The 72,089-nt window shown below is 34.4% G+C and overlaps 5 protein-coding genes and 1 long non-coding RNA gene across 8 annotated transcripts; 4 read left to right on the top strand and 2 right to left on the bottom strand.

The window, feature by feature from the left end:
• The first annotated feature begins 3,023 nt into the window (after nt 1–3,023).
• Nucleotides 3,024–5,573, top strand: LOC110638977 (protein SPEAR3). The gene is made up of 5 exons (XM_021789722.2): nt 3,024–3,493; nt 3,607–3,711; nt 4,727–4,797; nt 4,944–5,028; nt 5,133–5,573. The coding sequence occupies exons 1-5, from the start codon at nt 3,287–3,289 to the stop codon at nt 5,247–5,249; spliced, it is 585 nt and encodes a 194-aa protein (XP_021645414.2). The 5' UTR covers nt 3,024–3,286; the 3' UTR covers nt 5,250–5,573.
• Nucleotides 5,574–39,181: 33,608 nt separating this feature from the next.
• On the top strand, nt 39,182–41,569 carry LOC110638989 (aldehyde oxidase GLOX1-like). Its single transcript, XM_021789733.2, has 3 exons — nt 39,182–39,759; nt 39,937–40,097; nt 40,198–41,569. The coding sequence occupies exons 1-3, from the start codon at nt 39,244–39,246 to the stop codon at nt 41,363–41,365; spliced, it is 1,845 nt and encodes a 614-aa protein (XP_021645425.2). The 5' UTR covers nt 39,182–39,243; the 3' UTR covers nt 41,366–41,569.
• A 2,589-nt stretch (nt 41,570–44,158) lies between these two features.
• LOC110638988 (uncharacterized) lies at nt 44,159–46,086 on the bottom strand. 2 transcript variants are annotated; one of them, XR_002491824.2, is made up of 3 exons: nt 45,946–46,086; nt 45,086–45,231; nt 44,159–44,970 (listed from the first exon to the last, which is right to left on the bottom strand). It is a non-coding gene; the product is annotated as an uncharacterized LOC110638988 (long non-coding RNA). The 2 variants fall into 2 exon arrangements; XR_009148361.1 differs by having other exon boundaries at nt 45,164–45,231.
• On the top strand, nt 44,776–46,439 carry LOC110638987 (probable xyloglucan endotransglucosylase/hydrolase protein 26). The gene is made up of 4 exons (XM_021789732.2): nt 44,776–44,962; nt 45,098–45,198; nt 45,500–45,693; nt 45,972–46,439. The coding sequence occupies exons 1-4, from the start codon at nt 44,776–44,778 to the stop codon at nt 46,378–46,380; spliced, it is 891 nt and encodes a 296-aa protein (XP_021645424.2). The 3' UTR covers nt 46,381–46,439.
• A 415-nt stretch (nt 46,440–46,854) lies between these two features.
• LOC110638986 (uncharacterized) lies at nt 46,855–47,703 on the bottom strand. The gene has a single exon (XM_021789731.2). It carries the CDS (start codon nt 47,536–47,538, stop codon nt 47,125–47,127), a length of 414 nt encoding a protein of 137 aa, XP_021645423.2. The 5' UTR covers nt 47,539–47,703; the 3' UTR covers nt 46,855–47,124.
• Nucleotides 47,704–64,594: 16,891 nt separating this feature from the next.
• LOC110638992 (casein kinase 1-like protein 3) lies at nt 64,595–71,488 on the top strand. 2 transcript variants are annotated; one of them, XR_009148360.1, is made up of 17 exons: nt 64,595–64,824; nt 64,909–64,949; nt 65,110–65,179; nt 65,270–65,418; nt 65,502–65,597; nt 65,706–65,776; nt 65,972–66,033; nt 66,180–66,243; nt 66,425–66,509; nt 66,595–66,721; nt 66,872–66,954; nt 67,163–67,220; nt 68,006–68,124; nt 68,360–68,547; nt 68,671–68,848; nt 70,111–70,449; nt 70,565–71,488. XR_009148360.1 is itself a non-coding variant. In XM_021789735.2 (15 exons), the coding sequence occupies exons 1-14, from the start codon at nt 64,749–64,751 to the stop codon at nt 68,537–68,539; spliced, it is 1,281 nt and encodes a 426-aa protein (XP_021645427.2). In that variant the 5' UTR covers nt 64,595–64,748; the 3' UTR covers nt 68,540–68,547; nt 68,671–69,159. The 2 variants fall into 2 exon arrangements, 1 of the variants encoding a protein (XP_021645427.2); XM_021789735.2 differs by lacking the exons at nt 70,111–70,449; nt 70,565–71,488 and having other exon boundaries at nt 68,671–69,159.
• The last annotated feature ends 601 nt before the right edge of the window (nt 71,489–72,089 follow it).

The following is a 72,089-nucleotide window of genomic DNA, read 5'->3' as shown; positions in this document are numbered from 1 at the left end:
AATTATGAGAATCCTAATAATATAATATAACATATATTGAGGTTTGCGAAAGACAGCGCTTCCCTAGGGATTATATTGTTTTGCAAACACTTATAATAATATAAACACTTACACCATTGGACAATATAAGCACTTATACAATTAGACATTATAAATAAAAGAGATAATATTTTAACTTTTAATTAAAATATTAAATTCTATCTTAAAAATTATTACTGAAAAGACCTAATTATATAAACTTCATTAATCCTGAAAAGAATGTCAATAAATGTAAAAATGGAATCAGACACTGGCCAGCAAAGGAGATAATCACCTTTATTATATATCTTTTAATTTCAAGAATCTTATGGGATACTTATTAATTATATTATAATCCACAAGAAAAAAAAAAAAAAAGTAAGTTGAGAGCTACCAAAGACTACTCTCTAACGCATACATTCACAACCACAAAAACCCTTTCCTCAGCCTTCTGAACCAACGCATAATTAAGAAATTAAACTAAATAGAGAGAGAAAGGGATGAATGATCAGAAAACCCTAATCAAATGGTTTTCCATTTAATTAATTATGAGAATCTTAATAATATAATATAAGATATATTGAGGTTTGCGAAAGACAGCGTTTCCTTAGGGATTATATTGTTTTGCAAATCTTGTGGACTAACTCTGCATGTGCACACGATCTACTGTATACATATATGATATACTCTCTACATCTCTTCCCACTAAGCTTTGTCTTCCTTTTTTTTTTTTTAAATTTCTTATGTAATCATAATATTATATTCTTAGCTTCATGTCACAACCATCAATCACACCTAATCACCAAAAATCTTTTCTTTTATTCTCTTGTTTAATTTTCCTTAATTCATAGTCTATCTATACATTAATATATATACACATCCCTAAAACCCTTTCTTTTAATTTAATAAATTAACACTCTCTCTCTTTTTAAGAGTGGATTAGCCGATTTCTTGTAATGATCAAATTCATAAAAATTAGGAAAAATAAGTTTAATTTAAATTATATACATCTCAACATAGAACTTTGGTTCGAACCATCTGATTCACGACATGAATTAAATAGAAAAATGAAAAGTATATAGTAATAGTAGGCAGCATTCTTTGTCAAAGTAGAGTTGCCTTTGTTCACAGTCACAGGTTGCGTCAAGCATCGGTAATCAAACAGTATTATTTCCTTGGCTGCATGCAGACCTCTGCAGCAAATAATAAATAATATATATAAGAAATGTATATTGTTGATTTTAAATGACACGTGTTTCCATGAATATTTTAGGGTTTCATACTTCACTCATCAAACATGTTGAAAGACGAGTTATCAGACACCCTATATATATATATATATATATATACGTGCAATTCTCTCCCAATGGTTTATAACCGTTAAATTAAATATTATATTTAGAATCATACATTAATTATATATTTTAATTAATTTTATAAAAATTTTATTATAAATATTTAATTTAATTATTATAAATTTTATTTTTATATGAGATTTCGCTATTAAATTTATGCATACATAATGTAATTGAAAGCATAATATATGATAAAAGGGGTCCTACAAAATGAAGTGATTTTAATAATGGAGGTAAATCAAAGTGTTTAGTGGGGCTGAAAAAGGTGGAGGAGAATATGCTAGTAAACCTATATGTATAGATATAGCTATGTGGTAGGCTTAATTAAACATATGATGAGGTTAAAACTGAAAAGCATTAGCTGCTACGTGCAAATATAATATAATATTATAAGAGGTTTTCGTAATCATATGATATTTAATAAATAATTAACGAGTAAATTGGTGTTAATTAAGCAACTAATGGCATAATTTTGGAAGGGATTGGATTAATTAATGGGGTCTGTTTGGTAATTGCATGTGTTCACATGCCTGTATAAGAAATTGGAGGATTCTCACTTTCCACCACACAAACAACTCATAAAATATGACCCACAAATCATGCGTTAAACAGCTCAATTAGATATGGTTCCTTGCAATATCTACTACTTACCAATATCTTTTGTCAAAATTAAAATACATTTAGCTTTTAATCCTTCCATCAATTATTCAATTCTATCACTAATCTATTAAATCGATGTCCTCCCTCTCGAGTTATGTATGAAGTGTTTAAATCCCATAATTTATTTAAATATGCTCGGTTAATGTTGAGTTTCCTATAAGTGTTTCAGCTATGATGTTTAGTCTGAGTATGAATTAACATCCCATATTAATTTGAAATATGAGTAATGTGTCTCTTATAAAATTTTGAGCACTCCTCCCTTTTAGGATAATTTTTGGGATAAGTTAGACACAATTTATTTTTTTAAGATTAAAAATATTTTTTTAAAAAAGTTAATATTAATATATAAAATTTGACCTAAAAATATTAAAGAGGAAATCTTTTGGCATTCTCTTTGATCAAAACTTTAAAAGTTCAAATTCAAGATTGGACCAAACCTTTTTGGTTATTATGCCGAGAAATTTCGGTTTCTTATCAAAAGTCAATCCCCCCAAATCTATGAATGAGATTTCTAGAATCTATAATTAATAATGGTAAATTCGATTTGTTCTAACTTTTATTTTATGATTTTTTTAATTAATTTTCTTATAAAATATACCAAAAAATTGCAATTACATTAATTAATTCTATTTCAAACCTTACCATTGTAGTAGCTAATTTTTTATTTTTTAATTTAAAATTAAATTAAATCGATTTGATTTAATTTAATTTAAAATAATTTAAATTAAATATACGATTTGGGTATAATTTTAATTAAAAATAATATGGCAGAGGACTAATGTCTACGTATAATTATAAATGTTGAGCATGAACGGACCATAACAGCGCGTAAGATAAACCTGTTGCTGTATTAGAATTTTATAAGATATTAAATCAAGGACAATCGCCATCAAGTCATGGTCTACAAAGTCCATAACTAAGGGTAATATAATATTAATGAGTTATATTATATTATAATATAAAAATAAATAAATAAATTTTATATAGGAGTTCTAGAGATAGGCAAAAGAGAAGGTTGAGGAAAAAAGGGCATAAAATCTAGGTATATATTTACATAATCTGATCCAGCGATGCGATAATTACAGGGGGAGCAAACACCTTAAAAATGGGTGTTGGAGATCTCAGAAGTTGCTGTGTTTTCCTGAAAGTTTTGCAGTAAGAGAAAGATTGGGATTCGCTAACTAAATTAAGCTCTGCAGCAGATCATATCTTTCAATTCTCACACACTTATCACAAGAAAAAGAAGAAGACTTATGGGTAGCAGTTATTTTGGAGAGCCAAACTTGGGAAATGAAAGAGGTGGACCTTCAAGGAAAGGCAAGAAGAGTAACTCAGACAAGCCTAAGCAACCCCAGAGAGGCCTTGGAGTTGCTCAATTAGAGAAGATCAGATTACATGGCCAACTGGGTACTAGCTACCATCCTTCTCTTCATGGCCCCTACCCCTCTAATTTCAACCAGGTAATCGTGAAGCTCTTATCTCTCTTTCTGGGTGCATGGTGAGTATATGTTTCAAGTTAGGTTTTACAGGGTTTTAAATTGCAGAAGGTTTTATTGAGTTAATAAACATGCAGGATGATATGAGAATGCAGACAGTTTATTCATCATCATCTTCTTTCTCTTATTCTTCTTCATCTGCAGCTTCCTCAGCTTCCTATGGTTTACAACCTAACATCATGGTATGTGGACTTGTGTTCCTTAGTCTCTTTAGTTGTATGAGTACCCAAATTTCATTTCAGTATGTATCGTCTCAGATGGGAAATGATTACAACCATTTATAAGAATATGTACTTCAAAACTATGCAACTTAATCTGATCTAGAATTGTAGCAATTATATAGTCAAACTATATGTACAATAAATTTGATTAATTTAATGGATTTGCATAAACTTTTAGCATATACTCATAGTCATCACGTATAATCTTCTTCAAATCAATGCATACAAGCTCTTTGACTTGATTTTTACAAATGAAATTCCAATCAATCTTCTCCTTTTAAATTCAAATCCAACAGCTATTCTGTAAGATCTTCTAAAGGGATTTTTTTTTCTTTTTCACATTTATCTGAAAAGCTCTCTTACTAGTTGGCACTAACCCTAAGACGATCTTTTTTGATGGTAAGCAAATATTCATAGAACTCTGGAACAATTGATAATAGAAGATTTAGCTAGTTAAACAACAAAACAAAAATTTTTGGGCCCTCACCTTGTGACTTGAGCTTTGAGATTTAGTGTTGGTTGTTAGACAACACTTGCTTGCTTATCAAAATATGAATTAATCCACACCTTCTGCCTCATCATTATCATTGTACTGGGTGAACTTATCCAAGAAGGAAGAGTTCATATTGTTTTTTTTTTTTTTAATTTTATTTTATTATTTGGCATCCACCGTGATTGAATGGTGGAAATTGAAACTGCAATTGAAATGAAGACTTTTTTTTATATAGATAAGAAAAATTTATTAATAAAAAGAGAATAACTTAGAGGGGAAAAACCAGCAAAGAGATTGCCCAGAGTCAACAGGTCACACTCAATCCCGTACACCTATCCTATAAAGATAAAGATAATTAAGAAAATCACAATACCTTAATTATATATAGCTGAGCTAAAGTTGATTAGTATTTTGTATTATTTTAATTCCTATTATGTTGTTTGTGGTCCTTAAACAATCAATTTTGATTTCTTGATATTGCAGATGGGGCTAGGTGATCATTATGAAAGAACAAACATAACATATGGTGATTCCCAACCATCCACAGGAGCAAGGTATGTAAACGATCATGTTTGCCACTTTAAATTCTTGATATAATTAACAATGATTTAAGTCTTGGTTTTCAATTTTTCTCTTGGGAATTTCTCTCTCTAGGACATATTAAGCCTTCTAATCAAAATGTTCAAATTCTTTAAACCAGTTGGAACTCCGGGAATAGTTTCTTGGAGGCTCAAACTTTTTCACAGGCAGGCTCAACTAGACACCTTTTAAATCTACAAGTTGAGGTAGTTAACTGTCTTGTTCTCCACAGGTTAATTCTATAATGTGAGCTTAATGTGAGAGATTCACGTTTTGATCTATTTATCTGTGCATGATTATTGTATGATAGGACACACAGCCAAAGAAGAGCAAGAAACATAGGAGTGACTCGATTGGCTCAACCAGCCAAAACTCTGAATCAAGTGACAATCAAGAACCAGATTTGGAGCTCAGACTGTCCCTTTAATCAGTCATTATCTTCCAATCGAATGCGCAGGTGTTCACACAAATGCTTTTACGTACAATGGGAAGTTCATGATTATGAGCAGGTAATGGATTGAAGTAATTTCATTTGTAAGGGATATTGTGTAATGAAAGATAGGTTAACTTTATGCATAAACAAGTGAAATTTTCTTCTTGTTCATGAACTATGAAAGAAATGTGAAAGTGATAGCTCTTATAGTTTCTTGCCCTTTTCATTTAGATGCTTGCTATCAGACAGCATCTAACATATTAGTAACACGCTAAAGCTTTCTTGAATGAATCAAATCTGATTTACTGGATTGAGGAATGTCTATATTCTCTTGCTCCTATTGTTCAATAGTTCACTACATGGTCACTAATAATTTCCATTCCAAGAAAAAGCATTTAATTTTCTTTTCATATATTAATTAAGGGAGGTGAGGAATCATTGAGAATCATTAAGTGTGTGTAAAGTTTGTTCCCCATTCCAAATAGTTCATTTTAGCTACTCTCTAAATGGGCAAGCATTTTCAACCACAATGCATATTTGAATATAAGCATGGATTCATATTTGAGGGAAGCAATTGCTATAGAAAAAGTTTTCAAAATTAGGGTTAATGGATTATATTGAAAAAGGGTTTGGATTCATAGAGATGCGAAATTAATTAGAACCCATTTTGTTTCTATTAGAGAACACTCTAATTGATTGACCAACAATTGATTTTTAGGTTATGGAGAAAGGCCAGGTCTTAACCAAAGGTGTAAGATATTGCAACCATCTCCATCTGCACCCACACCCACTTCTCCTTCTCCTTTCCAGCTTGATTTCGTCCTTGATGTTGTGTGAAGTTCCCTTCCATTTTTATGTTATCTTACTTTCTTTTTACTATGGTATATACATGTATACATGATCATTGAGCCAATTTATACTGATAAGCTTGAACTTAATGGTACTATAATCATCAGGTTCTAAATCTTAGAATTCAAGCTCAGTAAAGTACTCGTGTTAATCAATCTAATTTCCAATGAGCATACATAGCCGGTTGATTGGATAAGGTAAGATATCAGTACATATAGTTCTCTTGTATAGAAATATATATGGAAAGCCTTGTTCCATATAGATGTCAATATCGGATCAAAAGCTAGTACAATTGCTTGATTTTACACCGAAAATATGATTCTCAAATTCATTTTCAAGGAATATATATGATGCTAAAGAGGAATTAGCATATATTACATTTTCAACGCTGAATACTTTGAATATTCTTATCGCATAGCAACAATCTAGGAAAGTCACGATCTACACAACGTTTACAATGAAAACTTTCTCATATCATTAACACAAGAAATTATATACTACATTAGTTATGTAACGGACTGTGGGGACGGCGATACGTAACGCCTGCAGGTGCCGCCCGTCCCACATCGGAAATGGGAGAAGGGAATCTGGGCCATATATGTGGGGGTCAGCCTAAACTGGTCAGCGCGCTTTTGGGAGCGAAACCTCCCAAGGGACAAATCCGTGAGGCCCACGGGCCAAAGCGGACAATACTGACTGGGCTGGACTGGGTCGTTACAATTGGTATCAGAGCTTAGGCTCCAGATTCATAGGGAAAAATTATCTAAGTGTTGGGAAGAGTCTACTAGGAGTCACATGCGGAGTATAGGATTCTGTTTCGTCTTTTCCTGTAATTCTTTGTTTCTAGATTCTACGTTATACCTCGGGAAATATAAGATTACCTCAGTTAGTGTCTTGATTTTCGTGGAGTACACAGAAATGTGAAATAGAGTTAGTAGACATGTGAGGTCCATCATGAGGATACGTACTCCAAGAAATGCTATGTTTCTGTCTGTATGGGTTTAAATGGTGTGCCCATTTCGTGCAAGGCACGAGTACATAAACGTGAGTCTTGAAAGTACAGCTGTTGCCTAGATAAGGATGAGGATACCACTGCAGGCAGTCATCAGTGGATGACCCCGTCAGAATAAGTTTATGATAATAGAAGATTCGAGAGAGATAAGAAATTAGGAGGCCTAGTCGGTCCGGACGTATCGTAGTAACTATACAATGTTCTCGATGTCCGCTCGTGTCGCAGACACAAGCATCGACATGAGATTATTGTGTAGAGCTGCGTACTTCCCTGTAGTGCTTATGATGAGGGTGTTGCAGGCAGTCTCTGTTTTGGTACAGTAATACCAGAACAGAGTTCTATATTTGCAGAGGAGTTGGGAACTCCTGGTTAAGAGTCTAGAGCTAGAATATCGAAAGGTCACAGTTGGGTGGTAACTAGAGTCAGTGACTCAGTTACCCTAGCATGAGCTAGAGTTGCCATCAGACCAGAGGTTTCGGATTAGTTGCAAAGTAAAGGTGACACTTATAGAGTGAGAATAGTATACCTTTTGTGTATCAGTATGGAATAAAGTACAACCCTACTACCTAGAGAAGGTCGAAACTATGAATTGATGATTTATGGAGCTATAATATGATAAAAGAGTCATTAACTTGACATGGTTCTGGCAAGGTGGTAGATGTAGTACCTTTGTTGCATCAAGTTAGGATATAGTCCTATCTTTTCAGAATGGATCGAAGGTTATTACTGATAATGATGACTTATGGAATAGTGTCCCAGATGGGACTGTAGAGTGTGGTAGAGAGTAGTTGGCTGGGGTATCCTGCAGATGATACAAGTTCCATTATAGGAATCACATAGAATCAGATCATGATGGATGTAAATCCATTGAATTGGATGACGGGTTTGGGTACCCGGAATCTTAAGTTTTGGCTAGTTGAGTAAACATGGAAAATAATAATAATAATAATAATAATAATAATAATAAAATTACTGCAGAATCAGTCCTCGAGGTAGTAAGGGTATTATGTAAGCTAAAGGATAAGAATAGAAATCATACGATAAAGGTATGACTGCAATTCCCTGAGTTCCTTTCTAACTTCCTATTGTTCAAAACAATAGTATAATCTAATTATAACAGTATTAAGAGTAATAAATTAGCAAAGATAAATCATAGAAAGCCAATGGATAAAGAAAGTGCAGAATGAAAGTTTGGACAATTGATTCCAGATGAAATATAATCTAAATGCTAGTGAAAGTACTAGCTAGAGTGGTCAAAGGACCAAATCTGAGTAGCACAGACATATGATAACGCGATAGAGACTCTGAAAGATATAGTTAGCAAGTACAGCTGTTATGTTAGGAAGAAGAATGGAACCAGGGATAGAATAGTCAAGTTCTATTTTGGGTAAGACAAAGGAAATAAATGAAAGGACAACCTAAAGAGCGCATAATAAAAGGAACAAAGTTAAGATATAGGATAGGCTAAGTGTTATTCTTGGCAAGGAGAATGACAAGGATGGAAAACCCAAAATGGGACCACATTAATGAGAAAAGTGATGGAGGTATGGAATACAATAATAATGAGTAAATGTTAGAAGGTGTGCGATGGTATTGCAGACTACCTAAATAGGTAGAGAAAGAGAAGTTAGTAAGCAGTAAGTTGAATAAAAGTCAGTCTAAGGGATCAAATAGGTATGATGAGAGGAAAAGAATGATAGATAATGACACATAGGTTTTAGGTTAGACTTTTGAGATAGTGAGAAGGTAGTTAGAGGTTCGTTATGAATGTCAGGCAAACCTTTTTAGTGTGATCAACAAAATCACTTTGCAGTGAAGCAATAACGACAGAACAACAGTAGGGGTAGAATGAAAAGTGACAAGTATGGATGGTAATAAATCACTAGAAAGTTCAAGGATCAAACTAATGACCCTAGATAAGGGTGGAATTAGTGTTGGAAGAATTTATTAGTGAGAGAAATCTTTCAGGAATCAACAAAAGTTAAGGGCACAATAAAAACAGTGATAGATATGAATCATAGGTCGAGTATAAGTAAAGTTAATAAATTATAAAATATTATGTCAAGAAGGAAAATGGTACGGTAAAGGGTTCATGCAGATGATACCTTATAGGTAGAGCACAATTGTGCTAGGAGATGATGAAATTTGAAGAGAAAGACTAAGAAACATAGGTTAAACGTTATTATATGGACAATCGGGCGTAGTTGAATATAGAGGATATTTTCCTTTCTTTTCAAGTTTAGCTCGTGTTTTTGATTCCAGAGCGTTATATAAGGAGCAGAGACTGAGGCAAGGAGACCTAGTTATTTGAGATTTTGATAGGCACCAATTCATATACAATTTCCTGATATGAGAATGACAGTAAGTGCATACCTAGTGTTAAGTATGAAAGGACGATCAGAGTAATGACAGTAGTTAAATTGAGTTAGCTACTAAGGCTTGCATGAATTTTAAACTATGAGCTAGATGAAGTACTATTTATGGATGAGTTTCAATAGATGAAATTGTTGCTGATGGGTAATTTGAGGTTGAAGTTTAGAAAGCTATGGGCAGTATATATGATCATATTAAGGAGAATGAACACGTGAAGTATCTTGTTTGGAATTAAGGCATGACACATATTTCCTACAGCCGTGTTAGTTCAGATGGAACTTATAGTTTATGGGGCTCATATTCATCCAGGATAAGCAATTTCCTACTAAGGCTGGTAGGGAATGATAATGTTCTGATAGTTAAGTTGGAAAAAAAGGGGATACAAGAAAAATTTTCTATGGGTAATTATAAGTGTTACATAAGGTGAAGAATGTGCTGGTAGGAGTAAATCATAGGGTTAGAATTCTTGAAGTAATGAAACTAGTATTCAAGATAAGACTAAGAAATAAAAAGAAAGTTAAAGTTGATGATGGGATAGACATCTTTGAAGGAAAAGGTGTAAGGATGAGATAGGACTAAAATTAAGGAATAAGTACAAAGAGTTGAAATGATACCAACAATACCAAAAATAGGAAAAGGGAAGTGGATAAGATGCAAAAGACAGTAAGAGAGCGCGATAGAGTCGCTTATAATGATGAGGATAAGGAGTGTCTAACCACTGCCCCTGTGTTGGCACTACCTGTGAGTGGTGAAGGATACACCGTGTATTGTGACGCCTCCAGAGTTGGCCTTGGGTGTGTTTTGATGCAGAATGGAAAGGTAGTGGCTTATGCTTCAAGGCACCAAGAGGCATGAGCGTAACTACCCCACCCATGATTTGGAAATGGCGGTGTAGTCTTTGCAATCAAGATCCGAGACACTATCTGTATGGTGAAGTTTGCGAGATATACACCGACCATAAGAGTTTGAAGTACATCTTCCAACAGAGTGTTTTAAACTTGAGACAGAGGAGATGGATGGAGCTTCTGAAAGACTATGATTGCACCATCGGTACCACCAGGGAAGGCCAATGTTGTAGCAGATGCTTTGAGCAGAAATCTTCCGCGCTTACGCACATTTCAAAGAAAGAAGAGACCGTTGATTCAGGAAGTACATGAGTTGATGGATCAAGGTTTAATCCTAGATCTTTCAGATGAGGGGGTATTATTGGCTCACTTTTCAGTGAGGCCAGACTTGAGGGACAGAGTTAGAGTTTCCCAGCACAGAGACCAACAATTGATGAAGATCATAGAAAGAGTACAGCAAGGTGAAGGTGGTGAGTTTGGATTTGCCAATGATGGCGCCCTAGTGCATGGTTCTAGGATATGTGTGCCCGATGTGGACAACCTCAGGAATGAAATCATGCGAGAGGCACACTACACACTTTACAGTGTCCACCCAGGTTCCACCAAAATGTATCATGATGTGAAAGATAGCTACTGGTGGAATGGCATGAAGAGAGACATAGCAGACTTTGTGTCCAAGTGCTTGATTTGTCAGAAGGTGAAGTTTGAACACCAGAGACCGTCAGGGAAGCTGCAATAGCTCCCTATCCCAGAATGGAAGTGGGAAATGATCACTATGGATTTTGTGACTGGGTTGCCTCGTACCACGCGAGGATATGACTCGATAGGGGTAATTGTAGACCGTCTGACCAAATCAGCTCACTTTTTGCCTGTAAAGACTACCTACTCTGTGGCACAGTATGCCCGGCTCTACATTCGAGAAATAGTCAGATTGCATGGAGTTCCGGCTTCCATAATATCTGACAGAGGGCCCCAGTTCACTTCTCGGTTTTGGAGAAAGTTGCAGGAGGCACTTGGCACACAGTTGAACTTCAGTACGGCTTTCCACCCTCAGACAGACGGACAGTCTGAAAGGACAATCCAAACACTGGAAGACATGCTTCGCATGAGTGTTTTGGATTTTGGAGGTCAATGGGATGAGCAGCTAGCTTTGGTGGAGTTTGCCTACAACAACAGTTATCACTCCAGCATAGGGATGCCACCCTATGAGGCACTATATGGAAGAAAGTGTAGGTCTCCTCTGTGTTGGACGGAAATGGGGGAAGCGAAGGTGCATGATGTAGATCTAGTGCAGAACACTTCAGAGATAGTTCCTTTAATCAGGGAACGACTGAAAACAGCTTTCAGTAGGTAGAAGAGTTATGCAGACCCTAGACGGAGGGATGTGGAGTTTGCAGTGGGCGACTATGTATTCCTGAAGGTTTCTCCAATGAAGGGAGTCGTGAGATTTGAAAAGAATGGCAAGTTGGCAGCTCGGTATATTGGACCTTTTGAGGTTACTGATAGAGTTGGAGCAGTTGCCTACCGGTTGGAGCTACCACCCAACCTCTCTCACGTTCATCCCGTGTTTCACATCTCCATGCTCAGGAAATACATTCCCGATCCTTCTCATGTACTGCAGCCGGATGTGATAGAGCTAAAAGAGAACTTGACATTTGAGGAGCAGCCTGTAGCCATAGTGGACTACCAAGTGAGACAGCTGGGATCAAAACAGATCCCTATGGTTAAGGTTTTGTGGAGGAGTCAGTCAGTGGAAGAGTACACCTGGGAGTTAGAACGGGACATGCGTAGCAAGTACCCTTATCTGTTCAATGTATAATCATGTGCTTTATTCTGCCTTGTGTAAAATTCGAGGACGAATTTTCTGTAAGGGGGGAAGAATGTAACACCCCTGATTTTTTTATATATTATTATTGGGCTTCGTGTAGGTATCCTCAATTCGCGGAAATTCGGCGGTTGTCGGATCGTGAATTTCCGCCGATAGACGATTCTGGAAAAGTCTCCGAATTGGATCGAGGTTTTGGCTACCCCACCATTGTCAGGCATCCCGAGCGCGTTCCCGAAGTCGGAATCGGCAAAGGTAAACCCGAACCTTGCTTTTTCGTAATTTTCTAGTGCTTAAATAGGATTGAAAATCCATAAAATATTCGTGGTAGCTTAGAAAATTACGATTCTTTTTGCAATAGCTTAGTAATATTTCTAAGGACCGCGGGGCAGAGTTTTATAATTTTTAGAGCTGGTTTGGGCAGTTTTTGCAAAAATGATCAATAATAAGGACTAAATTGAAATTTTGCGTATTGTGATGGATGATTGATTTGATGGGCCCAGGAGGGGCTGTGTGATATGATTGAACTGTTGATATATGGATTGTGAATATAGAAGTGCGTTTTTAGCCCTTTTTCAGGTTGGGTAGGTCCTAGGTATAGGGGAGACTCTGCCGGATTTTCGGCACGACTTAGGACGTACTTGATCTTTTTCTTTGTTTGTATTGAGTCAGACTGTATTAAATAATTGTAATATAATTGTCAGGTGAGCCGGGACAGCCTTCTTCCTCCGCCCAGCCGCCACAGTAATTTGTCATCAAGTTTGTGAGTAAAATATTAATTTTAATTGTAATTTCGATATTATTATATGTTCAGCATGCCCATGCATCACTTATATGCATATATTTATGTAGTTAAACTCTAGGCATGAATTATGTTGCATTCATAACTGTTAATGTGCCATGAGTGTTGTTGTGGTAATTTGGAGCAGTGTGCGTGCGTTGGCGTGCGTGTGATGTGGTGTGGACTATGGATAGGACGGGGTAGTCACGGCTTGAGTTCTTCGCTGGGACCCGTTCCTTCGAGGGGTAGTCACGGCTTGAGTTCTTCGCTGGGACCCTCGATTTGGTTTATTAAGCGAAAGTCCGGCTTGAGTTCTTCGCTGGCACCAGGTTGGATTTAAGAGAGTCAGATAGGGATCAGCTCCCAATATATTATGATTGATGCTACAGGGTGTGTGAGTGCTCCAAATTACCTTTTTGATGCTATGATGTGAATATGATGTTAATGTTGCATTTCACTCTACAGGTTGCATTAGTTTCAGATAGTTATAGAGATTATAGTTAAGATTGATATTTTACTCTCTGAGTCGAACGCTCACTCCTGTTCAAAAATTTTTACAGGCCACAGGAGGATATTTTATTCTGGGTTAACCTGCTTTTCTACTTCGCAGGTTGTTTATCAGTATTTGTGTAATTTTATTTACTCCTAGAATTTCCGCATGTGTTAGCAGTGATTATTTGAATTTGGTCTGTAATATTATTATCATGTTGGACCTGTAAACTTAAATATTTTAAGTCTGTTTGATGGATTGGATGAGGGAGCTGAGCTCCCATTTATTATTATGTTGATGAGTATGTGGAGGGTGAGCTGAGCTCCCCAATGGATTGTTTATTGTGTTTACAGGTCGGGTGAGTCGAAAACTCCCCGTTGGAAAGTCCATTTTATGGCCGGACTCTGTCCGTTTGTTTTCTTGATATTGGGCCCAAATGGGCCTTAGAGTTGGGTTAATGAATAGTTAAGGCTTACTACGGGCCTCGGGGGCTTTAGGCTGGCCCAGGTCCTAGTGCCGGTCCGGCCCATAGGTTGGGTCGTGACAAATGTGGTATCAGAGCCGGACTCCTCCAAGATGCAGTGGGTGCGAGGACGCCAAATGGTCGGTGGGTTGTAACGGACTGTGGGGACGGCGATACGTAACGCCTGCAGGTGCCGCCCGTCCCACATCGGAAATGGGAGAAGGGAATCTGGGCCATATATGTGGGGGTCAGCCTAAACTGGTCAGCGCGCTTTTGGGAGCGAAACCTCCCAAGGGACAAATCCGTGAGGCCCACGGGCCAAAGCGGACAATACTGACTGGGCTGGGCTGGGTCGTTACAATAATAATGCTAAACAAATCCTCTTTCTAAAATTACCCACCAAAGAAAGACAGAAAAAAGGAAAATTCTGTCATAAATTTGCTTTATGCAAGAATTATTCCATCCACTACTAAACCAATAAATTAATTTTTGTCATTTCAAAGGTGTAGCAAATTTTGTCCCTATCTTAAATTTTTTACAAGTAAAAAGTTATCACACTTTGGTGGTATATATAATATTATTGGCATATGTAGGGTTCAATTTTCGTGGTAATTTGTAATCTAATTAATTTGAAGATGAAGACATTCATGATCTACCATCTCCATGGAGGTTTACTGTTTTTTCAGATTCCTTACCCAAATTGGATATATTCTAATTAAAAATAGTAATTAAAATAATAATGATTACTGAACTCTAACTTATATTTCCTGAAATAATGTTGATTCACCCTTTTTTGGTCTACACTTATCTTTTCATTGATTGACATTTGATAATAAAGCTCTTTTACCATCTATGCATGCCTGGAAAGAGCCTTTCATAGCTGTAACACTTCTTATTAAAGTAACTAGCTTTATTAGAATTATAATGAAAGCAAAGAGCCAACACCACACCCCCCCCCCACCCAACAAAATATATATATATATATATATATATATATATATAGTGATATAGCAAGGATATTAAACAGATCATAGCACTTGGAAGTTTAAGAATATTTGATTTAGAAATAAAAAATTATACTTATAGCACTGCACTAAAATAAATTAATGATTGTCACTTATTATGAGTATTTTATACTTAATTAACAAATAAATTAATGTAATTTTTTATGTATTGATTTGGTGTAATGTTTTGAGCCTATGGACTTCTATCTCTCTAATTCATGTTTATTTGAATTCATCTTACAATTATTTCACAAAATTTCTAGGATTTAATTAAGTTAATTAATTTCTTCTAAATATGGTTTAATTAACCTTAATAATTTGACTATTTTATTGATATAGCCTGTGTTGAGAAATTATATAATGAAATGACAATATCATATCAGTATTTTATATGGAATGACAGAGAAATAGGAGATTAATACATATATAAATATAATTATTAAAATTTAAAAAATATATAATTTTTTGAAACTCAACATATATACATATTTTTTCATTATTAATTTGTCATTTCATGTAAATTACTCTATCTGGAATAACTTGTAACGACCCAGCCCAGCCCAGTCAGTATTGTCCGCTTTGGCCCGTGGGCCTCACGGATTTGTCCCTTGGGAGGTTTCGCTCCCAAAAGCGTGACCGCTTTAGGGTGACCCCACATATATGGCCCAGATTCCCTTCTCCCATTTCCGATGTGGACGGGCGGCACTGCAGCGCATGACGCCGTCCCCACAGTCCGTTACAACCCACCAGCTTCCGCTGGGGGCGTCCTCGCACCCACTCGTACTGGAGGGAGTCCGGCTCTGATACCACATTTGTCACGACCCAACCTATGGGCCGGACCGGCACTAGGACCTGGGCCAGCCTAAAGCCCCCGAGGCCCGTAGTAAGCCTTAACTATTCATTAACCCAACTCTAAGGCCCATTTGGGCCCAATATCAAGAAAACAAACGGACAGAGTCCGGCCATAAAATGGACTTTCCAACGGGGAGTTTTCGACTCACCCGACCTGTAAACACAATAAACAATCCATTGGGGAGCTCAGCTCACCCTCCACATACTCATCAACATAATAATAAATGGGAGCTCAGCTCCCTCATCCAATCCATCAAACAGACTTAAAATATTTAAGTTTACAGGTCCAACATGATAATAATATTACAGACCAAATTCAAATAATCACTGCTAACACATGCGGAAATTCTAGGAGTAAATAAAATTACACAAATACTGATAAACAACTTAAGTAGAAAAGCGAGTTAACCTGAATAAAATATCCTCCCGTGGCTCAGAAAATTTTTGAACAGAGTGAGCGTCGACTCGAGAGAGTAAAATATCAATCTTAACTATAATCTCTATAACTATCTGAAACTAATGCAACCTGTAGAGTGAAATGCAACATTAACATCATATTCACATCATAGCATCAAAAAGGTAATTTGGAGCACTCACGCACCCTGTAGCATCAATCATAATATATTGGGAGCTGATCCCCTATACAGCTCTCTTAAATCCAACCTGGTGCCAGCGAAGAACTCAAGCTGACTTTCGCTTAATAAACCAAATCGAGGGTCCCAGAAGAACTCAAGCCGTGACTACCCCTCGAAGGAACGGGTCCCAGCGAAGAACTCAAGCCGTGACTACCCCGTCCTATCCATAGTCCACACCACATCACACGCACGCCAACGCACGCACACTGCTCCAAATTACCACAACAACACTCATGGCACATTAACAGTTATGAATGCAACATAATTCATGCCTAGAGTTTAACTACATAAATATATGCATATAAGTGATGCATGGGCATGCTGAACATATAATAATATCGAAATTACAATTAAAATTAATATTTTACTCACAAACTTGATGACAAATTACTGTGGCGGCTGGGCGGAGGAAGAAGGCTGTCCCGGCTCACCTGACAATTATATTACAATTATTTAATACAGTCTGACTCAATACAAACAAAGAAAAAGATCAAGTACGCCCTAAGTCGTAGAAAATCCGGCAGAGTCTCCCCTATACCTAGGACCTACCCAACCTGAAAAAGGGCTAAAAACGCACTTCTATATTCACAATCCATATATCAACAGTTCAATCATATCACACAGCCCCTCCTGGGCCCATCAAATCAATCATCCATCACAATACGCAAAATTTCAATTTAGTCCTTATTATTGATCATTTTTGCAAAAACTGCCCAAACCAGCTCTAAAAATTATAAAACTCTGCCCCGCGGTCCTTAGAAATATTACTAAGCTATTGCAAAAAGAATCGTAATTTTCTAAGCTACCACGAATATTTTATGGATTTTCAATCCTATTTAAGCACTAGAAAATTACGAAAAAGCAAGGTTCGGGTTTACCTTTGCCGATTCCGACTTCGGGAACGCGCTCGGGATGCCTGACAATGGTGGGGTAGCCAAAACCTCGATCCAATTCGGAGACTTTTCCAGAATCGGTCTATTCGCCGAAATTCACAGATCCGGACAACTGTCGAATTTCCGCGAATTGAGGATACCTACACGAAGCCCAATAATAATATATAAAAAAATCAGGGGTGTTACAATTATTATTTGAGATATTATTATGAAAAGTATTGTTTCAAATCTATTAATTAAAAATATTTTAAATGATTTTTATTTGATTTAACATTTTTTAATTATAAAAATTCTAAAGTAATTAAATAATCTTTTAAAAAATTTTAAAAATTATTATTTTTTAAATTTCAATTTCAATGCCAAATAAATTCAGAAATTATATTAATTATCATTTTCCTCTCGCTAATTTAGTTTTCTTCCACCTCCATGGCTTAAATTCTTGAAGTTCCACACAGTGAATCAATCACAATTCGCCCAAGTTCCCATAAAATTTGATTTATCGGAAAAAATTGAGACACAGTAGTAGTAGAACGTTAGAAAACAAAGGCACATGATATATGTTTTAAGCTTGCGTTTGCAGGCTTCCACCTCTCACTCACTTGTCCCTCACTAGTTCAATTAGTTTAAATGCAAGGTTTTTCCTTCTGAATTTTTTAATCTGGATTGATAATGACAAGAACTTTTAACTGTGCGTAAACTAACATATAAATATCTTTGATTATAAAAGAAAAAAAAAAACCTTGGGACGAGGTTCAGGCTAGTCTATGTATATAAAGATAACAATGAAAAAAATAGAAGATAAATAAAAATAATTTTATAAATATATTTGTTGAATTCAATTATAAAATTAATAAAAAATCTTTTCTCTGTCTTTTGTGTTTTCTCCTCGAGCACAAGTCTTCGATTTCTTGGTTTCACTGAGGCTTCCCCCTGTCCCTATTGGGCATGGGAGCTCGCTCCTGATCGATTGTGGGTCTTCACCTTCCTCACCACTGGGCGGGGTGTAAATATAATTTTTTGGATTGTTTTGTTGGGTTTACAGATATGGAGCTTAAGGAGTGAGGTTGATTCTTGGAGATCTGCTGGGTTGGGTCTAATTAGGTTTGTATCTTGTAGCTGACTGAGGTTTCTTGTATTTAGCTCTGCGAAAGGGGCTGCATTTTAGTGTAGATGGTACCTTCTGGGGGCATTTGTGTTGGCTTGTGATTTGGTCTGGTTTATATGGCTCACTTAGTTGCTTAATTTTTTGATGTTCTTCGGGAGTGGACAATTGGTTGGTTGAAGTAGGGGTGTAAACGATCCAAGTCGAGTCGAGTTTTAGCCTGTTCAAGTTTGGTTCGTTACTATTGATTCAGCTTCAAGCTCGAGTTCGAGCTCGAGCTTGATTCGAGCTCGAGGCTTGAGCTCGGCTCATTAAAAATATATTAAGTTCGAACTCGATTCGAGCTCAGCTCGTTTTATGTTTCGTTTATTATATTAATGAGCTAAACTCGAGCTCGGTTCGTGTCAAGTTTGGTAAATTATTAAAACGAACTCGAATGCAAGTTCGATAAAGTCAAGCTCAGTTTGAGTTCGATAAGCTCGGTCTCAAATTTGATAAGCTCGAACTCAAGATCGAGCTCGAGTTTGAGTTCAATAAGCTTGAGCTTGAATGTTATTATACCTATTTTAACTTACAATTATTTTTATAATACATTATTATATAAGTCTATAGTTATAATAATAGAAAATAATAAAAAAGACAGTTTAAAATACATTGTAAATTATTTTAAAATAACACAAATTGTAACACCATCATAATTCAAATAAAAATAATTATTCTTTATTCTTTCAATTTAAAACTATATAGTTTTAAATTGAAATAGTTTTAAAATTACATTATAAATGTTATGTAATTATAATTAAATTGCTATTTTATTTTTCTAATGTTATTTTGATAAAATATATTACTTTTTGTATTATTAATTAATTCATACTGTTCATAACTTTTATTAATTTTTATACAAATATATTATAATTTGAGTTTTTTACTATTTTTATATTTTATTTATTTAAATAAGTATTAAAAGATTAAATATATTAGATTATTTAATTTATCAAATTATATTTGGTATTTTATATCTTTTACCAATACTATATTTAAAATATGAACAAATTAATTTATATGAAATAAGTAAACAATTAATATTAAGTGTAATAGTAATTATGAAAGTACATATTTAAGTTATATATGTAGAAGATGGACTAGTACTAAATTTAAACTTTAACCTTTTAAAAGTTTACGGTTTAAAAAGAGATATATTATTAAAAGAGATACTAGGAAAAGGATAGTACAGAGAATAATAATATATGAATACATTAGTTAGTATTAATAAAAAAAATATGTGAGAGATTATAAAGAGAGAGAAAGTAATAATAATGGTTAAATAGATTAGTATTAAATTTAAAATTTAATTTTTTAAAAGTTCAAAATATAGAGAGAAAGAGGAAGAAAGAGATGAATTCATATTTTAAGTCGTATAACTACCACTAAAACTGCGTAATTAAGTTATGATTTATTTAATAATTTAATACAAATAAAATAGTTTAAAATAATTTTTATGTAATTATTATTATTATTATTATTATTATTATTATTATTATATATATATATATAACATTTTAAATTTATTTCTCATATAAAATTAACTTATTTTTTATAAAAATTATATTTAAAATACAAATAATTATATTTTATAAATGTATTTTTTATTTTGATTATATCATAATTTTATATAATAATATAAAATTTTATAATATATTATTTTATTATATTAAAACCATATATTTAATATTCTGACTTTATTTTTATACAAATTAACTTTATTTAAAAAAATAAATTACAAATAACTATATTTTATACATTAATTATATTATAATTTTAAATAATATATTTTTATATATTATTTTTAAAACAATTATAAATAAAATAAATATATTTATGACATTATAAATTATAATTACTAATATAAATGTTTAGCTCACGAGCTTATGAACTAATATTAAAATAGACCTATTTAGCGAGTCAGATCGCGAGTCTATTTAACAAGACAGATTGCAAGCTTGTTCAACGAAGTAACTTGTGAGTCTGTAAATAAACTAAGCTCGAATTCGAGTTCGAATCAAATACTGCTCGGTTCCAATAAACGAGCCTAAAATTTGAGTTTGAGCTTGGCTCATTTAGAAAATGAATTAAACTGAATAGAATTATTATCTACTCGAACTTCAAATGGTTCACGAGCGGTTTAGTTCATTTACACTCTTAGGTTAAAGTATGGACCGAATCAAGCTCTTTGACCTTGCATGTCCTTCGTCTAGAAGGACTCCCATTCCTGTGCTTCCCATGGCGGCTCATACCCTTCTTTGGGGGAAAATTATCATACGGGTGTCTCATGGGAATAAAAATACGAAAAAAGAGTTGAAAATTCAAAAATTACCAGAACGGGATGAGTTAAAAATACAGACGCGAGTCAAAGTAACATTTTTAGTTGGGACGCTATCAAGGATAACGTGCGGAGGCAAACCAGTCGGGACGCTGTTTTTAACAGCGTCCCAAGAAACACGACCATTCACGTCCAAATTTAAAAAAAAAAAAAAAAAAGCTGGATGCCACTTATAGTAGCATCCGGCTTTTGTTTTAATTTTTTTTAATATTTTAAATAAAATATAAATATTATTTTAATAAATAATATAATAATTAATATTATATATTATAATATTTTTATTATAAAAATTATTTTTTAATTTCAAATTAAATTAAATTTTATTTAAATAAAAAAATTAAAATATTATTATAATAAAATAATTAAAAATTAAAATAAAAATTTTGGACGCTATTTATAATAGCATCCAAATTTTATTTTTAATTTTTTAATAATTTTATTTTATATTTTAAATAAAAATACAAATATTATTTTAATAAATAATATTATAATAATTAATATTATATATTATAATATTTTTATTATAAAAATTATTTTTTAATTTAAAATTTTATTAAATTTTAAATAAATAAAAAAATAAAAAATAAAATATTATTATAATAAAATAATTAAAAATTAAAATAAAAAATTTAGACGCTATAATAGCATCCAAATTCTATTTTTATTTTTTTAATCAATTTATTTTATATTTTAAATAAAAATATAAATATTATTCTAATAAATAATATTATAATAATTAATATTATATATTATAATTTTTTATTATAAAAAATTATTTTTTAATTTAAATTTAATTTAAATTTTAATTAAATAAAAAAAATAAAAAATAAAATATTATTATAATAAAATAATTAAAAAACAAAATAAAAAATCAAACGCTATTAATAGCATACAGATTTTATTTTTAATTGTTTTATTTTTATATTTTAAATAAAATATAAATATTATTTTAATAAATAATATTATAATAATTAATATCATATATTATAATTTTTTATTATAAAAAATTATTTTTTAATTTAAATTTTAATTAAATAAAAAAATAAAAAATAAAATATTATTATAATAAAATAATTAAAAATTAAAATAAAAAATCAAACGCTATTATAATAGCGTAAGATTTTATTTTTAATTTTTTAATTGTTTTATTTTTATATTTTAAATAAAATATAAATATTATTTAAATAAATAATATTATAATAATTAATATTATATACTATAATTTTTTATTATAAAAAATTATTTTTTAATTTAAAATTAATTTAAATTTTAATTAAATAAAAAAAATAAAATATAAAATATTATTATAATAAAATAATTAAAAATTAAAATAAAAAATCAGAACGCAATTTATAATACATTCAGATTTTTTTTTTAATTTTTTAATTATTTTATTTTATATCTTAAATAAAAATATAACTATTATTTTAATAAATAATATTATAATAATTAATATCGTATATTATAATTTTTTATTATAAAAAATTATTTTTAAATTAAAATTAAATTAAATTATAATTAAATAAAAAATTAAAATTATTTTTAAATTTAAAATTAAATTAAATTAAGAAATTTTTATATTTTTTTAATTTAATTTAATTTGAAATTGAAAAATAATTTTTAATAATAAAAAATTATAACATATAATTTTAATTATTATATTATTATTTATTAAAATAATATTTTTATTTTTATTTAAAATATAAAAATAAAATAATTAAAAAATTAAAATAAAAAATCAGATGCTATTTAATTAAAAAATTTAAATAGCATCCGATTTTTTATTTTAATTTTTTAATTATTTTATTTTTATATTTTAAATAAAAATATAAATATTATTTTAATAAATAATAGTATAATAATTAAAATTTCATGTTATAATTTTTTATTATAAAAAATTATTTTTTAATTTAAAATTAAATTAAATTAAAAAAATATAAAAAATTTTAATTTAATTTAATTTTAAATTGAAAAATAATTTTAATTTTTTATATTTTTTTAATTTAATTTAATTTTAAATTGAAAAATAATTTTTTATAATAAAAAATTATAATATGTAATTTTAATTGTTATACTATTATTTATTAAAATAATATTTATATTTTTATTTAAAATATAAAAATAAAATAATTAAAAAATTTAAAATAAAATCTGGATGCTATTATATAAATAGCGTTCAGATTTTTCATTTTAATTTTTAATTATTTTATAATTTTTAATTATTTTATTATAATAATATTTTATTTTTTATTTTTTTTATTTAATTAAAATTTAATTTTAAATTAAAAATAATTTTCTTATAATAAAAATATTATAATATAATATTAATTTATTATAATATTATTTATTAAAATAATATTTATATTTTATTTAAAATATAAAAATTAAATAATTAAAAAATTAAATAAGAAATTGAACGTTGCTATAAGTATAGTCCAGATTTTCATTTAATTTTTTTAATTCTTTTTATTATAATAATATTTTATATTTTAATTTTTTATTTAATTAAAATTTAATTTAATTTTAAATTAAAAAATAATTTTTTATAATAAAAATATTGTAATATATAATGTTAATTATTATAATATTATTTATTAAAATAATATTTGTATTTTATTTAAAATATTAAAAAAAATTAAAACAAAAGCTGGACGCTACTTATAGTAGCGTCCAGCTTTTTTTGTTTTTTTTTTGGACGCTATAAGTAGCGTCCAGCTTTTTTTGTTTTTTTTTTGGACGCTGTTAAGAACAACGTCTCGACTGGCTTGCCCCTGCACGCTATCTTTGATAGCGTCCCAAGTAAAAATGTTATTTTAACTTACGTCTGTATTTTTGTCAAGATTCAACCTATGGGTCAGACCGGCACTAGGACCATGGCCAGCCTAAAGCCCCCGAGGCCCGTAGTAAACCTAACTATTCCTTAACCCAACTCTAAGCCCCATTTGGGTCTAATTTCAAGAATTCAACCGGACAGAGTCCGGCCATAAAATGGACCTTTCAACAGGGAGTTTTTAACTCACCAAACCTGTAAACACAATATATATCAATTGGGGAGCTCAGCTCACCCTCCACACTCATAACAACATAAAATAAATGGGAGCTCTGCTCTCTCATCCAGTCCATCAGCATGCATAGAATAATAAGTTTACAGGTCCAAAATAACAATTTATATTATAGACCCAATTCATATGAATATTTCTAATACATGCGGAAATTCTAGGAGTAAATAAAACTACACAAATATTAATAGACAACCTGCAAAGGAGAAAAGCAGGTTAACCACAATAAAATCCTCCTGTAGCCTGAAAAAAATATTGAACAGGAGTGAGCGTTCGACTCAGAGAGTAAAATATCAATTTTAACCATAATCTCTATAACTATCTAAAACTAATGCACCCTGTAGAGTGAAATGCAACAACAGCAATAATTTCACATCATAGCAGCAAAAAGGTAATTTGGAGCACTCACACACCCAGTAAAATCAATCATAATATATAGGAGCTGATCCCCTATACAGCTCTCTTAAATCCAACCTGGTGCCAGTGAAGAACTCAAGCCGGACTTTCGCTTAATAAACCAAATCGGGGTCCCAGCGAAGAACTCAAGGCTTGACTACCCCCGAAGGATCGGATCCCAGCAAAGATCTCAAGCCGTGACTATCCGTCCTATCCATAGTACACACCACATCACACGCACGCCAACGCACACACACTGCTCCAAATTACCGCAACAACATCCATGGCACTTTAACAGTTATGAATGCAACATAAAACGTGCCTAGAGTTTAACTACATAGATACATACATATAAGTGATGCATGGGCATGCTTAAACATATAATAATATCGAAATTACAATTAAAATTAATATTTTACTCACAGACTTGACAACGGTCACTGTGACGGATGGGCGGAGGAAGAAGGCTGTCCCGGCTCACCTGACAATTACATTACAATCATTTAATAAATTTGACTCAATACAAATCAAGAAAAGACCAAATACGTCCTAAGTCGTGCTGAAAATCCGACAGAGTTTCCCCTATACCTAGGACCTACCCAACCTGCAAAAGGGCTCAAAACACACTTCTATATTCACAATCCATATATCCACAACTCAATCACATCACACAGCCCCTCCTGGGCCTATCAAATCAGTCATCCATCACAATATGTAAAATTTCAATTTAGTCCTTATAATTGATCATTTTTGCAAAAACTACCCAAACAAGCTCTAAAAATTCTAAAACTTTGCCCCGCGGTCCTTAGCAATATTACTAGGCTATTGCAAAAAGAATTATAATTTTCTGAACTACCACGAATATTTTATGGATTTTTAATCCTATTTAAGCACTAGAAAATTACGAAAAAGCAAGGTTCGGGTTTACCTTTGCCGATTCCGACTCCCGGGACGCGCTCGGGACATCTGACAATGGTGGGGTAGCCAAAACCTCGATTCAATTTGGAGACTTTTTCCGGTAGCCGGTCTATCTAGCCGGAAATTCACAGACCCGGATAACTGTCGAATTTTCGCTAATTGAAGATACCTACACGAAGCCCACAACACGGGGGTTAGTACATAAATTTTACGGAATTTTCTAAGCTCATTAAATGCTCGAAAAAACACTGCGAAGTTTCGTGGGACCCACCGAAAAAACGATGTCGAAAAAATTTGAAATTTATATCGCCATAAAGCTCTTGATGAGTGGAGCGCTCTGGTATTCTCGGTTTACTCGTGGGGTTCACAGTTTGCGAGAAATTTAGCCCAAAAATCAAAATGGGCTAAAACTTCCCGGGTAAAAATTGGACAAACCGCTCAATGGATTTCGGTGTTCTTAGTGTCTATGGAAAGCTCTCGACGAGTAGATGAGTTTAGACACAAGACCCGATCCGATTGGTGGCCGGAAGACGGCGCTGGCCGCTGCGTCGCCGGTGCCGTTTTCCGGCGTTCCAGGTTGCGGCCGGTGGGATGGGACGGCTGGAGACGGGCGCCGGCGAGCTGGGGTGGCAGGGGAGGCGGCGGCGCGGCAAGAGGAGGAGGGAGGAGAGAGATAACGGGAGAGGAAGAGAGGAGGGTCAGGACGTGCGCAGGGAGAAGAAGGAAGAAAAAGAAAAGGCCGATCCGATTCGATCGGTCCGATCTAATTTGGTTCGATTCGGACTGTTCAATTCAAGATATTGAATTTTTACTCTGTCTTGGGACCGAAAACGAGGTCCAAAAATTCCGAAAAAATTCTAGAAAACTCAGAAAAATTTATAAACTCCAAATATATTTTTAGTTTTGCCACATGGTCTTTAAATTAATTTTTAAAAATCATCAAAATTTATATTTTCAGAAAATCGAACTCGATTTTTAAAATCCGAAAAATCTCAAATAATTTTTTAAAATTTAAATAAAATTAAAATATCAATAATACTAATAAAATAATAAAATTTAAAATTTTGGGGTGTTACAATTTTTAACTCACCTTATTTTTATAATTTTCAACCATTTTTTCATATTTTCTTTCCAATGGCACCCTAATTAACCTCTTCATTGGTGGCTCTATCATGATTGGGTGGCGGATCTTGATGTTCATTGGGTCACACACGTTTAGCCTAGGGTTTGTATTGTGGACTTTAGGCTTTGGGCCTTTGATTGTTTTAGGCTTTAGTGTTTGTTCCACTTGGCTTCCTTTTTTGTATTTATTATAGGCCGAAGGCTGTGTAAATCTTTGTTAAATCCTTTGAAAAAAAAAATCTTTGTTAAATCAATAAAGCTACATCTTAAAAAAAAAAAGAAGTATATAGTTAAATTCAAATTACAATAAGATTGATTTAATTGAATATTATTATAAAAAAATTATTTACATTAATTTAAAACAATAAAAATAAGTAGCCTAAATTTTTTGCATGATGTAATTGTCTTTCCAGCATATGAAAAATTCTACAAATACCAAACAAAGACATAATTAATTTTCTTATTCTAAAAAATGGATAAATTATATATTATGAATTGAGTAAATATTAGACATATGGCATTATAAAATCTGGAGATAAAAAAAAAGTCTTATGTATTCAATAATTAATACTAAATATTTGTGCATAACTAATACTTATATAGTTATATATTAATATACTGTAAAATTTTAAATTTTACGTTAGAAAATTTTTTTTTTTAATAAAGATTCATTCATAAAACAACTCAGCTAGATAAAGCATCCAAAGCTACAAGACCAGAGATGGAAGGGAACCTCTTCCATCAAAATGAGTTCATCAACATCAAGGCTCAATGCAAATTTTGCAAGTGCATGAACAACCAGATTAGCCTCTCAATGCACATGAACACAATGGACGAAACTGCAATCATCCATCTCCATTAAGAGTGATTGGATTCTAGTTCCAAACTATGAAGGCAATACCAATCTCTTCTGCACATGATTTACAAGAAGCAAGAAATCAGATTCTAATGTTAGGATTTACGTCTTTAATTAAAAATAAAAATTGTATAATATGTTAGAAAATTCATTGAAAATTTTAATTATATTAATTCTTAATAATAATGTAAATTTTTTATTGTTTCTAATTGATAAAAAAAGGTCACCCGATATATTGAACAAAAGTAAAAAAAAAAAAAATCCTAATTATTTTAAGATAAGAAAAAGCAATTCAGTGACTAATACAGATTGAGAAAAAAAAAAAAGAAAAAGAAAACCAATTAAATGACATGAGACTAATAAGTTGTTTCTTGTGTATGAATTATTAGAAAGCTTATATGTGAATCAAAATTTTAGCGGATATTTATTTTTTTTTAAATTAATAAATAAAAAATTTTAAAATAAACCATTGTATATATAATATAATATTATAATTATTAATTATGATGAGTTCGATTATAATCAACAATCAAAATATATTCGCTAATAGTTGTGCTGAATGAATTTTCAAATAAATGATAGATGTAGAAAATCTTTTCCTGTTATTTTCCTACCAATATTTGTGCCTCAGACCGGATAACGTGGAGCTAAAAAATTTGTAACTTTAGAAAAATATAAACAAATAAAACTTGACCCCGTGTAGCTCAAAATGAGCATTGATTTTGATGATAACAAAATTCAAAGAGAATCTATCTAACCCAACTTCAAAGTGATGTGTAGATTCTTTGTCTTATGCATAAAGAACCTTTCAAGTTGTATCTAAGGAGAAAAGATACTCAAAGACATTTCAAGACAAATTCAAAATGAGAAAAAGACTATGGAAGCCAAGACTCAAAGAAAAGGTATGAAAGGCATAGTGTTAGAGTCTTAGGTCTTTTGTGAAAAGAATGGATGAGAATTTAGTCATATGGAGCTCAAAAATGAAAATTTATTTTCTGATTATTTTTTTCTCATCATGACCTTGGACACTGCTATTGAAACATTTTTTAAGGTCTAAATCATTTTACATTGCAAGTTGAGACATGCAGCTGTTGACTTAGTTTCCTAACTGGTTTGCTAAAATTTTCGGTTTGCTAATGTGTTTGCTAAAAACACTAGTTTACTAACCAGTTTGCTGACTGCTCCTAAAACTTCATTAGTTTGCTGACTGCTCCTAAAACTTCAACTTCGCACAAAAGGACAAAATAACGGTCATTTTGTGTTGGGCAGTGTGTATAACGTTCCAAAAGGGTTTCAAACGGTCTAAAATGATTTGGGACTATAAATACACCTTCCTTACTTCATTTTAGTTGAATGAAAGCTTAGATTTGAACTCCAACATTGATTTTTCATTTATTGCTTTCATTCAAGAGCTTTAAAGATTTTGAGCTTCCATTGGCAAATCAACTCATCTCTTCTTTATAGTTTGATTTGTATTGAGTAAGAGTGAGTGTTGAAATATTGAATTGCATTCAAGAGAGGTTGTACAAGCACCTATTGAAGCTTGAGAGAGAAAGTACTTGTGATAGCACTTGTGAAGGTTTCAAGCTACCTTGGTGTAAAAGCTTGGTGTTGAGAAATTGTAAAGGGCTTTTGGTCTCTTGCCTTCAAAAGAGCAAATAGTGAAGAGAAGACTTAAAGAGGGTTCTTTGAGAGAGTGGATGTAGGCTAGTTAAGCCGAACCACTATAAAAATCCTTGTGTTTGATTTCTCTAACCCTTACTTCCTTACTTTTGTGCAATTTTAAATTTTCCCTCATATACATGATATTGAATGTTGGTTAAATAGATTGAGTTGATAAATTTGTTGACATTTTGAGTTACTTGAGAAATTGGTTGTATATTGTATGATAAATGCTTTGTTAGATATTGCCATATAAATTGATTGAGGCTTGAATTGAAACTTAGGAACACATTGTTGAAGCACATATTACTTTTATTTTACATAGAGAAACACCTAGTTGAACAAAGCCACAATTTTTCATTAGGCTACAAGCAAGGGCCGAAAAATTGTTAAAGTCCAATTCACCCCCCTCTTGGACTATTTTGGGACAACAAATTGGTATCAGAGCCTGACTCTCTTGCTTAGGGTATTACAACCTTAGAGTGATCCATAATGGCTAGTTCATCTAGTAATACTGCCGGTATACCTGCACCTTTAGTTGAAGGCTACTCAATCACTAGACCACCACTTTTCAATGGCACTAATTATTCATTTTGGAAAGTAAGAATGAGAAATTTCATACAATCTGTAAATATAGATGCATGGAGAATTATTAAAAATGGTCCACATATTCCTCAAAAGAATGGTACAGGAACTACAAAAGTTCCAAAACATGAAGATGAATATGATGACAATGATTGGAAGAAAATCTCTATAAATGCTAAAGCTATTAATATTTTGCATTGCTCACTTGACCTTAATGAATACAATCGTGTCTCAGGATGTCAATCTGCTAAGGAAATTTGGGATAAGCTTGAAGTGACTTATGAAGGAACTGATGTTGTTAAAGAGTCCAAAGCAAACCTTCTGATTCGAGATTATGAGCTATTTGAAATGAGGCCAGGAGAATCAATTGCGGATATGAGTACAAGGTTTACTGATCTTGTAAATCTTCTCAAAGCACTTGGTAAAAGATTTGAGGAAGCTGAACTTGTGAAGAAAATTCTTAGATCACTTCCAAAGTCTTGGGAAGCAAAGACAACAGTTATCCAAGATACCAAAGATTTCAAAACATTCACCTATGATGAACTCATTGGTTCTCTCATTGCACATGAGATGGTATACAAGAAGGATGAAGTTGAAAATGACCAAAAGAAGAAGAAAAGCATTGCTCTCAAGTCAAATAAGGATGAAGATAAGAAGAAAGGAGTTGCATTCAAAGTTGACTCAAGTGACAACTCAAGTGCTTCAAGTGAAGATGATGATGAAATGGCTATGCTTGCAAGAAAATTTAAAAGAGCTTTCAAGAAAGGAGGAAGCAAATACAAGAAATTCTTGAAAAAGTATACTCCCAAGGATAAACACTTCAGAGATTCAAAAGAAGAAATTGTATGTTATGAGTGTCACAAACCTGGACATATCAAGTCCAAATGTCCATTGCTCAAAAAGAAGAAAGGAAAAGAAGATAGGAGCAAGAAAGCTATGAAAGTAGTATGGAGCAACAGTGAAGAATCTTCAAATGATGAATCAAGTGACAAAGAGGCTGCTCTTCTTTGTATGATGGCACTTGAAGAGAAAGTCGAAAGTTCACAAAAGGAAGAAGAAAGTGACAATGAGGTAAACTCTTATGAATCTCCTAATGTAGAAGAACTTGAACTTGCATTTGCTAGAGTATATGATGAGTATAGAAATTACAAGAGAAAGTGCACTAAAATGAATTTAGAGATTGAATCATTGAGATCACAAAATATTGCCATGTCCAATGTGCATAAAGAAAATGAATTTTACAAAGGACAAATTGCCATGTTTAAAGAACTAGATTTAGAGTTGAAAATCTCAAAAGATACTTGTGAAATGCTCATTGAGAAAAATAAAGTTCTTGAAGCTAAAGTAGAGTCTTTGACAAATGATTTGGCAAAATTTACAAAAGGAAAAGAAACTCTAGATGCACTTCTTGGAAACCAAAGAATTTCGAGTGAAAAATATGGAATTGATTTTAATGGTTTCATGAACTATGACAAGTATAAGAATCATTTCATTAAAGCATCTACATCTTCCTTGCCTAATGTTACATGTTATTATTCCAATAAAAGAGGTCATATGATTAGCTCTTGTGCACTTAGGAAAGGTCATTTTAAGGTAAAGAAGGTATGGGTACTAAAGGGAACCTTACCTAAAGTCACTAACCCCCAAGGACCCAAAGTTGCTTGGGTACCTAAAGCTAAATGATTAAATTTCAGGTTTGTTGCAAAGGGATGAAGGAAAGTGATAAATGGTATATAGATAGTGGTTGTTCAAAGCACATGACTGGTGAAAAGAACAAGTTTTCAGAAATTGCAATGAAAGATGGAGGATATGTAAAATTTAGAGATAAAGGAAAAGGAAAAATAATTGGAAATGGCACAATTGGAACCAAACCTTGTATTGAAGATGTGTCGCTTGTTGAAGGACTGAAATATAACTTGCTAAGTGTAAGCCAACTTTGTGATAAAGGCTTTGAGGTAAAATTTACTTCTTCCCTATGTACAATCAATAACTTAGAAAATGACACATTGTTCATTGCCAATAGATCCAATAATGTTTACTTGCTTGACATGAAAAATTTTGAAACTAATCATGGTACATGTCTAGTATCTCTTGATAACTCAAGCTATTTGTGGCATAGAAGACTAGGTCATGCAAGCATGCATACACTTTCAAAATTGTCTAAGAAGGAACTTGTTAATGGTCTTCCTAAGATTAATTATGAAAATGAATTTCAATGTAGAGCATGTGCACTAGGAAAGCATACTAGAGCATCTTTTAAATCTAAGAACATTGTGTCTACCACTAGGCCATTAGAATTGCTTCATCTTGATTTGTTTGGACCTGTAACTCCTACTAGTCTTGGTGGAAAATCATATGCTTTAGTTATTGTTGATGACTATTCAAGATATACATGGACATTTTTCCTTGCTCACAAAGATGAAACTTTTGAAAAATTCACCTCTTTTAGTAAAATGGTTCAAAATGAAAAAGGCTTTTGCATCTCATCTATAAAAAGTGACCATGGAACTGAATTTGAAAACCATTTGTTTGAGAAATATTGTGATAAATATGGAATCAATCATAATTTTTCAGCTCCTAGAACACCACAACAAAATGGGGTAGTAGAAAGGAAAAATAGAACTTTGCAAGAAATGACTAGAACTATGTTGAGTGAAAATAATTTGCCAAAGTACTTTTGGGCTGAAGCTGTTAATACATCTTGTTATGTGTTGAATAGAGTTTTGATTAGACTAATTTTGAAAAAGACCCCTTATGAGCTTTGGAAAGGAAGAAAACCAAATATCTCATATTTCAAAGCATTTGGTTGTAAGTGCTATGTTTTAAATAACAAGAAGGATAACTTAAAGAAATTTGATGCTAAATCCGATGAAGGAATCTTTCTTGGGTATTCAACAAAGAGTAGAGCCTATAGAGTGTTCAATAGAAGAACTTTGGTTATTGAAGAAACTATTCATGTTTTGTTTGATGAGACTAACCCTTCTATTAGAAGGAAAAATGCTTGTGATGATAATAATGAGTAGGTTTTTGGAAAAGAAAATGTAATATCAAGTCAAGAAATGGAACAAGTTGATGACAAAGATGAGGAAACTCAAGGAGAAACTACAATAGATGTCCATGATGCCAATGAAGATCAAATTAATGAAGAAATGCCAAATTTGGAAGAATTACAAGTAAATGAGCCCCAACATGAAGATTTACCTAAAGAATGGAGATTCCATAGAAACCATCCTCAAGAAGACATTATTGATGATCCATCTCAGAGGATGATGACTAGAGCACAATTGAGAAGATATTTTGGTAATGTTGCTTTTGTTTCACAAATTGAACCTAAATGTTTTGAAGATGCTCAAAATGATGAAAGTTGGATTCTTGCTATGCAAGAAGAACTAAATCAATTTGAGAGAAATAAAGTTTGGAATTTAGTGCCTAGACCAAAAGATCATTCAATTATTGGCACTAAATGGGTTTTTAGAAACAAAATGGATGAAAAAGGCAATGTTGTTAGGAACAAAGCTAGACTGGTGGCTCAAGGCTACAACCAAGAGGAAGGGATTGATTTTGATGAAACCTTTGCTCCGGTTGCTAGAATTGAAGCTATTAGAATGTTGTGTGCCTTTGCATGTTTCAAGGATTTTATGCTTTATCAAATGGATGTCAAGAGTGCATTTTTAAATGGTTATATTGATGAGAAAGTGTATGTTGCACAACCTCCAGGCTTTGAAAATCATGAGCATCCAAATTATGTTTATAAACTTACTAAAGCCTTATATGGTTTAAAGCAAGCTCCTAGAGCATGGTATGAAAGGCTTAGTAAATTCCTTTTACAAAATGATTTTCAAAGAGGCAAAGTGGATACAACACTTTTTGTTAAGAAGCATCATAATGATATGCTCATTGTGCAAATTTATGTTGATGATATAATTTTTTGTGCTACTAACGAATCTCTTTGCAAGAAATTTTCTAAGATTATGCAGAATGAATTTGAAATGAGCATGATGGGTGAGCTCACATTCTTCCTTGGACTTCAAATTAAACAAATGAAAGATGGCATCTTCATAAATCAATCAAAGTACATCAAGGATATGCTAAAGAAATTTAAGATGGAAAATTTGAAGAGCATGGGCACTCCTATGAGTTCAACAATTAAAATGGACAGTGATGAAAAAGGTAAAGAAGTAGATACCAAGCTTTATAGAGGTATGATTGGCTCTCTTTTGTATCTTACTGCATCTAGGCCAGACATACACTTTAGTGTTTGCTTGTGTGCAAGATTTCAATCATGTCCAAAAGAATCCCATCTAAGTGCAGTTAAAAGGATTTTTAGATATCTCATTGGCTCACAATCAATTGGTTTATGGTATCCAAAATGTGAATCATTTAATCTTGTTGGCTATAGTGACTCTGATTTTGCTGGAAGTAGACTGGATAGAAAAAGTACTTCAGGTACTTGTCAATTTCTTGGTCTTGCACTAGTTTCTTGGCACAGTAAGAAACAAAATTCAGTAGCTTTATCTACAGCTGAGGCAGAATATATAGCTGCTGGTAGTTGCGTTGCTCAAATTTTATGGATGAAACAACAATTGGAAGATTTTGGTTTAAAATATAATCTTGTTCCAATTAGGTGTGACAACACAAGTGCCATAAACTTGATCAAAAATCCAGTCCAACATTCAAGAACTAAACATATTGAGATTAGACATCATTTTATTAGAGATCATGTTCAAAATGGAAATATCAAAATAGAGTTTGTTGCCTCTGAAAATCAACTTGCTGACATTTTTACAAAGCCTCTTAATGAAGAAACCTTTTGTAGAATTAGAAGGGAAATTGGTATGTGTGAATCACTTGCTTGAAATCTAAGTCATAATAACTTCATTTATCTGCATTTTATTGATTGTGTAACTGATCTGCTGTGATATTAGTTTGCTGAAAAATCTTTAAAGAATATTAGCTAACCTGTTTGTGTACTCGTGAAATTAGTTTACTAAATTGTATACTAATATTGCGTGGCTAAAATTAGTTTGCTATATCATGTACTGTTCAAATTTCAAACCAAAAGGTGATTGTTCTTGAAATTTTCTACGTGTCCACCAATGCATTTATCTTTTCACATTTGATATCCCATTCTCAATGCTATGTCAGACATGTAGAAATGTGTTTTTGTGCATATAGGTATAGGTAGACTTGTTTGAAATGCAAAATAAAATAAAAAAAAAGGGGGGAAAGAAAAGGGAGAAACAGGTTCAGTTGAAAGTACAGTGAAAATGAAAAGCACGGGACTCAAGAGGACTTAAACCCTCTGCCACACGAAACCCCCCACGCTTTCTCTCTCTCCTCTGTTTCGATTTTTGACACCTCCCAAACCATACCCGATACCTCTATCCCGCAAAACATACCCTAACTCACCAAAAATCTCAAGTTTCCTTTCCTCTTCCTCTCTTCACTCACCGAACCACCATTACCCGATTTCATTTTTGTTTCAATGGCTCGCACCAAACGAAAATCCCCTGTTGTTGCAGCTGCTTCATCTTCCTCGCGACCTCCGACGATGTTCTGTCGCGCATTGCGGAAGAAAATGAATGGAAAGCAAACGTGCAAATCAAAATCAGCTAGTGAGTCTTCTCACTCGTCCAAGGGTGTCGAATCCCCTAAATCGATGCCAGAAAAGAAAAAGACAGTACAGAAGCAAGGGATGGATGCCAAAAGAAAAATGGGTATCGAAAAACTTTCGGGTTCAGTGGATAAAGCACTGTTGGATTGCAAATTCATCAAATGGGAGAACTTTAATCAGGTAAACTTTCAATTTAAAGAGCTTTTTGAGTTTCAAGGATGGTTGGATGTATGTGAATGTGCGAATGAGTACTACCCTAGGCTTGTTCAAGAGTTTTATAGAACCATGAGAACTGTTGATGATGAGGATCGATTTGAAGTAATTTTGAATACAAATACATATAGTGTTTCTGTTGAACTGATAGCCACGGCTTTAAAATTGCCCAATGATGGAAATAGAATTTCCACACATAAGGATGTTGCTAGAGTAGCAGGATTCAATCTGGTTGAGTTTGAAAATGAGGTGTTCCCTGCTAACACTGCCAAAAATGAGAAGTCCACTAGCACAAAGGCACTTCAACATATCAAAATCATTCACAGTATGGTGAACTATATTTTCTGTCCTAAATCTGGCAGTTATGGGTATTTGAGTCACTTGGACATGTGTATCATGTGGCACATTATTAACAAAGTGAGAATGAATTTGGCTTATTTGATTTTTAAGAACATGTGCAAAGCTTATGGAATTGGAAAATTGCCTTATATACATCTCTTGACTACTGTGTTTAAAGAGCTGAATGTGAATGTCTCTAAGGAAAGCTCTAGGACTGATTTGATGGTGCTTAGAGAAATTCACACCGACACTGATGGGAGAAAGAAAAGGTTTGAAAAGGATGGTTCCTCTTATGCTAAGGTTGGTTCAGATTCTCCAAATGAGTTTTTGAATGAGATTCAAGGGCTAAAAGCTGCTGTTAATGAGCAGTTGGTGCCTTCCAAATCAACTCGCAAGAGCAAAAGACTTAAATGATTCCCATCTAATCTGGATTTTTAGTTTCCTATCTGCATTTTTAGTTTACTAGTCTGTTTGCTACTATTGATTTTTAGTTTGCTACTGCTCACCTTACTGCGTTTAAATTTGGGCTAACAAGATTCTTTTTGGTTATTTTCTCCTGTTTCCTTTTTGATTGATGACAAAAAGGGGGAGAATAGGATGGATATGGATATATGAATATGTGTGTGAATATATGATGGATATGAAATGTTGATACTTGTGTTGATGGATATGAATGTGTTGATACTTGTATTGATGGATATGTGTTCATACTTGTGTTGATACTTGTGGAATTTTTTTTGAGAAAATTGTGAATATGCTTTATAGCATAAACTCAGGGGGAGCTTGTATACAGAAAATATATTTCTTGGAAATTATGTGCATATATTTAGGGGGAGTATTTTCGGTATACTATACTTGGATTCACATACTCACATAAACTTTCACACACTTTTATTTTTTATTGTTGATTCAGTTGAGTTTTGTCATCATCAAAAAGGGGGAGATTGTTGACCCCGTGTAGCTCAAAATGAGCATTGATTTTGATGATAACAAAACTCAAATAGAATCTATCTAACCCAACTTCAAAGTGATGTGTAGATTCTTTGTCTTATGCATAAAGAACCTTTCAAGTTGTATCTAAGGAGAAAAGATACTCAAAGGCATTTCAAGACAAATTCAAAATGAGAAAAAGACTATGGAAGCCAAGACTCAAAGAAAAGGTATGAAAGGCATAGTGTTAGAGTCTTAGGTCTTTTGTGAAAAGAATGGATGAGAATTTAGTCATATGGAGCTCAAAAATGAAAATTTATTTTCTGATTATTTTTTTCTCATCATAACCTTGGACACTGCTATTGAAACATTTTTTAAAGTCTAAATCATTTTACATTGCAAGTTGAGACATGCAGCTGTTGACTTAGTTTCCTAACTGGTTTGCTAAAATTTTCGATTTGCTAATGTGTTTGCTAAAAAAACTAGTTTACTAACCAGTTTGCTGACTGCTCCTAAAACTTCATTAGTTTGCTAACTGATCAGAGCTGCTCAACTTCGCACAAAAGGACAAAATAACGGCCATTTTGTGTTGGGCAGTGTGTATAACGTTCCAAAAGGGTTTCAAACGGTCTAAAATGATTTGGGACTATAAATACACCTTCCTTACTTCATTTTAGTTGAATGAGAGCTTACATTTGAACTCCAACATTGATTTTTCATTTATTGCTTTCATTCAAGAGCTTTAAAGATTTTGAGCTTCCATTGGCAAATTAACTCATCTCTTCTTTATAGTTTGATTTGTATTGAGTAAGAGTGAGTGTTGAAATATTGAATTGCATTCAAGAGAGGTTGTACAAGCACCTATTGAAGCTTGAGAGAGAGAAAGTGCTTGTGATAGCACTTGTGAAGGTTTCAAGCTACCTTGGTGTAAAAGCTTGGTGTTGAGAAATTGTAAAGGGCCTTTGGTCTCTTGCCTTCAAAAGAGCAAATAGTGAAGAGAAGACTCAAAGAGGGTTCTTTGAGAGAGTGGATGTAGGCTAGTTAAGCCGAACCACTATAAAAATCCTTGTGTTTGATTTCTCTAACCCTTACTTCCTTACTTTTGTGCAATTTTAAATTTTCCCTCATATACATGATATTGAATGTTGGTTAAATAGATTGAGTTGATAAATTTGTTGACATTTTGAATGACTTGAGAAATTGATTGTATATTGTATGATAAATGCTTTGTTAGATATTGCCATATAAATTGATTGAGGCTTGAATTGAAACTTAGGAACACATTGTTGAAGCACATATTACTTTTATTTTACATAGAGAAACACCTAGTTGAACAAAACCACAATTTTTCATTAGGCTACAAGCAAGGACCGAAAATTTGTTAAAATCCAATTCACCCCCCTCTTGGACTATTTTGGACAACAAAACTTTTAATATATATAATTTTTTAAAACATGAAAAATTAAATATTAAATTAGTATTTTAATAAAAATAAAATATTAAATGAAAACAATTAATTATATTCACAGCTTAAAAGAATAAAAAAAGGTTAATTATTAATCTAATATACTCTTGTATATTAAGAAAATAATTTGAATGATTAATTTGAACTTGTATATTGGTTTCTTTTAGAATAAATTATTTGTAAGAAAAAAAATTCAATTCATTCTCACACAATTATATATTTTTTTAATTAAAAAAAATTAAATTCTTTCATTTCAAATATGAGAATTATTGAAAAGAAATCAATTGAAATAAATTCTAGTTCCGAATCAGGGAAACAAAGTTGGATGGTGGGCTTGAAATGATGAGTTAAATCATGGATATGAAATTGGTATGGTTCAGAAAGTTAATTGGAAGGTTAAAATGTTGTTTTTTTATGCTTATTTTTTTTATAAGCCAAATATATATTAACATTAAAACCAGGAAAAAAACTCGGAAAATAAAGTACTACATAGTCCATATTCACAAACCAAAATCAGATACAAAACCACATGCTGAAACCATAACTAATACGACAAAACCACGAGAAGCTAAGGATAAAGTATACCAGGACACAATAAGCAACCCATAGTATATTATTCTTTGTTTTATTGATACTGGTTTGGTTAATGCTTGATTCATTATAAATTTAAAATATAAATATATAAATTTTATATATTTTATATGTGAGTTTCGTTATATATATTGTATTTTGAATTTATGATAAATTGAGTTCAAATAAAAAATTATTTATTTATATCACATGTATATATATTTTTTAGGATTATTTTTATCTAAACTAGATCTACATAATCTAATATATGTGAGATCCAACTATTATAAATACATAAGCTTCATATATTTGTGTTTTGAATTCATAATGGATCGGATCTCTAGATAAGAACTTTTTGTTAATTAATAATTGATTAAATGTATAAATTAAATTATTAAACTCAGAATTTTCCTGGCTTGATATAGGAATTACGTGCTAATTATAATATGTTTTGGTATGACAAAGAAGATTCCTAGTTTTGTTAAAAGAAAAAAGATTCCTAATTCCTGACATTCAGTAAACAGATTGCATATGTATTATTTAGGTCCACAATAAGTAACACAATACGTGTGGCTTGACTCTAAACAAGGAAGCAACTTTCTATTTTTGCATGGCCCATAAACGAACTAGCTGCATCCATAAAAGCCCTCGAGAGAGAAAGGGCATGGAAATCAGGGAGAAAGAGAGGCTTCCGCGAGGTGATGCGGAGGCAAAGTGTTAAGCATTATATTTATTTTCTTGTTTCTTGATCCAAAATGACAATCATAATAAAATCTTTGTTCATTCTCCCTCTATTTTTTGTTTCTGGTTTTGCCAATCTTTTGCCACAGCCAAACGTCTTCCAGCTTTTCAACCAGAAACATGTACTTGGGCCTCATGAATTGTTTGGAAATCCCTTTGGAAATCCTAATGATTACAAGGCCGTGCAAATACCTGATGATTTTGGGACTCCAATAGGTAGTGGTGAAGATGTTGCTGTCCCAGTACGAAATAAGCCCCAACGTGCTACTCCTGATGCTCCTTTGGCAACTCTTGGATACAAAGGAGCATGGGAGCTGGTTTCTCAGAGTTCTGGCGTCTCCGCCATGCATGCAATCTTGCTTCCTAAAATTGACAAGGTCTTGATGTACGATGCCACCATTTGGAAGATATCACAACTCCCGTTACCTAAAGGAGAATGCCGTGTTCTTAACAAAACCACTGGTGAAAAGGATTGTTGGTGCCATTCTCTCTTGTTTGACATTAACACCTCAAAACTTATCCCTCTTGAGGTATTTATACAAATCACAAATCCTAGCTAATATATATTTTTTATTTGCGTCGGATGGAACTTGAATTCAAATTCGAGACTTTACATTCCAACTACTGAGCTAAAATCCATTAGTTCTAACATTTTTAGTTTGGCAATTATTGCAAATTTTAACGATATGAAATCATTTTCATGGTAGCTCCACACGGATACGTGGTGCTCGTCAGGAGGTCTTGACGTTAATGGGAACCTAGTGAGCACTGGTGGGTATCAAGGTGGTGCAAATACTGTTAGATACCTGGGCACATGCGAAGGCTGCAACTGGAGAGAGTATCCAACTGCACTTGCAGATCGTAGATGGTATTTTCCATTTTCCATATACGTTTCGTTTTCGATCATTTTGTTTCCATATCAGTAAAAGCAATTAATTGGCTTAACTTTTTGTTCCTTGCCATTCAAGGTACTCAACACAAGCAGAATTACCAGACGGTGGATTTATCGTGGTTGGTGGCCGCGAAGCATTCAGCTACGAGTACATTCCAGCGGAAGGGAAGTCCAATGCGAAACCCTACTTCTTCGATTTCCTCCGCCAAACAAGCGACCCAGAGGAGAACAATTTATACCCATTTGTCTACCTTTCCACCGATGGCAACGTCTTCATCTTCGCCAACAGTCGCTCCGTGCTTCTCAACCCCAAGTCTAACAAGATTGTCCGCGAGTTACCTGACCTCCCTGGTGGGCATCGCAGCTACCCCGCCTCTGGAATGTCCGCTCTCCTCCCAATAAAACTTCACTCCGAGAATCAAATGCAGGTTTCAGCAGAAGTCTTGATTTGTGGCGGTTCTGCACACAAAGACTCGTATTCTAAAGCAGAGAAACAAGTATTCTATACTGCTCTTCAAGACTGTGCAAGAATTAAAATCACAGATAAAAACCCTGTTTGGAGGAGAGAGCTCATGCCAACACCTCGCATTATGGGTGACATGATGATTCTTCCTACGGGAGAGGTCCTCATACTCAATGGCGCTAAAAGAGGAGCTTCAGGATGGGGTTTTGCCCGACAACCAAATTTGGCCCCAGTTTTATATAGCCCTAGAGCCAAGAGGGGTGAAAGGTTCACTGAGCTAGCACCTTCCACCATTCCAAGAATGTACCATTCGACCTCTGCGGTTCTGCCAGATGGGAAAGTCCTAGTGGGCGGAAGCAACACAAACAATGGCTATATTTATGACGCAATGTATCCTACTGAGCTGAGAATCGAGAAATTCTCTCCACCTTACTTGAATCCTGCCGTGGCAATGAGGAGACCTGTGATTACGAGCGTGTTGGAAAATCTTAATTATGGCGGTAGCATAGAAGTCAAAATCAAGTTAACTGGATTCCAAGTGCAGCAACAAGATATCAAAGTGACAATGTACGCTCCTGCTTTCACTACTCATGGTGTTTCCATGAATCAAAGACTCATCGACTTGGGATTGAAAGAAGTTCAGAGCAATGACAAACTAGGATCCCACAATATTGTGGCGGCCACACCACCAAGCGGCAACATTGCTCCTCCTGGGTATTATATGCTCTCTGCTGTTTACCAAGGTGTCCCCAGCGTTGCCAAATGGGTGCAGATCAAGTGAAACTGCTTCATGTGGTTCTTGGCTCCGTATATTTTCTTTCAATTTCACGCTTCTGTATCTCCTCTTTTCTTATTATTTTTTTTATGTTGATTCTGGATTTTTTTGTCTAGACCCCGGTACCCAAGATTATAATGGAATTCACTTATATTTTGAGTTTTTAATAGACCGGTTCTAATTAAGAATTTCCCTCTCTTTAATATTAAAATTTTGCAAGCTATTAATACTTGCCTAACTGATCTTGGGCTCTATCCCTTTTTTTTCATATACAAAAGACTTATTTTGACCCTTAAAGTATGGATTAATAGTTATATAAGTTTTTAAAGTATTTTAAAGTTCAAAAAAGCCCTTTAAATTTTAAAAAGATCAAATAAATCCTTAAAATTTTAGAAATAGATTAAATAAGTATTTTTATTATTTTCAAAACAAATAAGCATTTTAACTTTTAAAAATATATTAAAAAAGACTGAATTATAATTTGTGTCTAATATAAATCCAGTCAAAGTCGTGCATGAAAATTTTATAGTTGATCATGGATTCCTCAATAATTTTGCATATTTAATTTGCAATATTCATGTAAATATATGTTATATTCTGGAACAGATTGATAAGTTATTTGTTACCTAATGGTTCAAAAAATTTCTTTATGAAAGTTATGATGAAGATGACGAACCCATGGAGAAGTCTATTGAATTATTCGGCAAAAAATAACTTATTAATTTACTCTATGATGTAACAAATACTTATTGGAATGTTACAAATTACATATACATGATTGCTGATAAAGACTATGTGTATATATTAGAAGATTTTCGTGCACTGCTTTGACTGAATTTATATTAGAGGCAAATTATAATTCAGTATTTTTTTATTTGTTTTTAAAAAAATTAAAGGCTAATTTGATCTCTTTTTAAATATAAAAGATTTTTTTTTATTTAAAAGGCTCATTTATATTTCGAAACATTTTAAGGATTTATATAACTATTTGGTATAATTTTAAAGACTAAACTAGGCCTTTTACCTTTTTTATATATAATATAAGCAACAGAAATTTTACTACTAACGTCAAAAAGAAAAAAAAAAGTATGGACAAGTCCATTTTAAACCTTGGTCAACTAGGATGCTCTTGTATATTTTTTTGGGTAAATTATAATTCAGTCCTTAAGATTTAACAAAACCTATATCTTAATCCTTGTATTTTTAAAAATAAACAATTTAGTCTCTGAAATCTTATAAAACTTATAACTTAATCCATGTTGTTAGAATTTCAGTTAAATTACTATTAATTATAGTGAAAATAACCAAAATACTCTTAACTCTATTTTCAATATGAAAATAATTTAGTTCCTAAGATTTTATTTTATTAGTAATTTAGTTCCTGAAATTTAGTTAAACCTACAAATTAGTCCCTCTAGTTCTAAAACTAAGTAATTTATTTTTTGACATTTGAATAAACCTACAAGTTAGTCTCTAACATTAGAATTACGGTTAATTTCTAATTAAATTTAACAAAAATATCAAAATACTTTTAACTCTTTTTTTATTCTGAAAATAATTTAGTCCTCAAAATTTTATTTTAAAAACAATTTTGGATCCTTATTCGTATTTATTTTCTTTTATATATATATATATATAATTTTGCAAAATTATAAGGGTTTATTTATAAATAGTTATAACATTGAAGATCAATTTGTAAAATATATGATGAGAACTAATCAAAATTTTAAGGACCTTAAAGTAATTAATTTATATTTTAATAATTTAAATTTAATTTTTTTTTAATTTAATAGAGCCCACATTTTAAAATTATAGTAACTAAATTATTAATAAAATAAAATTTTAAAGACTAAATTATTAAGAAAATAAAACTTTAGGAACTAAATTATTTTGAGATTAAAAATAAAAGCAAGTGTATTTTTATTAAAATTAACAATAACTTAACGAAATTCTAAGGAAGGACCAAATTATAGATTTTTTTTTAATTTTAAAGATTAAATTATTTAATTTTAAAAATATAAATATTAAATTATAAATTTGATCAAATCTTATAGACCAAAATTGTAAAGCAGTTTTATCACATATTCCTAATAAGCTATAGAAATAGATGCGAGCCAGAAAAATTAATCGAGTCTACCGGAAAACTAGTGTGCACATAACCTATCAATTTGAAGTGCAGCTATTGGAGTTAAAAAAAAAAAAGAAAAAAAAAAGAAAAAAGAAAAAGAAAAAGAAGCAGAAGAAGAAAAGGTGCAGCTATCATCGCATAAAGTTGTGCTCATGCATCGTGGAATAGTGAATTGAGTAATGCTATATATATATATATATATATATATATATATATTGTACATCTACATAAAAAAATAGACCCAACCACGAGTCGGTTCTAATTGGAATTAGTATGGAATTGAAACTATCAATTTCCATTATTTTGATTTAGATTTTGATTTCTATTCTAATTCGATCTAGGTCTAAATCAATCGATCTATAAATTTTTTTAGATTTTTTTTTTAATTTTTTAAATAAAAAAAATAATTTAACCTAAAATCATCTGGTTCAGTTCTAATTTAATTTTGATATAATTTATTTATGATTCAAGCAATTACAATTCATTTTAAATCAATCCGATTTAATTCTAAATTGACCTTGAATATATATATATATATATATTGTAGTAAATTTTTCCATGACACTATCCCAAAAGTGTCATCATATAGATTGCAGAAGAAAAACAAAGGCAGAGGAGCTCAACAAATAGAAACACACATACAACACTAAGTAATAATTAAGGCTAAGCACTGTATCCAATCAATAAAAATTATATTAAATTGAATTTATTTTAATATATTAGTGTGATTTTAATTTTTAAATAAATTCAAATTAAAATTGAAACTGCACACCCTTTCTGGCCATTCAATCCTCATAGGCGTCCACGTCCATCTCACAACTCACAGCTGGCCCAAGGTCTCTCCCCCCTTTGCGTCATTAGTCTTAAGCACGACCTTTGCCCTTCTCCTACTCCAACCACGTCCCAGCTGGGCTGAACCCATCACAAAAACCTGCATCCTCCTCGAGTCCTTTTACTCTGACATTCCCAACATTCTACATGAACATATATATATATATATATTCACTTCACTAACTCTTCAACCTATTGTACTTTCCACACTTGTTAATTTGTGGACATCATCTTCATGGAGAGCATAACTTTTGTTCTTATAATATATTTTCCAATATGAATGTCAAATATCTTGAAATGGTCAAATATTTTTTAAACTAATTTTTTTTGAACCAGAGCTCATCTTTGCAAGGCTTATTTGCTGGCTGCAAGCTGTATATATCAAGCAATCACAGGACTTTGTGGACCCAGTATTGCATTTCAACTCCAGAGTTTTGGTAGAACCATAGAAGCAAAGATGAAAATTTCTCAAATGGGGAGTTCAAGAACTTTGTTGGTAGTTCTATTCGTCTTTCTAACAGCATTTGATCTTAGGCCAGTTGATGCCAACTTCATCAAAAGCATGCATTTCTACTGGGGAGCTCAGCATTCTGCAGTTCTGGGCAACGGAGATGAGCTTCAACTTGTATTGGATCAAACATCAGGTATTAATCTGATCAGTATTCATCAATTTATCAGATTGTATGTTTCAGAACTTCAAGTTCTTTGTTATTTTGAACAAAGTAAATAATCATAAGACCAGTTATTAGCTTTACATAGACAATTACTTTGGGTTTCAGGGTCAGGTATTCAATCAAAGCGGTTATTCCTGTTTGGAAGCATTCAGATGTTAATCAAGTTGGTACCTGGGAACTCAGCTGGAACCGTCACTGCCTACTATGTAAGTGCAGTGATTTCACCAACATACAGGGCCCTGCAAAACATAAATACTCCCCCTCATTTCTCCAGGCTAAATTTGTCTATTACATCATAATTCACAAGTTGATCATTCAAAGACAAAGTGAAAAGATAAAAGGCAATAAGTAGGAAAATTTTAATTGTGCAATTAGCATATATAAACTGCAAAAATATTGTTACCCATTAACCACAAGCCAAAACCTAAAAGGCAAGCAAAACAAGCTAGCCCCAATACATGCGATAAGTCGTTTTAAGCACTTCAACTCCATTTGGGATTTGTGCAGGTATCTTCTAGTGGGGACAGACATGATGAGATAGACTTCGAGTTCTTAGGGAATGTCTCAGGCCAACCATACATCATCCATACAAACATCTATACTCAAGGAAATGGAAGCAGGGAGCAGCAATTCTACCCCTGGTTTGACCCAACTGCAGACTTCCACAACTACACTATTCATTGGAACCCTTCAGAAGTTGTGTAAGTTGGCAGACTATGAAGCTAACATGCATTATGTTATAACGTCATCCTTAATCCATTGTTAAGACCTAAGACAGTATGTTGAAAGAAAGATTCACCACCTATAGAACAAAATAAAACTAACCTAGTACACATGAATATTCCCATCACTATTAGCTCTTTATTGATAATTATTATCCCAGATGATTTCACTACACCCTCCAATCAAGCTATCTAGTTTATAGTTAATCTAGAAGCCAAAAGATACCTAACCTCAGGATTCATTACTGCAATTTCAGGTGGTATGTTGACAGTGTGCCGATCCGTGTGTTCCGTAATTACGAGAGTGAGGGCATTGCTTATCCAAACAAACAAGGTATGAGGGCATACTCCAGCCTATGGAATGCTGATAACTGGGCAACTAGAGGTGGGCTGGTTAAGATTGATTGGAATAGTGCACCTTTCATAGCAAGATACCGCACATTTAGGGCAAGGGCTTGCAGGTGGAATGGACCAGTCAGTATCAGTCAATGTGCTTCCAATACACCTGCTAACTGGTGGACATCACCAACATACAGTCAGTTGAGTTATGCAAAGCAGGGTCAGATGAAGTGGGTAAGAGACAACTACATGATCTACGATTACTGCAAGGATTTTAAAAGGTTCAATGGACAGATACCACCAGAATGTTTTAAACCAGAGTTCTAAAATGAAGGAACCTAGTTCGAGAAGAAGACGAATGAAGCAGCAAGAGTTTTTCTCCCACTACCTACATACAACTGAGAAATAATTAATTTTTTTTTATGGTTCTTCATGTTTTAATCACATTTTTACATTCTTCCTTTCGTGCTTTAATCATATTGATTTCATTCTTCCATTTGTGTTTCAGTTATACAAATTTTTGTTTTTCATTCAATTACTTAAAATACTATATGAACTATGCGGGCATGGAAAATACTACATATCTGTCTATGAGTTGATTAGTGTCAAAATCTTCAAAGTTCAAACAGGGCAAAAAATACTTAGAATTATGAATGTAGATTGTCCAGATGAGGTAATTATAACATACTAAGCAAATCAGGACTCTTAAACCAACATTAAGATAAGAGCAAAGTTATTATCTTTATTACCTTGAAACTGATCACCCAAATATAAAATAACAATTGTGAAATATAAATGAAATTACTCCATATGATAAACTAGTTAATAGCATAAATTATAGACATCAAATTATTCTTGCAATCCAATTGCTCAATAAGCAAGAACACAGTTTCTTCAAAGCTCTCATTTTAACAAGCATTAAGTAGCAGAAGCAAACAAGAAATCCCTTTTACCATCTTAATTAGGCCAAAGGCAACAAAATTCAACCAAACAGAGGCACATAAATAACAAGATTGATTTCAAAACCTAATTAAGTGCTAAATTGAAGCGAAGATGAAGCATTTCATACAATCACGTAAGGCAAAGCCAAACACCAACCACAATAAAACCCGTACCCATCAAAGCGAACCCAATTCGGGTCTCCTCCCCTAAAAGCATCCCGAACAAAGCTGTAGCAGCAAAAGTAGTCGCGTTGGTAACGGGAACAGCCAGTGATATCGGTGAATCGCTTAATAGAGCGAAGAAAGTAGCAGATGCTGAGAGATTGAGCAAGAAGGGGACAGAGTACTGCCAAAATAAGAGAACACTGAGCGAGTCATTAACGGAAGAGAGAAGCCTTTGGTGGAGCTTTGGTGGGTTCAGTGAAGAGGAAGACAATTTGTGGGATCTTTGGTCCCATAGAAGCGCACCACGGCGCATCAAGGCGTTGGTGGCGCCCCAGACTAGGCCTACCGCCACCATCTTCTCTACATCCCTTGCCATCATGGTCACTGGCGACGTCTCCGGAGCTGTGATTTTTTCGGTGGTCGTGATGTGTACACGACGTTTTGGCGCTTGCTGCAAACGCGCAAAATGAGCGTTACTAGTTTGGGCCGGATTTCACGGAAAATGCCTTTACCCCTTCATTGTCACGGTCCGGATATCCGCCCGGTCCCAAATATAACATCATATATCAATTATAAAAATTAAATAAATCACATATATATTATAAAATTAAATTGATATATAATTGTGGTAATATTGATATTTTTATTTTAATTTAATAATTTTTTTAAATTAAAATTATGTTGTTATTAATAATGATATTTATTTATTTTTTAAAACATTGACATTGAGAAGTAATTTTTTAGTAATTATATAAATATTTTAGTATGCATGATAATGGACATTTATTGAAAAAGGCTTTTTCATCAATCATGGTAAAAAAAAAATTTCCTAATTAGTCCAAAAACATGCCAAACAAACATACTACCCGTAAAAAAAAAATAAATTGAATTTAAATGGCATTCCCTACAAAATACACAAATATTGTTTTTATATTTTCATATAATTAAAAAAAATAAAAATTTTAAAATTGAATGTCATTCTATATTTCATATAGTTAATTAAAATTAAATAAAATTATAAAAATATGAAAAATATTATTTATGTCTTCATATATTTAATAAAAATTACAATTAATTAAAATAAAACAACTTTTATCAAATAATAAATCTTAATTTATAAATTCATATTTATATATTTTATTTATAATATTTAATTAACTAAAATAAAATATCTTATTAATTTTATTTCCTTTTTTCATTTATAATATTTAATTAATGAAAATAATATATTTTATTAATTTATTTCCTTATATTTTTTAAGTCTATTTTAATTAGAAGAAAATATAGTAATGATAATTAGGTATTAGAATAAGAAGGACTAAATCTAATTGTTTAGCAACATTAATATATTATAAAAATATTATATTATATATAAAATTAAAAAAATTATATATAAAAAATAAATCATAAGTATATACAGTGTGTAAAATAGTTTTATATATAAATATTATTTATTTAATAATATATATATATTAAAGATAAATTTTTAAAAATATAAGTACTATAAATTCATTATTATACAAAATTGAACTTTGTAACTTTTAAATTAAATACTTATTTTTGAGATTGTTTAAAATGAATATTCTCATTTTTTTAATTATCATATAAATATCAAAATAGGTTTTCAATTTAAAAATTAAAAAATTTTATTTTTACTTATTGAAACCAAAATTAATCCTTTAATTTTACAGTCATATTCAAATAAGAGCTCACATTTTAATTTAAATGAATTAAATCTTAATAAAACTTTAAATAAAACAATTAGCTTTATATTTATTAAATTAAAGCATAAATTGTGTATGAAATATTTAAATATTAATTTAACATAATATTTTTTTTTCTAAAATATATATTAAGAATATAAAAATAAAAATATTTAAAATTTAAATATAAATTTTAATTTAAGATTTTTTATTTTCAATATTTATTTTAAACGATAAATGTTATATTATATTATAGAAAATAATGTGAATTATACTATGAAGATTAGATCTTCAAAAGTAAATGAAACACTTAAGAAAATGAATGTGGGTAAAGCCTGTAGACCCGATGGAATATCAATTGAAGTGTGAGAGTTTTTAGAAAATGTGAGAGTGGCATGATTAACTAAATTATTTAATAAAATTCTAAAAATAAGAGAGACATACAGAGTTGCTCAAATTATAGGAAAATTAAACTCATAAATCATACTATGAAGTCGTGAGAGAGAGTTCTGAAATATTGACTACGTCATGACACTTCTATCTCTTCTAATCAATTTGGCTTCATGCTCGGTCATTCAACTATGGAAGCGATCTTTCTCATTAGAAGTTTGATGGAGAAATATAGATATGTGAAGAAAGATCTATATATGGTTTTTATCGATTTGGAGAAGGCTTATGATAGTATTCCAAGAGATATCTTATGGAGAGTGTTAGAACAAAAGATAGTATCTATTAGGTACATATAAGTATCGAAAGATATGTATGAAGGAGCAACTAGTATTGTGCGCACAGTGGGAGGGGACACAAGAGATTTTTTTTATCTCAGTTAAAATACACTAAAGTTTAGCTGTGAGCCCTTACCTTTTTACATTAGTTCTAGATGAATTAATGAAACATATACAAGAGAGTATCCCTTAGTGCATGATATTTGAGGATGATATAGTTCTGATAGATGAGACGCGAGAAGGAGTCAATAGAAAGCTATAACTTTAGAAAAGTACTAAAGACTCAAAGGGCTTTAAGTTAAGTAGAACGAAAATAAAATACATGCATTATAAATTTAGTGAAGTCCGAACTGGTGATAGAGAAAGAGTTAGTTTAAATGGAGTGATATTGCCCCAAAGTAATCACGTTAGATATCTTGGCTCAATTCTTCAAGTAGATGGAAGATGTGAGGAGGATGTTAGTCATAGGATTAAAGTCGGATGATTGAAGTGGAGACGTTCTATGAGAGTTTTATGTGATCGCAAGATTTCCAATAAGGTGAAAAAAAATCTTTACCGTACAGTCATACGATCGGCCAAGTTATATAGTAGTGAGTGTTGGGCAATGAAAAAGTTGTATGTATCTAAGATGAGAGTTGCGAATATGAAAATGTTAAAGTGGATGAGTGACCATACTAAACTACATAAAATATGTAATGAGAGTATTAAAGAAAAGATAGGAGTGGTGTCAATTGAGAATAAGTTAGAAAAAGGAGATTGAGGTAGTTTTATCATGTGAAGCGTAGACATATGGAGGCTCAACTTAGATAAATAAAGCACATTGGGTTAGAAGATAAAAAGAAAAGAAGGGTAGATCTAAACTGACTTAGAGGAGAGTAATATAACATGACCTAGAAGCATTTTTGAGGATTGAATCCAAAATCATTTAGAGTGGAAAAAGAGAATTCATATAGTCGACTCCAATAAATTTTTGAGATAAAAGACTTAGTTAAGTTGAGTTGAGTTGAGCTAATTATATTTTAACTTAATGTCACGAACCAACCTATGGGCCGGACCGGCACTAGGACCTGGGCCAGCCTAAAGCCCCCGAGGCCCGTAGTAAGCCTAACTGTTCATTAACCCAACTCTAAGGCCCATTTGGGCCCAATTTCAAAAAAACAAACGGACAGAGTCCGGCCATAAAATGGACTTACCAACGGGGAGTTTTCGACTCACCCGACCTGTAAACACAATATATAGTCAATTGGGGAGCTCAGCTCACCCTCCACATACTCATCAACATAATAATAAATGGGAGCTCAGCTCCCTCATCCAATCCATCAAACATGCATAGCATATTAAGTTTACAGGTCCCAAAATAATAATTTAGTTTACAGACCCAAATCAAATAAACATTTCTAACACATGCGGAAATTCTAAGATTTAACAAGTTTATACAAACAACAATAATTGACTGCGAGGGAGAAAGCAGTTAACCTCAAAATATCCTCCTGTGGCTCAGAAATTTTTTGAACAGAGTGAGCGTTCAACTGTAGAGTAAAATATCAATTTTAACCATAATCTCTATAACTATCTAAAACTAATGCACCCTGTAGAGTGAAATGCAACATCAACATCATTTTCACATCATAACATCAAAAAGGTAATTTGGAGCACTCACGCACCCCGTAGCATCAATCATAATATATGGGAGCTGATCCCCTATACAGCTCTCTTAAATCCAACCTGGTGCCAGCGAAGAACTCAGCTCGGACTTCCACTTAATAACCAAATCGAGGGTCCCAGCAAAGAACTCAAGCCGTGACTACCCGTCCTATCCATAGTCCACACCACATCACACGCACGCCAACGCACGCACACTGCTCCAAATTACCACAACAACATCATGGCACTTTAACAGTTATCAATGCATCATAAATCGTGCCTAGAGTTTAACTACATAAATATATGCATATAAGTGATGCATGGGCAGGCTGAACATATAATAATATCGAAATTACGATTAAAATTAATATTTTACTCACAGACTTGACGACAATCACTGTGGCGGCTGGGCGGAGGAAGAAGGCTGTCCCGGCTCACCTGATAATTTTATTACAATCATTTAATAAATTTTACTCAATACAAATAAAGAAAAAGACCAATATGTCCTAAGTCGTGCCGAAAATCCGGCAGAGTCTCTCCTATACCTAGGACCTACCCAACCTGCAAAAAGGCTCAAAACACACTTCTATATTCACAATCCATATGTCCACAACTCAATCGCATCACACAGCCCCTCCTAGGCCCACCAAATCAATCATCCATCACAACATGTAAAATTTCAATTTAGTCCCTATAATCGACCATTTTTGCAAAAACTGCCCAAATAAGCTCTAAAAATTCTAAAACTTTGCCCCGCGGTCCTTAGCAATATTACTAAGCTATTGCAAAAAGAATCATAATTTTCTAAGCTACCACAAATATTTTATGGATTTTTAATCCTATTTAAGCACTAGAAAATTACGAAAAAGCAAGGTTCGGGTTTACCTTTGCCAATTCCGACTTCGGGAACGCGCTCGGGACGTCTGACAATGGGGGGCTAGCCAAAACCTCGGTCCAATCCGGAGACTTTTCCAGAACTGGTCCGTTCGCCGAATTTCGCACTGTCCAATCGCCGAATTTCCGCGAATCGAGGATACCTACACGAAGCCCATAACACGGGGGTTAGTACATAAATTTTTTAGAATTTTCTAAGCTCATTAAATGCTCGGAAAAACACTGCGAAGTTTCGTGGGACCCATCGAAAAACGGTGTCGGAAAAATTTGAAATTTATGTCACCGCGAAGCTCTCGACGAGTGGAGCGTGCTGATACCCTCGGTTTTCTCGTGGGATTCACGATTTTCGAGAAATCTAGCCCAAAAGTCGAAATGGGCTAAAATCTTCCCGAGCAAAAATTGGACAAACCGCTCGATGGATTTCGACGTTCTTGGTGTCTATGGAAAGCTCTCGTCGAGTAGATGATTTTAGACACAAGACCCGGTCCAATTGGTGGCCGGATCGGCCGGATTTTGGCCGGGAAGTCCAATGGCCGCGCAAGGCGTCCGCTCCAAGGCCGCTTTTCCGCTTCCAGGCGCACGGCCGTGGGGGAAGGCCGAGGTGGGGAGCCGGCGAGGTGGGGACGCAGGGGAGGCGGCGGCGCGGCAAGGGGAGGAGGGAGGAGAGAGAAAAGAGAGAGAGAGAGGAGGAGAGGGTCGACGCGCGCGGGAGGGAGGAGAAAAAGAGAAGAAGACCGGTCCGATTTGACCGGTCCGATCCGGTCCAGTTCGATTCGGCTGGTTCGATTCAAGATACAAAATTTTGAATTTTTACTCTGCCTCGGGACCGAAAACGAGGTCCAAAAATTTCGAAAAAATTTCAGAAAACTCAGAAAAATACGTAGACTCCAAATATATTTTTAATTTTGCCACGTGGTATTTAAATTAATTTTTAAAAATCATCAAAGTTTATATTTTCGGAAAATCGAACCCGATTTTTAAAATTCGAAAAATCTCAAAAAAATTCCTAAAATTTAAATAAAATTAAAATACCAAAAATGCTCATAAAATTTAAAATTTTGGGGTGTTACATTCTTCCCCCCTTACAGAAAATTCGTCCTCGAATTTTACACAAGGCAGAATAAAGCACATGATTATACATTAAACAGATAAGGGTACTTGCTACGCATGTCCCGTTCTGACTCCCAGGTGCACTCTTCCACTGACTGACTCCTCCACAAAACCTTAACCATAGAGATCTGTTTGGATCTCAGCTGTCTCACTTGGTAGTCCACTATGGCTACAGGCTGCTCCTCAAATGTCAAATTCTCTTTTAGCTCTATCACATCTGGTTGTAGTACATGAGAAGGATCTTGAATGTATTTCCTGAGCATGGAGATGTGAAACACGGGATGAACGTGAGAAAGGTTGGGTGGTAGCTCCAACCGGTAGGCAACTGCTCCAACTCTATCAGTAACCTCAAAAGGTCCGATATACCGAGGCGCCAACTTGCCCTTCTTTCCAAATCTCATGACTCCCTTCATTGGAGAAACCTTCAGGAATACATAGTCGCCCACTGCAAACTCCACATCCCTCCGTCTGGGGTCTGCATAACTCTTCTGCCTACTGAAAGTCGCTACTGCGTTCCTCGATTAAAGGAACTACCTCGAAGTGTCTTGCACTAGGTCTACATCATGCACCTTCGCTTCCCATTTCTGCCCAACACAGAGGAGACCTACACTTTCTTCCATATAGTGCCTCATAGGTGCCATCCCTATCCGGAATGGTAACTGTTGTTGTAGGCAAATTCCACCAAAGCTAGCTGCTCATCCCATTGACCTCCAAAATCCAAAACACTCATGCGAAGCATGTCTTCCAGTGTTTGGATTGTCCTTTCGGACTGTCCGTCTGTCTGAGGGTGGAAGGCTGTACTGAAGTTCAACTGTGTGCCAAGTGCCTCCTGCAACTTTCTCCAAAATCGAGAAGTGAACTGGGGCCCTCTCGCCGATATTATGGAAGCCGGAACTCCATGCAATCCGACTATTTCTCGAATGTAGAGTCTTGTGCGCGCTACGTAATATGTAGTCTTCAAAGGCAAAAAGTGAGCTAATTTGGTTAGACGGTCCACAATTACCCATATCGAATCATATCCTCGCGTGGTACGAGGCAACCCAGTCACAAAATCCATAGTGATCATTTCCCACTTCCATTCTGGGATAAGGAGCTCTTACAGCTTCCCTGACGGTCTCTGGTGTTCAAACTTCGCCTTCTGACAAGTCAAGCACTTGGACACAAAGTCTGCTATGTCTCTCTTCATGCCATTCCACCAGTAGCTATCTTTCACATCATGGTACATTTTGGTGGAACACAGGTGGACACTGCATGCTTTGTAGTGTGCCTCTCGCATGATTTCATTCCTGAGGTTGTCCACATGGGGCACACATATCCTAGAACCTTGCACTAGGGCGCCATCATTGGCAAATCCAAACTCACCACCTTCACCTTGTTGTACTCTTTCTATAATCTTCATCAATTGTTGGTCTCTGTGCTGGGAAACTCTAACTCTGTCCCTCAAGTCTGGCCTCACTGAAAAGTGAGCCAACAATACCCCCTCATCTGAAAGATCTAGGATTAAACCTTGATCCATCAACTCATGTACCTCCTGAATCAATGGTCTCTTCTCTACTGAAATGTGCGCCAAATTGCCAGAAGATTTTCTGCTCAAAGCATCTGCCACAACATTGGCCTTTCCAGGGTGGTACTGGATGGTGCAATCATAGTCTTTCAGAAGCTCCATCCATCTCCTCTGTCTCAAGTTTAAATCCCTCTGTTGGAAGATGTACTTCAAGCTCTTGTGGTCGGTGTATATCTCGCACACTTCACCATACAGATAGTGTCTCCAGATCTTTAGTGCAAAGATTACAGCCGCCATTTTCAAATCATGGGTGGGGTAGTTCTGCTCATGCCTCTTTAGCTGCCTTGAAGCATAAGCCACTACCTTTCCATTTTGCATCAAAACACACCCTAGGCCAACTCTGGAGGCATCACAATACACGGTGTATCCTTCACCACTCACAGGTAGTGTCAACACAGGAGCAGTGGTTAGACACTCCTTAAGCTTCTGGAAACTCACCTCACAAATATCCATTCCAAATGAATGGAACATTCTTCCTGGTCAACTTAGTTAGGGGAGCCGCTATCCTGGAGAAATCTTGCACAAAACGCCTATAATAGCCAGCTAAACCCAGAAAACTTCGCACCTCAGTGACTATTGTAGGCCTAAGCCAATCAGTTACAGCTTCAATTTTCTTGGGATCCACTCGAATACCGTCACTAGAAACCACGTGTCCCAAGAATGAGATGCTTTCTAGCCAAAATTCACTTTTTGAAAATTTGGCATATAGCTGGTGCTCCCTCAACGTCTACAACACCATCCTCAAGTGCCACACGTGTTCTTCCTCGGTCTGAGAGTATACCAAAATGTCATCTATGAATACGATGACAAAACGGTCCAAAAATGGCTTGAACACCCTGTTCATCAAGTCCATGAAGGTCTTTGGTGCATTAGTGAGTCCAAAAGACATCACCAAGAACTCATAATGACCATATCTTGTCCTGAAAGCCGTTTTGGACACGTCCTCATCCCTGATTCTCAACTGATGGTAGCCTGATCGCAGGTCTATCTTGGAAAAGAATCTAGCTCCTTGGAGCTGATCAAACAAATCATCGATCCGAGGAAATGGATACTTGTTCTTCACAGTCACCTTGTTCAGCTGTCTATAGTCAATACACAACCTCAATGACCCATCCTTCTTTCTCACGAATAGAACAGGAGCACCCCAAGGTGAAGTGCTCGGACGTATGAGACCCTTGTCCAAAAGCTCCTGTAGTTGCTCCTTCAGCTCTTTCAATTATGCTGGTGCCATCCTGTAAGGTGGCATGGATATGGGGTTTGTACCCGGAACAACATCAATGCAGAACTCTATTCCCCTTTCTGGTGGCAACCCTGGAAGCTCTTCAGGGAAGACATCCATAAATTCTCTGACAACAGGAACATTTTCCATGCTGACACCTTCTACAGATGTATCTCTCACCAATGCCAAATACCCTTGGCATCCACGCCTCAACATTTTTCTAGCACTAATTGCTGACACCAAATTATATGGAGCCACGCTCCTGTCACCATCAAAGCTAAACTCTTCCACACCAGGTATGTGGAAATACACCTTTTTGTTCCTGCAGTCTAAAGTGGCATAGTGAGTTGACAACCAATCCATCCCCAGGATTACATCAAAATCCATTACCGGTAGAGGAATCAAGTCTGCTGGGAGGATCTTTCCATCCACTACCACTGGGCTACCCGGAAAAACCATATCTACATCTATGTTGTCACTAAGTGGGGTAGCTACTGACAAAGGGTACTCTAAAGTTGTAGAGTTTCTACCCAACCTCATAGCAAACACAGGGGAGACAAATGAGTGCGTAGCACCCGGATCTATCAAAACACGAGCCTCATAAGAATGTACTGTAAGAATACCGCCACAACCGCATTGGAAGCCCGAGCATCCCGTGGGTCGTGGTGAAAACCCGAGCTTGACCCCTACCCTGAGTGGCAGAACCTTGATACTGACTTCTACCTCCTGATCTGCCTCCAAATCCACGTCCCCCTTGTCCTCGGCCCTATTGGCCATCGAATCGATCACCGCCATGTTGGAAGTACCGGATACAATCGGCGAGGAACATTTACAATGTAACCTGTGACCCCATCCGTGGCTCATTGAACATGGGGCATTCCCTAGCAAAGTGACTGGTTGGCCACACACAAGCATACTCGACCCCATCAAACAAGGTCCTGAATGTCCTCTTCCACACTGTGCACACGGTGCCAAAGAGGATCCTGAACCAGACCCAGAACTGCTGTATCCCGAACTGTGACCACTGCTGGATCCGTACCCTGGTCTGAATCCTCGTGGTTTGTGTCTAAAACCACTTCTCTTGTTCCTACTCTTTCCTCTGTAATTACTCTGGCCACCACTATCCGGAGTACCCATTTGGGGAACACCGGTAGAACCCTCTACTCTGTTTTTCTTTGCTCTTCCGCTGTCATCCACAGCATAGCTAATCTCTATCTGTCTGGCTCGATCAACTACCACGTCAAAAGACTGATCAGACATCATGGCCAGGTTTGCATACCTCCTGTCAAGCCCCTTTAGGAATCTTTTCACCTTCATAGTCTCTGTAGATACTGCTGTAGGGGCATATCTGCTCAATTCCAGAAATTCTGTAGCATATTCATCTACTGCACTGCCATTCTCGCCTTAAGGCCTCAAAGGCCCACCGCTTCGATCTCTCAAGCTTTCGCACAAACCGATTGATAAAAAGTTCCACAAACTGAGCCCATGTCAAGCCCTCCATCCGGGGTAACACGTAGTCATTCATCCATTGTCTAGGCATAGGCCCCATGACATGCTGCATACACTCTATCAGTCTTCTATCAGTCAACTGTAATTCTGTTCCTGCCTGTCTGCAGGAATCCAAAAACCGATATGCATCGTCTGACACATCATAAGTACTAGGCACCAACTTCTTGAAATTTATGATCTGTTTGTAAGGTTCCCCTCTTGGTGCGGTGGACTGCTGCTGTGGAGGGAGGACCATATACTGCGCCATCATGTCGATGGTTCTCGCAACCCAAAGAAGAGTAGTCGCCATGGGGTCCATGGGACCTGTGCCATGAAAGACTGTTCTCGAGCGTGGGCACCGCTTCTTCTACTTGAGCAGCTCTAGGCCTCCTACCCCGCCTCCTCGGGGCAGGCGCCTCATCCTGTGCCGACACCTCGTCAGGCACATCTGGTTCTGGTGCAGTGGCAGCTCTCCTGCTTCTACGCATTTTCCTGAAATTCAGCAGCATTAGCCCACAAAATTCAAAACAACATGTTACACAGCTCTATGGACTCATATTTATACATAATTATTTGAAGCAGAAACTAGAAGCAAAGATGACAATGCAAGACGAATGTGGACCCTATTTTTCTTCATGTGACTCCTAGTAGACTCTTCCCAACACTTTAGACAACATTCCCTAAGAATCTGGAGCCTAAGCTTTTATACCACATTTGTCACGACCCAACCTATGGGCCAGACCGACACTAGGACATGGGCCAGCCTAAAGCCCCCGAGGCCCGTAGTAAGCCTAACTGTTCATTAACCCAACTCTAAGGCCCATTTGGGCCCAATTTCAAGAAAACAAACGGACAGAGTCCGGCCATAAAATGGACTTACCAACGGGGAGTTTTCGACTCACCCGACCTGTAAACACAATATATAGTCAATTGGGGAGCTCAGCTCACCCTCCACATACTCATCAACATAATAATAAATGGGAGCTCAGCTCCCTCATCCAATCCATCAAACATGCATAGCATATTAAGTTTACAGGTCCCAAAATAATAATTTAATTTACAGATCCAAATCAAATAAACATTTCTAACACATGTGGAAATTCTAAGATTTAACAAGTTTATACAAACAGTAATAATTGACCTGCGAGGGAGAAAGCAGGTTAACCTCAAAAATATCCTCCTGTGGCCTGTAAAAATTTTTGAACAGGAGTGAGCGTTCGACTCAGAGAGTAAAATATCAATTTTAACCATAATCTCTATAACTATCTAAAACTAATGCACCCTGTAGAGTGAAATGCAACATCAACATCATTTTCATATCATAACATCAAAAAGGTAATTTAGAGCACTCACGCACCCCGTAGCATCAATCATAATATATGGGAGCTGATCCCCTATACAGCTTTCTTAAATCCAACCTGGTGCCAGCGAAGAACTCAGCTCGGACTTCCACTTAATAACCAAATCGAGGGTCCCAGCGAAGAACTCAAGCCGTGGCTACCCCTCGAAGGATCGGGTCCCAGCGAAGAACTCAAGCCGTGACTACCCGTCCTATCCATAGTCCACACCATATCACACGCACGCCAACGCACGCACACTGCTCCAAATTACCACAACAACATCATGGCACTTTAACAGTTATCAATACATCATAAATCGTGCCTAGAGTTTAACTACATAAATATATGCATATAAGTGATGCATGGGCAGGCTGAACATATAATAATATCGAAATTACGATTAAAATTAATATTTTACTCACAGACTTGACGACAATCACTGTGGCGGCTGGGCGGAGGAAGAAGGTCGTCTGGCCACCACGACAATTTTATTACAATCATTTAATAAATTTGACTCAATACAAACAAAGAAAAATACCAATACGTTCTAAGTCGTGCCGAAAATCCGGCAGAGTCTCCCCTATACCTAGGACCTACCCAACCTGCAAAAGGGCTCAAAACACACTTCTATATTCACAATCCATATGTCCACAACTCAATCGCATCACACAGCCCCTCCTGGGCCCACCAAATCAATCATCCATCACAACATGTAAAATTTCAATTTAGTCCCTATAATCGACCATTTTTGCAAAAATTGCACAAATAAGCTCTAAAAATTCTAAAACTTTGCCCCGCGGTCCTTAGCAATATTACTAAGCTATTACAAAAAGAATCATAATTTTCTAAGCTACCACGAATATTTTATGGATTTTTAATCCTATTTAAGCACTAGAAAATTACGAAAAAGCAAGGTTCGGGTTTACCTTTGCCAATTCCGACTTCGGGAACGCGCTCGGGACGTCTGACAATGGGGGGCTGGCCAAAACCTCGGTCCAATCCGGAGACTTTTCCGGTAACGGGTCTGTCTGGCCAGAATTTCGCAGACCCGGTCAACTGTCGAATTTCCGCGAATCGAGGATACCTACACGAAGCCCATAACACGGGGGTTAGTACATAAATTTTTCAGAATTTTCTAAGCTCATTAAATGCTCGGAAAAACACTACGAAGTTCCGTGGGACCCACCGAAAAACGATATCGAAAAAATTTGAAATTTATGTCGCCGCGAAGCTCTCGACGAGTGGAGCGTGCTGATACCCTCGGTTTTCTCGTGGGATTCACGATTTTCGAGAAATCTAGCCCAAAAGTTGAAATGGGCTAAAATTTTCCCGAGCAAAAATTGGACAAACCGCTCGATGGATTTCGGCGTTCTTAGTGTCTATGGAAAGCTCTCGTCGATTAGATGATTTTAGACACAAGACCCGGTCCAATTGGTGGCCGGATCGGCCGGATTTTGGCCGGGAAGTCCAACAGTCGCGAGCGCGCTGCGCGTCCGTTCCAAGGCCGTTTTCCGGGGTTCCAGGCGGCGGCCGGCCGTGGGGGAAGGCCGAGGTGGGGCGCCGGCGAGGTGGGGACGCAGGGAGGTGGCGGCGCGGCAAGGGGAGGAGGGAGGAGAGAGAAAAGAGAGAGAGAGGAGGAGAGGGTCGACGCGCGCGGGAGGGAGGAGAAAAAGAGAAGAAGACCGGTCCGATTCGACCAGTTCGATCCGGTCCGGTTCGATTCAAGATACAAAATTTTGAATTTTTACTCTGCCTCGGGACCGAAAACGAGGTCCAAAAATTTCGAAAAAATTTCAGAAAACTCAGAAAAATACGTAGACTCCAAATATATTTTTAGTTTTGCCACGTGGTCTTTAAATTAATTTTTAAAAATCATCAAAGTTTATATTTTCGAAAAATCGAACCCGATTTTTAAAATCCGAAAAATCTCAAAAAAATTCCTAAAATTTAAATAAAATTAAAATACCAAAAATGCTCATAAAATTTAAAATTTTGGGGTGTTACACTTAAACAAAATAAGATTTAGTTAATAATGTTAAAGTTTATAAGTACTCAATTCTGTTAAATTAAAATTTAAATGTCACACCTTACCCCTCTGTAAGGCATAACATGATCTCGTAGAATACTTAATGAACTACCGAACTTCACCTACCGGTAACTCATTAAGTACCCTACAAGGGATTTTAAAATAATTTTCTTACATTTTGAAAGTAGTGAGCATTTTGGTAGGAATTAAAACCATTTGTTCAAAGTTTAAATACTAGTAAATTTTTTTGTCCATTTTAATTTTGCCGCAAATTTTATAAAAATTTTGACAGAGTTCCGTTTGTAATTAGAGAAAACAGTTCTTCAAATACCTGAGAAAAACACTTCCAAAAATTTTTCACATCTCTCAACCTCCAATAAATCTCAATCAACTCAATTCAATCACTTCAAAAGTAATTTCCACAATACAAATCAAAATTCATCATCTCAAAATATTTAATACTTCATTCACAAGGCATAAATCATGAAATTCATATGTACAAATATTAAATTTAAGGAAGGAAATCCAAAATAATATTATTACAATTTATTTACAACTGCCCAACTTACATTGATATATGCAACATTTCTATATTTACATCAAAATTATCTACAAGGGTATAAAATAATATCCGTACAAAATGATCGATGTGGTCCACAATTCGATAGCAGCTCACTCTGCTGCTTTCTCCTCGCTCTTATCTGCGACAGCAAAATAAGCTATCGCTGAGTATAAAAATACTCAGTGGTGCACAATAAAAATTTAAAATACGATGCATAATCATTCATTACCAAAACACAATTTAAATATTTCTCAATCACATTTCACAAATATCAAAGCTCATAATAACACCGTTTAGTCAAATAATTCATTAAACACAGTGTTGCCAAAATCATACATAACTTAAGCCATGACACAAAATTTCCGATCAATGCCGTGTTGTACACCACGACAAAGCAATCTACAACCCCATTAATCGAAATCAATGAGGGAGGTGGCTAGCTAGCTAATGAGTACTCATCCAATCTCAACCTCAATTGGTAAACCAGAGAGGGAGGAAAATAAACGATCTCAACCCCATAAATGGAGGAGGAATAGTGTGATATTGTCATGCTAAGTATGAACACAAAATCAATTCAAAACAATTTATTCAAATAATTTATGAGAAATCTGGTCAATTTTCAAAGTCATATTTACAATCATAAATGGCAACACAATTCATAATTAACTCAAAAAAAATCAAAATTTCAAGAATTATATATTTAAACAAAAACTACTGTGCACAGACCTGATGTGAGTCGCCTCTAGGCCTTGACTCAGTCTCTTCGAGTTTACAAGTCTTTTTCAGCTGAAACACATAATTTCACAGTGTTTCAGTACCATAACTTAGCATAAATCCAAAAATAAATTTCACTTCATTTTTACCTAGCTTTAATATACTAATTTCGACGTTCTCAAAGTTTTTGTGTTTCGGGTTACTATTCACTACACTATTCAAGTCAAATTGTTGATTTTTTAAGGCTTAATAGGTATGGGAACTCCAACTTCACCCACATACCACATTTTGGTCATTAAATTTGTTGGTTTTGGTCATTTTCTCAAAGCTTAAGTCCTTCAAGCATAATTGTCAAATTTTTAGTTTTGGTGCTCCTAGTTGCACTGTTCCATTGGTCAATCTACCGTTGGAATTTGGCAAATCTTTCTTCATAGAAAATGTTCCTTATTGTCTTAAGTTTATTCTCATTTTTGGATCACCCCAATTGGAGTTTTGTAGCTCAAGTTATGACCATTTGAACTAGGCTGCCGGATTGGAAACAACCCAGATTTTCTGGGCAAAGTTTGGTGCTGGCAGTTTTGGGTCACCAACTTAGGGTGGCCAAATGGCTTGGTTGCTGGCAGAATTTGGACTTGTGTTCTTCATGAAAGTTTTAGGTCTATATCTCATCTAACCACTGGTAAAATTTCAGGTCAATTTGACCTGCCTAGCTCGAGTTATGACCAAATGAACAAACACTGTTCATTTGGTCAGTTTGTACAGTGGACAACTGCTCTTATCCAACTTTGGTCAATTGGTTCACTAAGTTTTGGTCACTTTTTGGGTATGGTTACTAAATGAAAATTGTGTCATTTTATGTCTATTTTCATCCCCAATTGGTACCATATCAATTGAACTTGTAAAATTTCAGTTTTGGTCCTTTAAAGTTGACTTGGTCATGCTGCCAGCAGCATGACCATACACCCTTTGAATTTGGCTTCAATTCCAACAATTCAAACACAACTCATTTGGTCACAATTGACCATTTTTCACTTGACAATAGGTCAAACATGCCATTTACTCATTTCTCCAAATTTTGCCTCAAAACCCTAGGCCTCCAAACCCTAATCACACTAAATTGTTGCATCTAATCACATTTAAGCATTTCCATCTTACTACCATTCTCATGCAAGTTTACTAACACATTTAATTCATTCAAAATACATCATACTCTCATACATCCATGGCTGGCCAAAATTTCAGTGTTGTCTTTCAACATATTTTTATTTCATTTCAAGTTTATTTACAAGCTCTTGATGCCATACAAACACTAATTAAACAAAAAAATTGAAGTTGATATTACTAACCTTGAGCAGAATTTTCTTCCTCCTTTTCTTCAAAATTTTCTTCTTTCTTTTCCTTAAATCCTCTTTCCTAGTTGCCCAAACAAATTCTAATTATGGTAGGAAAATTTTCTATGGTTGGATTTTGGGTTCTTCAAGCTAAAAAATGAGCTTTCATGGTGGTTTGTGAGAGAGCTTGGGAGAGGGAAGGGAGGCGGCAAAAGGGAAGAAGAAGAAGAGGTTTTTATTTTTTTTTTATTTTCTTTTCTTTTATCTCTTTTGGCTTATGGAATACCATAAAAATCTAATTTAATAATTCAATTAATTAATTTTTTTATGGCATCATGCATGAGGTCATGCATGATGTCATCACCTTTTTACTTTTTCATTTTCCTTTTTTTTTTTCTATTAGTTCTTTAATTTAATTCTCGATTCTAAAATTTTCTTTTCTCCGATTTTATTTGACAGTTAGGTCAGGAGTCAGCTCTCGGGGTCAATTGACCAAATTGCCCCTTGCCGGTTCATCCTAGTTTGTAAATAATTCCATATTTCTTTCGGCTCCCTGACCTAATTATTTGACTGGCTTAACAGTTCTTTTTCGTAATTTTATCTTTTCCACTGTGTTCATAAGGGTCCTAAGAACCGCAGCGTCACATTTTACGGTTCGAAATTTGAGTTTAAAACGACTTCGCAGTCATTCCCGAGGAGGTCACTCATCGCTGTGACTCTCGGCTCGTTTAACTTCTTATGTTCTGTTTTTCTTATTTATACTTAACTAATTGAATATTACTAATTATTTATGTTTATGGTTTCTCTAGTTATCTTTTAAGTATGGTTTTAATCTCCTTAATTATCCGGACCGACACCGATCACCGAAATAGTAAAATTTATCAAGCTATACAAATCGAGGTTTTATATTAAAAGTGCACTTAATTTTAAATATAAAGATAAAAAGCCAATTCAGAATCTTAGCCAAAATTAAAAGGTTAAGGAGTTACCCTCCCTTACGCCTGACAAAATTGTGATTTGTCATAGTCAATACGTCAACGGACTACCGCCTTGCGGAAATGACAAAACTACCCCTGAAATTTCCCTCTCTATACTCATCATCAATGAATCCATGGCCACGTCTGCTTTTCCCTTTAGGTCGTCTGTTGCCGGTTCTCATTTCCTTGTGGTTTCAGTTTCTCGCACCTCTTTCTGTTTCAACCTCACTTCAATTCCTACTTTATCATCAACGATCTGCTCCATCGATTTGTACCAGTAGATTAATTGCTCATGGAACGGATTGTCGGCGGCAAGTACAAGCTCGGCCGGAAAATTGGTAGTGGATCCTTCGGCGAAATCTATCTCGGTCTGTTGCAGCTTTTGATTTCGTCTGTTATTTCGTGTTTGAAGATAATTGCTAATTTTTATTAATTTTATTTATTTTTTGCAGCCACTCATATCGATACTTTTGAGATCGTTGCTGTTAAGATCGTAAGTTTCTCTTAATCGATTTTTGAGTCATGTTAAATTTTTTCAAGGATCATAATGATCTGACCATGTGCGCTACTGTGGTAGTTGGAGTTAGCTGTGGCTAGAGCTTATATTTAAGTAAAATTGATTTAATTGATTATGATTTGTTTGTGTTTCGCAGGAGAACAGTAAAACAAAACACCCGCAATTGCTTTACGAAGCAAAGTTGTATAATATTCTTCAAGGAGGCAGTATGTAGCAATACTCATTATTGTTGTGACAATTTTGTGGTTAGTGAAGTGTAAGAATTGAATTTACTTATTCTGGGTCCAATTTTGTAGGTGGTATTCCTAGCATAAAATGGTCTGGTGTTGATGGGGACGACAATGTACTGGTCCTTGATTTGCTGGGGCCAAGCCTCGAGGACCTGTTTGTGTACTGTGGAAGGAAGTTCTCGCTCAAGACAGTTTTGATGTTGGCTGATCAAATGGTAAGAACCGCTTGACACACTTCCTGTTGGCACCCAAATGGGTTGTTATTATTATTCTCAGCTAATATTTTTTTTCCTTGTAGATTACGAGGATAGAATACGTCCACTCTAAAGGGTTTCTGCATAGAGACATCAAACCTGATAACTTTCTCATGGGTCTTGGTCGGAAAGCAAATCAGGTGATGCTTATGTGATGTCTTCTTTATTTATCAAATGTGAAATTGTCAATGGACTTTGATTATTGATCGTGGAGTGTATACTTTTTCATTCTCATATTTACACATCAGGTTTACATAATTGATTTTGGCCTTGCAAAAAGATATCGAGATGCCACAACCAATCGCCATATTCCTTACAGGTAAATCTTGCAGTTTTTTTTTGTTAAATTTACTTGTTGAGTTTCCTTCTCTGATAAGATGTGGATTATTTTTGTGCTGCTGACTATATTTTCAGTTGTAATTCATAAGTGCGTGTTAGTTGTAATGGTTATGCTGAAGGGAGAAAAAAAAATTGACGTGTAAGGGACTCAATTTTTCATTTTCTTCTTCTTCAGGGAGAATAAAAACTTGACAGGAACTGCACGTTATGCCAGTTGCAATACTCACCTTGGAATTGGTAAGCAATTTCTGATATCTATCATTCCATTCCTTTATCTACGTCTTCCATTCCTCTCTCTATGTCTATGTTCATGTCATTCTCTTTGTGTGTATTTAAACTTAATGCAAGTCCTTGTCCTACTTCATTTGTTGGTTTTGTTGCAGAGCAGAGCCGGCGGGATGATTTGGAGTCACTTGGCTATGTACTGTTATATTTTCTGAGAGGAAGGTATCTAATTTCTTTAAATTTACTTAACAATGCCAGTTGTACGTATCTCTTAGCCTTAGAATTTTAACTATGATTTAAGTTGGATTTTGGATGGTCAAAGTGATGAGACTCCCATCAGCTTCTGTTTTGGGGTGTGGGATTTTTTTTGGTGGTGAGCTGACTTGAATGTTTCTTTCTGCAGCCTTCCATGGCAGGGTTTGAAAGCTGCCACAAAGAAGCAGAAATACGACAAAATTTGTGAAAAGAAATTATCAACCCCTATTGAGGTGATTGCCTACTATTTTGGCTTGCTTTGAAATGGTCACTTCGTTTGCATACATTGAAAAAAAAAATGCATTTCTTGTTTTTCAGGTTCTGTGCAAATCTCATCCAGTGGAGTTTGCATCATACCTACATTACTGTCACTCACTCACATTTGATCAGCGACCTGATTATGGATTCTTGAAGCGCCTGTTTCGAGATCTGTTTGCCCGCGAAGGTATTCGTTAACTTCTAGCAAAAGTGGGAAGGAAAAAGGAAGAGAAAGAGGGAGGGGGGGGGGGGGGGGGGGGGGGGGGGCGGCAACAAGGTGAACATTTAATATTTGTCTGTATTTTGATTTAATTTTCCTTTTTGTTCTCTGTGGCAGGATATGAATTTGACTACGTATTTGATTGGACCATCATAAAATATCAGCAGGCACAAAAGAGTAGAAGTCAGCCTCGTCTATCTGTTAGTATCTTTGCCTCTTGTGCTATTTTATTTTCTGTCTACACATCCAGCCAACTTCTCTCAGTAATATATGTTTTGTTTTCACTTCCAAGATTACATTTGATATCTATTTTTGTTAGCTTCCATTAGAAGCAATTTTGTACATCTTATAGTTTAAATTGGGATTTTAATATCACTAATAACAAGTTTGAACCTTTGCATGTTGCAGCCGGTTCCTGGAGCAAGTAGCAGTCATGTAGTGCCAACAGATATGGAGAACCATCAAGGTCAGATACTATCAATTCACCATGTGAATTTTAATGTTGAATCTTGTAATTCAAGTAACTTGTTCTAAAGTAGTCGTCTCAGAATTTAAATGAGATGACTGCTGAGACTATATTATTTTTTTAATTTGGTTCTAGTTTGTGTATTCAATTTCTTATAAGGTCATGATGCTAATTTCTTGGTATTCAAATTGCTTAAATAAAACTTGAGTGGCATTCAGGTATGGGATAGGAACACATATGAGAGCTGTGCACTTTATTTTTCTTATGTTGGTGTTACCTTCTGTGGAAAACAGACTTGAGTACTTTACCTGGAGTGCGTGGATATAAGCACATGTTTGTTAATTGTTACCCTTTATATTTGAAGGGTTGAATGAGAATGATACCCCTTTTTCCAGAACTCAGAAATTACTTGTATATTTAATTTCCAGGCTCTGGGTTGTCAACATTGATGTGACATGTAATGCATGGATATAAGCAAATGTTTGTTAATTGTTGCCCTTTATATTTGGAGGGTTGAATGAGAATGATACCTCTTTTTCCAGAACTCGGAAATTACTTGAATATTTAATTTCCAGGCTCTGGCTTGTCAACATTAATATGACATGTAAGGTTAACAAAGCTGTATGGTGAAAAAGGTTTAATTCTTTTACTATCCCTATATGGTGAAAGGTTTCAGAACAAGCCTAACAATTCTGAGGCACATGTGCATGGAGCTTTGTTGAATGCTAAATTTTGATTATTGGTATCACTATCTAAAAAATAACATAATGAATTCTAAATGGCAGGAAGCAGTAGTGCTCCCTATTCCTCTGACATCATGCGATCTAATGGTCCTGGTGTACACATGCAATTCAAATCAGCAGTTGGCAAGAATTTGAGCTCTGATAATCATGGTTATAAGAATGTAAGTCTTGCGATGTTTCCAATTCAATAAGAACATAAAATGAGTGTTAGATTCCTATGAATAGGTTGCCAGTTGAAGATGATTTTTCTTGAAGAAAATTTTATTTTCTCATAGAGATTTTGTTGCAGTCTTGAAATGTGTAATGCCAATTTTCCTGACTTGTAATGCAAAATTGCCAATTCATCAAGACCACAGAAAAGAGAAAACCAATGACCTGAAAATTTGTATATTGTAGATTGTAACCGATGCACACATTCCCTCCACTTCATTTTCACTTGCTGGTACCTCAAAAAGAAATCCCCCAAATCCTGTTTTGCCCACCGAAGCTGCAAATTCTGGTCAAGGACACAGCAGCAAAATTGGTCCTTCAAGTAGCTGGATTTCATCATTGCAACGCATTCATTCTGCGAAGTGATTAGCTTGGTAATTTCTCTTGCCATCCATCAGTAGCATATAAAGTGGGGTTCTTCTTCCTTATTGTTAGGAATGCTGTTATATTGTCATGTTGACAGTATGGTTGACTTAATATTGTATATTATGTTTTAGCTACGATCTGGTCAAGAAGATTCTAGTGATACATCTATTGGAGGCAGCAAAACCTACGGTGACTAGCGTCATGCTTTCAGCGTTTATCTGTTAAGAAGCTCCAGTGATGCATTTAAGGGGCTCCAATGTGCTTTGCTCCTCTGTGAAAAGCGGCTCACATAATTTTTTTTTTCTTAAGGTGACTACAAACACATTGGTTGGTGTGGAATGCCAACTGCCCGAAGTTCTGGTCTTTGTTCTGTACATAGATGTCATAATAGCTCATACAAATACTGTATTCATGGTTCCATGTAATGTGAAGCTTTTGCCTCCTTTCCCCAACTTCTTGCTAGGTGATGCAGTTCCCCTTTGCCAAATGGTGGTTGTTGACAGCATTTTTTTTTTTTTTTTTAATTTGGCTTCATTAAGAGTTCATAGTGTATTCCTACTATTTTGATATCATATCATGCTACTGGGCCTTGGCATTCTCTGGAGCATTCCATTTTCCAATTTAAACATTATGATAACAGTTGTGATGGTTATAATTCATGGTTGTGCATATGTGGTGCCCCATGGTTCCCTATTGCAGAGGAGAATTTTTCCAAATTATTTTGGTGTTTGTTTTTTAACTGGCATTGATCATGTACTGTTCATTGCTTCAGAAGCTCAATTTACACGGAAAAGTAATGGCTCAAAGAGAGACATGTATTATGCATATTTTATGTATTAGTGAAGTTTGCTCATATTCTATGCATTAGGATGTACATTTTTTGCCCTTAATCATAGGACCATGTCGTGATTACCTTCATTTAGACACAAGGTCACCCAAAATTTTTTGAACAGTCATCTGGTGCTCTTAATATTGTTTTATTTTTAATTTTTCATTGATTTCTCAACTCTTAAATATGTTTTCCTTCTCCCATTTTAAAGGCCATCTTCTCAATGTGCTGAGATAACAAAAAATAATGTGTTTCTTCTTCCAGTTATGCTGTGCTTTCTTGTAAGATCACATGATTGTTGCCTCATTTTTCTGACTTTGTAGTAAATGCTGCCTTTACCTACTATAGCAGTGAAATTGATCGTTTAATATAATTTCTGACCCTAATATTCTGGGATTTTTTGGCTCCCCTCTTTGGTTTTCATGGCTGCATTTAAAATAAAATATACATGTTTAATTCTCTCTTTGCAGACTCATGAAAGAATGTAAAGTTCTTGAATTTTTTTTTTTTTTTTATGGTTGTAAATTGTCATTCTTTTTTTTGTTAATATTTCAATTCAAATGATATCCTCAACTTACATGAGTTTTGACATGGAGAAAAGATTCATCTTACTTTCAAAAATGGTGTTTTTTAGTATTGTCATCTATACAGGCAAGGTTAGGTGATCTTGTAGCTTTCCAATATTATATTGTATGGCAATTCTAGATAATCCTCTCAATTGTCAACACTTTGTAACTTGCAGGATTCTTTTTCTCCTACAGCATTGTTTGATTGAACGAATATAACAGGGGGCTATCATGCAGGGATGGCATTTGAAGGTCATAGTATGTACAGTTCTGGATTATTATAGCTGCTCATTTAGGAAGACACTACCTAAATGCCAACTGGGAACAAGGTGTTAAAATGATACTAGTTTTGGTGCCACTGTTTTATGTGGATTCAGTATTCTGCAGGTTGCTTATATGCAAACATAGTTGTGCTGCGTGCTTGATTTAAATGAGGGATTGTGGAATTGGTTATTCTCTTATGAAGTAGAAGTTAGCCTGTGTATTATATTGCCAATTTGCCAAGAACTTAAGATGTAAGAATTACTATTCAAGCTTCTTTTTTTTTTTTTTTTTTTTTTTTTTTCCTGATGATGCTACAAAAGTCAAGTGAGCAACATTATTTTGGTGGTCATGTGATTTCGATTGCAGTTGCTTGTCAAATTTGCTGGATGGAGGATGAGTAGTGGGATATTCCTGCATTTATTTGGATTATTCATTGGCATACCAAGGAAATTACTTGCCATTGGTTGTTATTCCGCAGATATTTCTTATTTGTGTTTGGGAGGGAGGTTATCTCCTGCTTGGACCAGTTGACATTGTTCTTTGAAGAGGTCTTCAAGTACTAGTTTTTTCAGGGAAGTGAAATTATTGGACTTAAAAGTTCAGAATGGATGACAATCTGGGATTTCATTCTGTTCTGTGGTTGAGAAGTTGCATATATGCTTATAGAATTCTGTGGGGACTTTCAGGCATCCCATATTGTTTGGTATGATGATTATTGGTTAGTCTGCAATTGGAATCCTTAGCTACTTGTTATGAATGATATGGTAGTGCAGTTATTGAAGATAACTTACGTGTGTATCAGCAGTCTGACCTTACTTTTCAATATACTTCCATGGAATTCAATTGTAGATCTTCAAGCTAATGTATGGTTTAGCGTGATGATCTCTCTACATGGAAACATGAGCTGCTCTGTTATGAAATGTTATGGTGGCACAGTTTTAAAGATTTCAAACTTATTGATTAATCAGTGCGTTGGCGCCAACCCTCTACATGACGATGTTAAGGGTGAGGAACCGCGAGGTCTGGGATTTGTCCATATGAAACTCATTACCAATGGTTAATGCGCTCCCATGGTAAGGCTCCTAATGATATACTGCATCTCATGTATCCATTCAAGTTACCCGGTACAGATAATTTTGATTCACTTCTATTTCCTTTGGATCAGTTTCTTCTCCTTGTTGCTTGTTATGTTACCCGCTATGATTCTCAGGTGAGTTTGATATGGTAGTCAGGAAACTAGAGATTTGAATTGATTACTCATTCAGGTGAAAATTGAGTTATTTCACGAAAGTTGCTTAATTTTAATTTTTTCTTTTCTTAAAATTTTTTCAATTTTAATTTGTATATCATTAAAGTTACTGTATAAGTTAACATGAGTTAATTTTTCACTTAATTACTTTTAACTTTAGATTTTTTTAATTGTCGTCATTAAATTTTAATTTTTTCTAAATTAAAATTTTTTCAATTTTAATTTTAATAAATTTAAAATCCCTATTTCTTGTAATTGTAGGGTTCACAAATAGATAAAAAAAATCTCTCCATATTTTTATAATTTCGCCTTTTCTTATAAAAATTTAATAAATTTGAAATATTGCATTAACAATAAAATATTCACAATAACTATCCTAGAAGTTTAAGAAATATATAATTTATTAAGTTGATTATCTAATATTTTTAATATATTTTAAAAATATATATGTTAAACAGTAGTGCTCCTCAGGCTGACCCCAGTTCTGAACAGAATTCTTTCTGGAAGGACACTAAATCAAATGGATCTCTTTCCTTGGAATTCAATCCGCGATGGAGTTGAACAGTGCTCTGAATCATTTACCTTCTCCATAACTCTAACGTTGTTGGTTGGGGGGGGTGGTGTGGTGTGGTGTAGTGGGGG

Source organism: Hevea brasiliensis, chromosome 4, assembly GCF_030052815.1.
Source record: "Hevea brasiliensis isolate MT/VB/25A 57/8 chromosome 4, ASM3005281v1, whole genome shotgun sequence".
NCBI lineage: Eukaryota > Viridiplantae > Streptophyta > Magnoliopsida > Malpighiales > Euphorbiaceae > Hevea > Hevea brasiliensis.
The sequence above is the reverse complement of the archived record's forward strand: the minus strand, read 5'-3'. Positions and strand labels throughout refer to the sequence as shown.

What these genes read in the sequence shown, in the direction of transcription:
- LOC110638977 (XM_021789722.2), top strand. Translation starts at nt 3,287, where the DNA reads ATGGGTAGCAGTTATTTTGGAGAGCCAAACTTGGGAAATGAAAGAGGT. An exon ending in GTTTACAACCTAACATCATG is followed by an intron (nt 3,712 to 4,726) that starts GTATGTGGACTT and finishes TTGATATTGCAG; the next exon opens with ATGGGGCTAGGTGATCATTA. An exon ending in TTTTAAATCTACAAGTTGAG is followed by an intron (nt 5,029 to 5,132) that starts GTAGTTAACTGT and finishes ATTGTATGATAG; the next exon opens with GACACACAGCCAAAGAAGAG.
- LOC110638989 (XM_021789733.2), top strand. Translation starts at nt 39,244, where the DNA reads ATGACAATCATAATAAAATCTTTGTTCATTCTCCCTCTATTTTTTGTT. An exon ending in CAAAACTTATCCCTCTTGAG is followed by an intron (nt 39,760 to 39,936) that starts GTATTTATACAA and finishes TTTTCATGGTAG; the next exon opens with CTCCACACGGATACGTGGTG. An exon ending in GCACTTGCAGATCGTAGATG is followed by an intron (nt 40,098 to 40,197) that starts GTATTTTCCATT and finishes TTGCCATTCAAG; the next exon opens with GTACTCAACACAAGCAGAAT.
- LOC110638987 (XM_021789732.2), top strand. Translation starts at nt 44,776, where the DNA reads ATGAAAATTTCTCAAATGGGGAGTTCAAGAACTTTGTTGGTAGTTCTA. An exon ending in GAACCGTCACTGCCTACTAT is followed by an intron (nt 45,199 to 45,499) that starts GTAAGTGCAGTG and finishes GGATTTGTGCAG; the next exon opens with GTATCTTCTAGTGGGGACAG. An exon ending in TGGAACCCTTCAGAAGTTGT is followed by an intron (nt 45,694 to 45,971) that starts GTAAGTTGGCAG and finishes CTGCAATTTCAG; the next exon opens with GTGGTATGTTGACAGTGTGC.
- LOC110638986 (XM_021789731.2), bottom strand. Translation starts at nt 47,538, where the DNA reads ATGATGGCAAGGGATGTAGAGAAGATGGTGGCGGTAGGCCTAGTCTGG.
- LOC110638992 (XM_021789735.2), top strand. Translation starts at nt 64,749, where the DNA reads ATGGAACGGATTGTCGGCGGCAAGTACAAGCTCGGCCGGAAAATTGGT. An exon ending in TAATATTCTTCAAGGAGGCA is followed by an intron (nt 65,180 to 65,269) that starts GTATGTAGCAAT and finishes CCAATTTTGTAG; the next exon opens with GTGGTATTCCTAGCATAAAA. An exon ending in AGATATGGAGAACCATCAAG is followed by an intron (nt 67,221 to 68,005) that starts GTCAGATACTAT and finishes TCTAAATGGCAG; the next exon opens with GAAGCAGTAGTGCTCCCTAT.